The sequence below is a fragment of the Numenius arquata genome, chromosome 19 (genome assembly GCF_964106895.1).
Source record: "Numenius arquata chromosome 19, bNumArq3.hap1.1, whole genome shotgun sequence".
Classification (NCBI taxonomy): Eukaryota; Metazoa; Chordata; class Aves; order Charadriiformes; family Scolopacidae; genus Numenius; species Numenius arquata.
The window spans coordinates 2,828,219-2,881,577 of NC_133594.1; the positions used below are offsets into that span (position 1 = coordinate 2,828,219).

The following is a 53,359-nucleotide window of genomic DNA, read 5'->3' on the forward strand; positions in this document are numbered from 1 at the left end:
ACAGAGGTGCCATAGATTTGGCATGTAGCACTGGCAAAACCTTAAGTCATGGGTTTAAGGGTAATCACCTCTCTGGTTTTTGTTGTAGCATCATCTCCCTTATGAAGAAAGGCTGAGAGAGCTGGGACTCTTTAGCCTGGAGAAGAGAAGGCTGAGGGGAGACCTTATCAATGCTTATAAGTATCTGAAGGGTGGGTTGAAGGAGGAGGGAGCCAGACTCTTTTCAGTGGTTGCCAGTGAGAGGAGGATGGAGCAACGGGCACAAGCTGGAACATAAGAGGTTCCACTCAAATATGAGAAGAAACTTCTTTCCGATGAGGGTGACAGAGCCCTGGAACAGGCTGCCCAGGGAGGGTGTGGAGTCCCCGTCTCTGGAGATTTTCAAGACCCACCTGGATGCAGTCCTGAGTAACATGCTCTGACATGCTCTGGGCAATCCTGCTTCGGCAGGGGAGTTGAACTAGATGATCTTTATGGTCCCTTCCAACTCTAAAAATTCAGTGAAATTCAGTGAAATTTAACTCAATGGAAACCTGCAAGAACTGCTGTAAATAATAATAAAAAACAATAAAAGCAGTTCTCTGTTGCTGAATGCAGTGAAAGTGTGTGCTCACTATCCAGTGACTCACCCCAAGCGAGAGCAAGGCAGGTCTGCTTTCAGTCCTCTTTAGGGCTCTATGGGGCAGAGGACAGGTCTGTATTTCTCTGGCCGTGTCTCCTGAGAAACACACTGCCTGGGCAAACATCCCCATCAGCTTTCCTCTGCCTGTCCTGGTTTGTGCAACACAGGACTAATTTCTCTTCTAGTGCTTGGGAAAACGCCACTTTTAGAAGACTCTAGTGTTCGAATTTGGGAAAATATTTACTTAATAGCCAGCTCTGGGGTGTGGGTTTCAAGGTCTCGGTGTTTTCAAGTTCTCCAGGTGCAGGGATGAGGAGGAGCAAGACCTGGGCACTTGACCCAAGCTGCTAACAGGATTATTTCATACATGAATGTCACATTCAATATAAATTAGAAAGTTTGCTGAGGACTTCTCTCTCTTCATTGATGGTGGTGATCCACAGAACTTCCTGCCCCAGTGCCGGAGCCCTGAGCCCTTCCCTTCCTCCTGAAGCTGCAGCGCTCACAGTGTCCCACGTTGGCTGTCCCTGCTGGGAGAGCACAGCTTCCTGGGATAGAATGGGCTGAGTATGATCCTTGTGTATTTTATATTGGCGTTGGGATCAATATTGGTTCTTTAGCTTTATTAATGTTAATTATTTAGTCTTATTCTGTTAAATCTGTTTATATTTCAGCCCTTGGGTTTCCTTGTTTATTTCCAATTTTGCTTCCTGGCTTGGGAGGGGTCATTGGGCGATAGAATAATTGTCTAAATGACAGTAAATTGTTGTGGGTTCCTCCAACCATAAGGCTGTCCTTGAGGAGCTTGCTGGGGCTGCTCAGTGGCTGAGGACTTGTCTGGTGCCAAGTCTCACTTCTTGGGCTGAAGCTGCAGGAGTAAACCCAAGCTGATCATGTGTCTGGGGCTACTCACAGCCCAGTGCCTCCAGTCCCAGTGCTGGAGCTACATCCTGCCTGGCGAGGGGGCAGGTGGGGGGATATGCACCATCTGCAGGCAGACAGGGCTCAGACCATGTCCTGGGTGCCTTAGACTTTGCTTTCACTGAAAGAAGAAGGGAAAAAAAAAAAAAAGGAAAAAAAAATAAAACCGCTTCATGTCTTATCTCTGGTTAACGTTATGAGCCAAATTTGTAATCTTATGAAATTTTTTTCTAATGAAACTCCTCTTTTTAAAGAAGTAGTCTGCGGTGACACTGTTCTCTCTCTACTGACCGTGAGGTTTCAGCTCTTCTTCCACTGCTCTGCGTTGGGCTCACGTCCTGCCCATTGCTGGCTGGGACATCCCACTTCTCCATTCCTGCCTGTGGCTCCCACTGGAGCTCCCACTGATGCAGGACTTCCCTGGTGTGTTCTGACTTCATGTCACACCCGTCCGTGGCTGGAGGAGTCTGCCAGACTCCTGTGTGTCCACTAGGCAAACCCACTGCTGAAAACCATCCGAGAGATGTTTTCTTATCTTCATGCACTATAAATATACCACCCTGCTCCATTTCGTTGATGAGATAAGATGAGGATAAGAGTAAATAGCAAAAAAACCCCAGACTTCCCAGGTTTTCCTTAAGGTGCCTTTTCTTACAGCAGCGTTTCCACAGAAACATCTCACAGCAGCACACACGAAGCAAAGAAACTCAGCCAGGAATAATGAAATGAGAGATGTGTCCTTTGCAAGCCGAAGGCAATTAGGTTTGGTAAATGCAACATGAGACAAGGGAATTATTTATGGCTGTATAGAGGCTTCAGCCCAGAGAGTAGCTCTATCTCGCAGGCTTCAAATGAACACAGTAAAAGAAATAAGATAAGTTTGGTTGTGACACTTGGTGGTCCCTGCAGGTTAGCAGGCTGCTGGAGATGTTATTTGTTAAAGGTCAAAGCAGACATTAATATTGTTATTCAAAAAGTGGGAGAAAACGCTCCCAACTTTACAGTCAATGTCAATAATTTGCTGAGGTTAGAATCGAGCCAGTTGTTGGTTTTTGCATATTTTGGAGATGTTTGCTTCATTGTTTTAACCAAAATTTTAACCTGTGGTATATTTATAAACATGAGTTGATGTGTTGCTTAGTGCAAAACAAACAGAAAGAGAAAACAAATAATTTTGTGGATGGCTTTCCCCTCTGACTATTCACCAGAACATTTTTCTTCTGCCTCTCCAAAATTTTCTCTACTTTTTTTTTTCCTTTTGATGATCTAAAAGATATTCTGGGGGAAACTACCTCATAAAATTCAAAAGGGTTTTGGGGTTTTTTTCTTTGTTTGCCAATATATTTCCCAATTCTTTCTAATTTTCTGATTAATTTTTTAAATTCTCAAGGCTCTCAGTTGTAAGCTACTTCCCCTGACAAATAATGTGAGTAATTTTCTGGTGGCTTGTCAGTGGTAAAAGTCTGTGTAAAGCTAACAATTACCTCCTCCACCATGTAATACCTTTTCCTTCAAGGTTTGCAACGTTTGTTTGTTGTCATTCAGTATGAACTGGGTGGTGTGGTACCAAAATACAGACACATTTTGAGGGTATTAAATCCATTATAATTATAAATTTCTTTTTCTCTGTGGAATGTTATGTGCTTACATGCAGTGGTTTGAAAGTGTTTATTAAAAGAAAGCCATTAACTAGGCTTCGGGATCTAATGTTGAACTCTAGGTTGAATAAAAACCTTTTCACCTAGAGCTCCTAACGAGATATTGTGATACATTGAACTGGGTATTTTTCATGGGAGCATCATGTTTTAGATTAAAAATTCTGGTTTAAAGATAAGGAAATACTTGTGGGAGAGGCATTTTGAAACATCAACATTGGAAAGGAAATATATTTCTATAGAAATTACAGAAGTTTTTATTTCACCTTTTTCAAAGAAAAATTCTTGGGTGTCTTTATTCGGTGAACTTCTATATTTTTAGTTTTCATCCCACTTTAAGGTAGAAAACCCAAATGTCAGAAATTGCCCTGGGGTGGAAGTTCTGTTTTTGAGTGTGGTAGACCAGGACTTTAAAGCCTCAAGTCTCTCAGTGTTCCCATCATTAAACTTACTTAGAAAAAAACCCTTACTTTGTAAGAATTCAACCTGCCATTCCCTCCTTGCTTAAATAGTTTTGTGTGTTTGAAGGTTAAACATTTCAAAGCTGTGAGGGCTTTTACCTGAGGAGTAAATACAAAATGAAGTTTATATTTTATATTTTTTTTCACCTGTATTTTTCAAAGCTGGGTGTGAGGGAGGACAAGGAAACTTTGTAAGATGTACTGGATGGAGATTGCACAGTACTTTTAGAGATGGGGAAAGGACATGGGATCCCTGAAGGCCAGCGCAGTGAGGTTTTCAGGACCTATGGGTGAATATCACATTTTTCCCAAGCCTCAACTTCTGAAATGTCAGGTTTGAACTAAACCAACACAGAGCCAGCCCTGAGAGTGACAGGGAGATTCAGAGGTAACTTCCCGGGAGAAAAAAGCTGTTTTGTGACTGCGGCTGCAGAATTCACCAGGATCCACCTGTTTCTGCTACCAGGGACGGGGAAACCAGCACTGGGACTGGGCAGTCCCAGTCTCTCCTCTCTCTGCTTCCCAGTGCTCTGCTCAAGTGAGCAAGTGATCCCCACATCCATGACACCACTCAGGTTTCCAGAGCCTTTTTGGTTGATGAGAAATCATAGGATTTGGGTTTTCCACCCATCCTGCAATTCAGTTCCATGAGGAGAGGTGCCACCGGTGTCAGGCTGTGGTTGGAAAGCCTGGTGCAATTGCTGAACGCTTGTTTGTAGCTGAATGAAGTTGCCCATCTCAAGGAATCGAAAGAAAAAACCCCAAGAAACCCCAAGCCAAACATACCAAAATGAAAATCCCAGTTTGCTCAGGGACAGTGATCTGGAAGGAGAAGTGTGAACTCAGATTCAGCTCCTGGCTTTGCTGTCTGTTTATTTGTAGAGCAGAAGCAGCTTCCCAGTGCTTCAGCTCCCAGCTGCTGCCCACCTGGTACCCCATTTCTTTTCCCCCACCCATTCCCATCCATTTCTGTGCTGTGCTTATCTTCACCTCCCCTCCTCCTTCTCCATGGTCATCCCTTTGCAGAGTTATCTTGGCTCCAATGCTAACAAACAAGTCCTTAATTTTGCTTAAGAGAGTTTGGGGAAAGGGGAACATTTGAAAGGACAGTCTGTGTTACCAGATGAGAGGTCCTGGCCATGTCCCTGGGGTACCTCAGTCCCTGGGGTAACTGCAGGGATTCTTTCTGTCTGGACATAGGAGATGGACAGACAAGGCCCCAAAGTTTTCATGTCTTTGTTTTTGTGAGTTTACTCAGCATGCTGTGTTTATTTAGTGACTCTGAGTCAAAACCCAAACATCCTAGGCATGCATGCCTAGGAATATTTTGTCCTTTAAAGAAAACATTTGAAGACAAAATTGATAGCAAGGAGCTGCTCAGGGAGACATCTTGCATAAGAACCTTTGTGCGTGAACACTTGGTCAGTTTAGGCTAAAACCAGACAGAAAATGGGAGTCTTTCCCACATCCTCATGTCTCTGACAGCACGGTCAGTGCTCTGCTGAGCCTGTCAGTCACCAGCCACCCTTGTGCATGTCATTTTTACTGTTGAGGCTCAGCAATGTGCTCCTCAGAGCAGCCGTCAGATCTTTGCCTTTGGCCCAATTTCCATCTCCCCCAGCTGCCATGGGGCAGAAGCTGAAGCTCAGGTGGCTTTTTGTGTGGTCCAGAGCCACCAGTTGTGCCCCCAGCAGTCATTCCGGCTTTAATCCCTGCATTAGATGGTCTGCTCTGCTGCAAACCTTCCCAAAAATAGACCTTCACATCCAAAGCTCCCAAAAGAATAACAACCTTAATATCACACTGAATGCGTGCAGGATTTATGGCTCTGTCAGACATTGTTCAGGTAGTTTCTATTTTAAGAGATATTGGGCAAATGAAAGAAGACCACCAAGGAAAAATATACTTCAGGCACTTAATCCTGAAAGTTCCTATACAAAACCCAAACACATTACTTGGAAAATTCAGAGCACAGTCTGCATAAAAATCCTAGGACAGGAGGTGAGTCTGTCCTGCCACAAGCTCCAGCCTTGCAGTCAGGCTCCTCTGTAAAGATTTTCCCTCTTCTCTCTCTGATGGTGCTCAGAGAAGGCAAATGCTTTCTCTGCCCATGACATACCAGGAGCAGAGATGCTGCAGGGGCTCCCATTGCAGGGGCTGCTCTCCTGGGCGTAAGCATGTGATTTTTATGAGCAAGCCCAGTTAAATGCAGAGTTTTCTGTTTGTTTTGGCAAACCACAAGAGCTGGGGTGCTAATTCTGCTCTTTTCCCAGATCTCTTGAGTGCAGAAGTTGCCAAGTCTTCACTTGGCTCAAAATCCTAGAATCACAGAATTTACAGGAGGTGATTTTTTTTGCCACATGACTACATTTCATCTTCCATAAGCAGTGTTTAATTAATGAGTCCTAGGGTGTAACCCAGGCATGCCTTGAGATCATACCCAGATGAAGTCCAACTAGGAATAAATACTGTCTGAAAACCACCATGGTTTCCTCGGATGGGGTATCTGGATGCTCAGGGCAGAGAAGCAACCGCTGGAGTTTGCATTTCCCCCTGAGACAGGTGAAGGAAGCTACGGGCTGACATGAAGTCATCTGCATCAGTGTGAAAACATCCTCTGACAGCAGTGGGATTGCATGAGGTCCAGGGGAGGACTGGGGCTTCTCTCTGCATGATTTCCATGCATGCGTGTGGGCTCCAGCAACCTGTCCCATCTGGGTAAGGTTGGATGACATGCAGGCACTCATAATACTCATAGGAATGTTATTTAGGGGACTTCACACAGCTTTCTTGAACAGCCCCTGGTAATTATTCACTGGCACACATCTCTCCTACTTGTTACAACAGTTGTTGAAGGTGGTTCCTGCCAGTAGTTTTCTCCTTGGAGGCTCTGCCATGGCACAGCAACGTGGTCTGATGTCTCCTCATCTCTGCACGACTTCCAGCTCAGCCCCAGGGACCGGTGATGGATAACCAGGAAGAAATGTGGCTTGCTCAAAGTAAATAAAACCACTTTGCCGGATAATAAATGCTTCTTCAAAGTTCACTTGCGTCACAACATACCTTGAAGCTGGGACAGATGTTTTTTACTCTAAGAAACAGCAAGTGGGATCTATTGCTGTGTTGGTGACTCCAGTGGTTTCATGGGAGCCCACGGGAAATGTTGGGGAAGCCCTGACCTCTGAAAGGCTCGCCCTCCTTGCAAGCTTTGGGAGGCTGCCTGGCTCCACATGTCCCCCACCTGAAGGCTTTGGAGAGGGACTGGTCCCCTGAACTCGAGCTGGCCAGCAGACAACGCAGCCAGTTGGCATGCAGGTGGCTTCCTTGCTGTTGACTCTCTGGAGTAACACTGTAAATTGCTGTCCCTAATTAGAGGCTTTCACCCTGCATGGTTGATAATAAGTCCAAAGATGGATGACAGTAATCAAGGACTGGGTCAATAACTTTAATCCTAGAGCAAAGACAACCCATATTAATTCAAAGTAAAACCCTCTAGACTGAGAATTTAGTGGCTAGAAAAAACTGCTTTTGAAAATTCATTTGTTTTATTCTTTTTTTTTTCTTTTCTACCCCTCTCTAATGCACTGTTTCCAGCAGCGGATGGATTCCCTCCTCCAGAAAGGAACATTGCCAACATTGTCCACAGTTTACCTGTGGAGACAGCCAAACACTGGGCAGGAGCACTGGAAGATGCACGACAGCTTTCCCAAGTGCAGTGCACTGCCCTCAGCAGGGAGCATTTTCCGGTGACAACAGGCAGTCCCAAGGGTATTTGGTATCTAAGGATCATGCATGCTTGCCAGGATCATGGATGCACCGGAGCCAGCTGGTCCCAGCCCCATCCTGGTGCCTGGGAGCTGGGATGGAGGTTTCCCACTCCGTATCTCCAAATGCGTTTCCACTGCTGATGACTGACTATGAGGTGACAAGGGAGGGTCCAGGCTCTGTGTTGGCTCCAGAGGAGGCTGGGCTTGGTTTTCCTGGGCTCCTTCACCCTCCTGCTCCTGTTCCTCACTCAAGCGATGTTTTTTTTGGTGCGTGGATGCTCAGCCCGTGCTGCAGAGCAGGGTGACAGCAGTGTCCACCACTGACTCAGCCTGTGTGGGAGGGGAAACTCCGCACAGTGTCTGCAAGACCAGCTCCACGGGCGGGGGCTCTCACCAACCCCTGACCAACACCCCCACACTGGGTGCCAGGGAACAGGGAAGAGGTTAGGGGACAAGTAGGGGACCTTGGAAGACTTATCCGATTCCTTTTCTTTCTCCACCACAAATTTCCTGTGCGACTCCAGACGAGTCATTTAATGTCTCCATAGTTCCCCATTTGCAAAAACGGACTTTCCCTATCTCATAGGAATGATAGAAGGATAAATACATTAATGAGCCTCAGATATTCTCCTGATATAGACCGACTCAATCCAGTTAAAGCAGTACCTCCTCTGAGTAAACAGCCAGGAAAGGTCCTGATTTTCTGGGAATACATCAGTTATTCCTAAGAAAATAAATAATATTTTGGGCGACTGCATCAGAGCACACAGTGGTGTTTGGACGTTTTTCTTGATAACTAGTTCCATTTGTCCTGTAGTTTGGCTGTTTCACAGGGTGCTGCTTCAGGTCCTTGAATACATAAAGGGAAGGATGTAAAGACAGAGAAAACAAACAATAAGTTACAAGTAATATGTTCTCCTGGATTTGCAGTAAATATTCTTGTTGAGAGCACGGAGCTCCCTTGTGAAGGGAGAGACTTTTGGCATCTGTGGATGGGGATCAGGGTACCATTTGCAAGGAGGGTGCAGAAGCCTAATGGCAGGTTCTTCTCCACCGCATCCGAATCAGAGCAAACGTGCACGCAGAAAAGCAATGACAGGAATGGGAATCTGCCCGTGGGGTGGAGGCTGAGCTCATGCAGTGGGTAAGAGGGTTCTAGGCATCTCAGAAAACTGTGGAAAGCACCAAGGTTAAGAGTTTTGGTGTGGTTTTGTCAACAGTTGTATTTTCCTGAAGAGGAGGGTGCAGTGCAGAGAGACCAGAGCCTGTGTTGGGTTGGGGAAGTCCTGCCAGGGCGGTGACATACGAAGGTGGGCTGAGAGGGTGGCTAACACTTGCTTTGGTCAAGAAGGTGTTAATGAGAGCTAATTGACTCTCTAATTAGCCCTACGTTGCTCTGCTCCTGCAGGTGTGTGCATTGCAGAGGAAGATGAAAGGAAGGTGGTTGTGTTGGGGGTGGGTAGCTGCAGGCTGGGAGAAGGGGGTGCAGCAGGTGCTTTGGTGTGTGCTCAGGTGCTGGGATATGCTGATCCCTGAAGGTATGGAGGGAAACTGAGGCTTAATGAATTATTTGGGGTGGTTGTAAGGGGAGCTGAGGGAGTCTGACTGCTTATGGTCATATTTGTTTATTATTACTTTTAGCTGCTGAGTCAGCTCTGACTCCTTTAAATACCCAAGTGAAAAATGTTCAAGTAATGCAATCGTTCAGGCTCATTCTTATCTGATCTTTCCTCTTCCACGGGGCCCTGAGTTGAGTTAGTGCTTTACTTCAGCCAAAGACTTTATCTGATCCCTGTCCACACAAGTAATCAATAGCGATGATGACAGGGTGAGCGAGGAGATGTTGTTCTACTGCCTGAGCCTCTTGGTGTTATTTCTGAAATTCCGTGTAAATCCCAGCCGTGCAGGCAGACCGTGCCGTGGCAGATAGCAGCCTTCTGCCGTGCTCCTCTCTGATCCCCAGAGCACGGCTCCCAAAGCACCCCAGGGTGGGTTCTCAGCTCTCCCTGGCTCTGTGACTGCCTGAACCAAAGTGAACAGGGAAAAAAAATAAGAAATATTGGGTTTTGCTGAAGAGCCAGATGGGAAAACTCATAGAAGGGAAAATAACAACAAGCCAGCAATGTCCTGGCTGATCTCTATTTTCCCTCTGTCTCAGATCGGGGACTAATGACATAAGAATGGGGGGATGGTAGGGTAAAAAGAAATAACTCTTGCTCAGTGGTATTTCTTCTTGGAGTCTGGAAGCTAGCTGATGCTATCGCTTACTCGTGAAAGATGTCCTCGTAGCCCCTTTGGTACAGGCCCCTGATAAGGAACTCTCTGCTCGCTGGAGAATGGCCTTGTATGGTGCAATAAGCCAACCAGTCTGTGGGTTATTAGCATCCATGCTAATTGCTGTGGCTCCAGGAGCGGTCTGGCAGCCAAGAAGACACGGTTGGCCACTGTATCCGTATGGGAGGGAAATAGGGTGTGATTGTGGCTTCTGATGAGGTTTCTCTCATGTGGTACAGGTTGCTGAATGATAAACAACTGGAAACATGAATGCTGACACACAACTGCCATGTTCCAAAGCTTCGGCCAAAAAGGAGAACCTGCCCCAGACTAGACAGATCTCATGTCTCCTCTGCTCCAGGTGAGTGCCACAGCCCCACGCCTGAGGGCTGTTCTTGTCCTCAGGTTGAAGTAGGTAAAAGTGCTCTTATGCAGTGAGCGATGAATTTGAGGAATCTGCCACAGGAAACTGAAGGAACAAATAATGCCAAATAGTTTAGAAAGTGATTAGTCTGTTCACAGACCTGTTACTCATGAGTTTAATATTAAAGGGAACAGGTATGGATGTATCCTCTGAAACCATTGCTATGGTGGGTGTGAGTGTGATCTGACATTAGACAGACCTTAACGTACAATGAAGGTGAAACAGTCTAATTTGTATACTCTACTGCAAAGGCCAAGGTGTCCTGTGCGGGAGCAGAGGGACATTGGGAACCTTTGGAATTGGGGGTTGCAGCTCCTTCTAAAGGGATAGTAGAGGGGGTAGAGAGCAGGGACTGTCTGGAGGGGCCACAGTCCTGACATAGGAAGCTATCAGTTAGTTTCTTAGCCTACCACAAAATGGGTATAAACCCATTAATTATGAAATCAAGACAGTTGGCTTCAGCTTTTGAAGCTTTTCATCCTGGCAATGTACGTGTTGAAAGGGAGGGTGGAGAAATGACAGAGCTTAGAGCTGCTGAGCTTGGGGTGGCCCAGGAACCTGCCTGGTGTCCCCTTTCCCTTGCTCTGCGTGCATGGTGATCTGACTTGGGTTACAGAAATACAGGAAAATAGAGTACGGGTGGAAACAGTCCTTGCTGCCTGCCTGCAGGGTATTGGTGGCACTGCTGTCACAGCCGCCCCACTGCAGCCATGCACCTAGCATGGATGCCTTCCTCTGGGATTTTCCAGAAAGTATAGAGCAGGTGCTGGTGTAGCATGATAGTTTGTCTTATCACTTAAGAGATCCACTCTGTGGTTCAGTAAGACTTTCCTGGGGAGAAATGACGTGAAAATTCCTTGTGGCAACCATGGCAGGACTCTTCTTTACCCAACATAGTTGCCCTAAAAATAGTGGGGATTTGCTCAGCTGCATCTTGAGAACTTTCCACAAGAATAAATAAAATAGAACCTCTTTAAAGAACTGTGTTGTCATTGCTACAATTACAGCCTGAAAGCATGACCCCGTGGTGCCCCGCTGAGGCAAGAAAATACTCCCATAGTAAGCTACACTTGCAAAAAAAAATGGTTTGTGGTTGCGCACTTGGCTTTGAATGGGTGCATAAATGCCTTCTTGAAATTCCAGTTGCAATTTAGAACCTGGGGTAAGAAATGGCAGATTTGGTCAATGGAACATGCCTAATGAATAAGCATCAAAATCTAGTTTCTGACTGTAGAGGGTCAGTAATATTGTGATATGCAGGAGACTGGTTCTATGCTTTTAGCTTACATGAGAATTAGCTGCAGCTGGGTAATGAAAAGGTCCTTTTCAATCCTTCTCACCTCCTCTATTGAAGAGGTATAAAGGGATGACATCTGAAGGTAAATTATTGAGATGCCACCATGCATGAGGTAGTGGTAGCAGAGCCCTAGGGACTGTCTAGTTTCAGTGGGCCTAGAGATTCGTATACAGATATTGGAGTTTTCCACATGCTGTAATATCTTTCCCACCTTCTCATCAGATAATTCAGTAGCAAAGAGGAACAGTCTCACTGCTATAGCTAAAAGTTGTTTCATATCTCCTTGTTTTTTTTAATAGAGATTCCCCTGATTTACATACAGATGTCCCACTTCCTTTTCTTCAAAAAGTGAAGTCATCTTGCTAAAGGGCTAGGGCATGGGCAGCGGTTGCTGCTAACCATCTCTTTGGAAGGATGTCATTTTTCATCCCTGGCTTTCAGGCACTGACGAGAGAAGGGAAGTGTAGTGAGCAAACGTCTATTTTGTGTGATTTCACAGATAACCATGCCCTGGCAGCTGTTTGCTTGATTATGTCTTGATAGATCTCTTCCACTTTGGTCTCTGCATGCAGAAATGTGCCTCTATATCCTGTCTGCAGAGATTGACTCAAAACTTGGGAAGATATTGGTATGCCTTTACAGTAATCAACGGGCTGGACTGTCAGCAGGGAATGATGAACCTCTTCCCCTCCTGGCATATAGCACAGCACTCTCATATTTAATTAATGAGTTTATTCTCACCAAATAAGGCAGGGAGACAAGGGGAAAAGCCAGATGTGTTGCTGTCATGTGGACTGCTGGAGCAGTAGCCAACTTCAGGCTCTGATTCGGGGAAATATTGAGCTGTCTTTCCTGGGGGCCACAACCAGAGCTGCCGACCCAAAGAGGCACTTGTTCAGCTCGGGAACAAAGTTCAGGATGTGATTCCTGCTGTTTCATCTCACATGCTCTGGAAAGTTTCTAAGGTCTCCGGAATTAACAGAGAAAGGGAGACGGCCCCTGGGAGAGAGCTGACCCATCTCTGTTAGACTTCAGAAGAAGCCAGACTAACACCTGACTTGCAGACTGCAGGTCAGAAGCACCCCTGTGATTTTAGCTGACCCCAATGAAAAAAATTGACTACTGTAGAAAACAGAAATATATACAGAAAAAGCAATTTATGGGCTTGGTAAAATGGATCCTACTGGCAGAATTAGGAATTTAGTTAATCCACATAAAGTCCTAATTTCTGAATCATACATGCTGTTCTGCTCCAATGTTCTGAAATTCTAAAGAAATCTCAAAACACATTGAGGTTTTACTAAATAACTGCTTTCTGCTCAACAATAAGATTAAATAGGAGCTTGTCATTCTAAAGCATGGTACATCATCTTTGGGATGCACTGATTTGTTTTTTTGTTCGTTTTTTTGGGGGTGATGCTGTCAGTGGGAGTTAAGTACCCTTAAAAATGAAGGTGAGATTCAGCTACGTCTAGAGAAAAAGAACTATATCTGTGTAGAATTGAAAATTATGGCCCCAGTACTCAATTATATGCCACTGGAGAGAAAAATCTCTAATTAAAGACTGTAAAATAAAGGCTTATGATAATGTCTGAAACTTGTCATCAGATGAGAAGTGCTTAATTTCACTGTTCTTGAAACGTTTGGATTAATAATTTTCTGCGTGTGTATTCTGTATCTGATTAGTAGCTTGTACAAAAAACCAAAAAGAACATACACATCTGAGAAAACCTACATAAGATGCAATATATGGCACACTTACTGATTTGGCTTTCGGCTAAATGTCTGTCCTTCCCAACTGAAAATATGAGCACTTGGTGGGTGCTTATTAGAATAAAGAAAGACTCGGGAATACTTATGAATCAAATGAATTGCTTTTATTTTGCTTTAAGACACAAAGCATGTTTTAAAGACCTATTTATAAACTTCCTTGTCAGAAGGCATCAAAGCTATTTTCTCAAAGAAATAGCTGTTAAGTATAATAGATCTAAACTTTATACTGTGATTTTTACAATTTCTCATACATAAAATTAAGACATCTATATATACAGTACCAATAAATATGCAGCAAACATTTTCAGTGCCTTTTTGACGTTTTAATATAAAACTCTACAATCAATGAAAGAACATATCTTGATTTGTGCAAGAATGAGGGCATCTGGAAAGCTAGTTTAGTTCATAATTCAGCAAAAAACCCAAACACTCCTGACTTATGGTGCTTAATAAAACAGGTTATGACTTTTCAGGCAATGTCTTTCATGCTGTTCCAAAGGATTTAGTAATAATACTTATAAGGCAAAATGAGTTTGGAACTGTCACTGTTGACAAACTTGGCTCCTGTTTTTATACTTTTGAAGAGAATCATACCTAGATTTGGCACCAGGTCTCAAAACCAAAGTGAGCAGTGGAGTTGTCCTCATTTCCTTTGAGGACCTGTCTGACAGATGCTGAGTGTGTTAGAAAACACGGCCCTTATTCAGCTGCCTGTCCGTGAGCTGAAATATTTATAGCACAGGACCTTCCTGTGAGCACAGACCACTTCCACTTCATCTCAGCCCATGCTCCATCCTGCAAGATGCTTAGGAGACAAAGTCCCCATGCCCTGCCAGAGTGAACTCAAAGCTCTTCCCAAAAGCTGGACATATTAACCGTGACACTGAACTTGTCCCCAAGTCAAGAGGGACAAGGGGAAAAAAATGTCTTCATTTAAGATCAAAGCTGGCAAGTAGCAGATCCAGCTGTGGTTGGGGAGCTTGGCCAACAGATGAGAGTTGTGGAGGTTAAACTCTCGTGGGCAGTGTCCTACTCTGCAGGATGAATTTAATGGAGTAACAACTCCATTGAATGAAAGTGGAGTTCTCCCTTCTCTCAAGATTCATGTCCGTGTGATGGTTTTTGTCAGTGTTAGGCTGATGGTTGGACTAGGTCATCTGAAAGGTCCCTTCCAACCTCGGCAATTCTCTGATTCTATGTATATATTTGTTAACACTAAACAAATATGGGGATTTTGCTCAGTCAGTAGTTGGGCAGCTTTATCCAGCCGTCTGAGAAAGTGAGTGCAGCGCAGCTATCACTTTCACTGAGTGCTGCTATTATCTTACTTGCATTTAGCTAGAAAAGTACTATATACAGCCCTCTGCAGCCCTGGGAGAGAAGCACCTCTGTTATCCCCACCTTCCCTCACACGTGCAGCCTTCCAGAAACATGCATCTCTTCCCCCTACCTCACTAGAGAGGGAACCTAGAGTTTTATTGAGAATAGACACCTTCTGTATGATTAAAGGTAGGCAAAATGAAGCACAATGCTTGAGTGGAGGGACTCTAGATGCCAGTGTATTTAGACCACAAAGAAGATGTTAACTCAAGGTATTATCCTATATGTGCAAAGCACAGAGTAAAATGGCAATAAAACAAGTGAATTCTGCTTAGCTCAAGTTAAAATAGAAAATAATAATAAAAAAATTATAATTTGTTTTTGCTATTCTTTTAAACATGAGGTAGCTGTTGGATTTTAAAAAAACTAAAGAACCCAAAAAACACACAAGAACAAACCAGCGTTTTTTTTGTGTTTTAAGAGAAAGCAGTCTGATTCCTACTGACTAATTAACTCTTGGCTAATCTACAGAGGCTGCTGAGAAAACATCTCAGGTATTTGTAAGTGGATGGAAGCCAGAGTAAACATATGTCCCCCATCAGAGGTTTCTAGTGAAAACCTTCTTTGAGGCAGAGCATAGAGCCCTTAACCAGAAAACTCTTCTCAAGCAATTTAAATATGATACTTTGAGTTCAATCGAGGAAAACAAAAGCAATTTCAGAAATGCAAAATAGCATACTCAATGGGAGAATGCTTCTCAGTTCTGCTAGTGGAAAGAAAGCTTCTGCATTCTTGGCAGCAGAGGAATTGAAGGTAGCACCCCCCTAGGATAAGAAAGACGTATCCAGAGGATGCTGCTATTATGCTGAAAGTGTAAGGCCAGCAAAGCTCCATCTAGAACAGGGCTAGGGGTGCCCAGGGCTCCACTGCCTTCAAACAAGGCTCTGACCCTCATTTGGCCAAAATTTCCTTGTTGGCTTGTGCCTAGAACCCCGGAGCTGAGCAATTGGAAGCATTCAATTCCCAAGCTGCCAAGGTGCTCTGATGTACCGGTGTAGATAGGGCAAACCTGGCTTGGGGCGGGTGGTGATTTTCAAATAATGAATAATATGTGGTAACGTGGCTCCTGTCTCCCTTGGGTGCTCAGCGGGGAGTCCCGCTCCCCGACTCAGCAATCTGAAAGTACAGTTACGATGCAGTTTCTGATGAGCACTGCTTTTCCATAGGACTTTCTTTTTCAAAATAGACTAGGACAAAACAAAAAGAGGGAACCAGATGTTCCCCACGCTGCAAACACGAAAAGGGACTGAAAAAGTAAAACTGCTCACCCTTTACATTTTGCTTTTTGAAATTCAAGTCTCTATAAGACCCTGGGGGAAAGTCTGAATCCGAGTTCACTCTGGTGAGGGACCTCTAACCGTGCATAAAATAAGGGTCATTCACACATTACACACAACAAAATAGGTTTGTTACACATCAGCATTATCTGGCTGTATTATCTGATCGCTCCTAAGTGTGTTCTTTGGTTAGTGTTTTTGGAAGGCGACCAGGATCAGAAGTTGTCACATTAGTTAACTCGCATTTTTATTATCATAAATAAACATTGGAAACAAGAAGCTAGGTCAGTTCTACCAGCAAAGACACACATCAGCACTGAAGCACAAGACAATATACAATCATTTATATAAAATTCCTTAGAATAGCAAAATGCTATACTGGTGTCTGATACCCAGATCTGGGCAAAAACTTTTGACATTTTCTGATTCTTCTAAAGAATGAATTTTCTCCTCATTTCTCATCTGAAATGATGGGGACTCAGGAGATTAATGAAACAACGCTGTGTGGTCAGTTGTATCCTACAGAGGTGTAAAAGGAGGTGCCTTCACAATTCTGAAATATCTGTGTTGAAAATGGCCTTGATCTGTTCCACTCGGTCTGTGTTGCAGCTCAGCATATCCTGACAGAGTCCCTGCGTATCGGGAGTCCCATCCCAATATACACTGAGCTGTTATGGCCAAAATCACCTCAGCACCACCCTTTTCATCCTTCAGGTTATGTTTTGCTAAGGAGCATGACCTTCAACTTCACACCTCTAGACTCTGCTCCTGCCAACATACACATGCTGGAGATGGTCCCTGTGAGCGCTCCTCAATTTGGAGGGTTTGCTCTTATAATGATGTAGTTGAGTGTAAATGCAGGTAAAATGTTTTATCCGCTTTTAATTTGAGCAATGGAGATTTTACCCCTCCCATACACTGAATAGGAAAACGGAGATCGCTTTTACAATGATAACCCTTTAGCCACGCGCTCAGGACTAAGTCCATCACAAGTGTATGTTGGTAAGATTGGAGCTGTGATCCTTCTAGCTTGATTTACATTTACTTCTGTATGTATACGGAGAGAAAGTTAATGCTTATTTACCAATACTTAGTTTCAAAGGGGAAAGGAAGCGGTAGGTAAGTGAACCTTTCTATGAATTTAGGTTATATTTAGTGTTAGTTTTTTGGGGGATCAAAGAGATTAGGGAAGAAGAGAATTTCTAAGAACTAAGATATTTTGATCAGTTTGTATTAAAAAAATAAATAATCTGTTACTTTTTCTTTTAATGGTTTTGTTCTGAAAAGTACTTAATTTTTTTCTTTTTCTCTTTTTTTTTTTTCTTTAAGAAATCAAAGGATCGAAACCTGAAATCATATACTTTTGAGCTCATTTAACATAAGCTGCCTATTTCACCCTTTTCTCCAGCCTGGATTTTTTTTTCTTATAACTGTTTTAGTTTCACATCCACCCAAAACAAAACATATTTTCAGTTTGACCACACACTGAAAGGTCACTAGTTCACATGACCAGATTTCATCATCTTCCTATTCAACTGAAAATGCTGATGTCTACTCATTTTCACATGTCCAGAAATTCTTTACGTTAAAGAAAATTTTCTAATTCAATAAACACAAATTTCTGAGAACACTTCTGTCCTTGTTTAGCTTTGGAAAAATCTGAGAATCCACAGCTTGGGGTCAGTCTGTTTGAGATATTTCTCTTTAAGCTTAACCTCTGTCTCACTTAAATGGCTTTACTCTGACTTCATGCCATTGACCTCTGTGGAGGAATATCTGATAAACAACAGGGGCAGAATGAGCCCCTGAATACTTATTATATTTGCTGGTTACTGTTACAGAAACATTACTAGCACTGAGAGGGTGAAAAAAGGGAGAAAGAGAGAATTTCCACTAGGGTAGATGTGTGGATTAATATGCCTGCACCACTTTAAAACAAGTAATGCCAGATATATTACTGTATGTCATATAAACTGTGCTAAATGTGCTAAACATTCTAAAAGCTGGTGTGTGTAACAGGATGCAAAAGCTTGCCCTAAGTAGACTAAAATAAATATTTTTGTGCTATGGATAATGGATCGAGAGAGTCAGACCTGCGATGGAGCTGCAGCAGGCAATTTTTTGCTTGTGACATTTATTGTTAGTGTACAGTGGATACAAATTATGTGCCTTGTGGTAGATAAGGCTCATCATTGCCAGTGGGCTTCCCAGAATTTCTATGGAATATACACAAAAATACATGTATGTCTATGTATATATGTGTATATATCCCATAGAAGGATCTTTTGTTGTATGCCAAATGCTGCATTCACCACTCCTCTACCCTAGACTTCATATTTACTATCATTCAGCGCACCAGGGATTAAGTGATGATGACTTGAGATAGAGTTTTTATGGGAATCTGCTGCACAAGGCTATCAGGATCGAGTTAATGGCCTCAGAAGAAAGCTACATCATCTCATTTGTAGAAATAAAGAGCTTTCTGAATTTCTGTAACTGTCTCAGAACAGCCAGAATTTGCGCTCCAATTATTTTATCAAAGGATAAACCAAATTCATCCTATGTAACACTTCACAGAAGCTTTCCTATCTAGTTGCTGAGAACCACCTGTCCTGGACAGGTCACTTTTAAGTCTTCCCTTTATGAAATTTGCCATGTTGTGTTGTGGGCTAGCCACCTAAAGTGCTCTGTGTGGTGGTCTGCAAGAGCTGCTAGCTTCATGTTTTCATGAGTTCAGATCCTATTTTGAGCACACAACTAAGGGATCAGAAGTTCAGGACTGAAAGTGTTGAGAGAACACTTTAGAAAAGCTGAGATATGGAAAGTCTTAGGGTTTCCCAGAGAATAACCTTGTCTTGAACTGCCAAGAGAGCAAGATTTCACCAGATTTCACCATGGTGTGGGGGGTTTCTCAGCAGTAAGAACAGCTCTTCCAAGGACCTGAATGACCAGATGCCCTTCCGGAGAAGCAGTGAGGCCAGGTCACGCGTGCTAGGTACTGAGACATGGGGATTAACTGCTCCCGTCTCAGCTTGAAAGAAAAGGCTGAACAGGTAGAGGAAACATAGGAGTAAGGACTTAAGGATGGAAGTCAATCTAGCTAATAAAGACACAAGAGGATGTTTTGGCCAAGAGCTTTTGCACCTGCTAACAGGATCATTACCTTTGCTTTCTGCCATCCTAACCTATTTTCTGATGTCAGTTTTCTTTGTGCACTGAGGTTACTGAAAGAGAGAAGTTGCATGTAGAAAATTAGGTTTGGACAAAGAGGTGTCCTTATACCTAATGGACAGGGCCAAGAAGGCAGGAAGGTGCCCATGGGAGAAAAGGACCAAGAGAACAGCTAAGATGCGGATGTGAGGAAAATGAAGGACAAGTCAAAGACAGGATGGGAAGCCAAAGTGTAATGAGGTTTTGGTGCAGGGACATTGTCAAAGTCTCCTAGATGGGCGGTGTTGTATAGTGGACCAGCACCCAATGACTAGACTCAAGGAGAATCTGGAAGCAAGAAAGACACCTGCTGAGGAAAGAAGAGGAGGGAAAGAGGGCAATCTCCTAGCTTTTGGGATGTGTTTAATGCTGTCTCAGAGTAGATAAAACAGTGAGGGACTGAGACCTACTGTGGGACCCAGGCACTGCAGAATGGGGAAGGATGGCCAAAAATCCTTCTTTTCTGAGATGATTTACTACATAAAAGACCTGCTAGGTTTAAGAAGTATAATGCTGTCAGCATGAAAGCCATGAAGAGGCAGAGAACCTGGTGTTGCCTGTATCTCCCACCTCCTACTCTGCTCCTCTCCTCCCTTCACACCCAATCTGCCTCGGTCTTTCTCTATGCTCTACTCTTCAGCTGTGCTACTAACTTTTCCTTGTCAGCTCAAACAGATCTTTATATAGCAATAAATTGTCTCCCACTTGGTAGAGGCTCACTGTGGACAAAGCAGCCTGGTCTCACTGCTGGTTGGGCTGCAATGGTCTTTTGTAGCTGGGCTGTCTCCACCAAAGAACTTCTTTGCCCATTTGAGCTCTTCAGCTACAACCCCTCATTCCCAGTGCTATGTATTCCCCAACCTCAGTGCCTCCCTGACACTAACAGTGTGCTTTTGTGCCCCGCGGTGGCTTTGAGTGGAAACGTTAACTCATTAATGAGACAATCGAGCTTTGGGGTCACTTGTGGCCAAGAAACAGAAACTAGAAGAAGTCCGATGAGTTGAGGTAGAAAGAGAAAGAGTTGCAGAGGGTGAAGCCTGGTCATTGCAGAAGGGCTGGGTGGTAGGTGTGAGACTTGGCAGTGAAGACTGTAAAGTTCGAATTTATGAGAATGTGACTTGAGCCTTTGTCAGTGAAGTATTTATTGCAGGAGAAGAAGGAAAGGAAAGCTGGGGAATTTCCCTGAGAGGCAACAAGGTCTATGAAAATAAGTAAGTGCAAGGTGAGAAGCTAAACATTCCTGAGCTCTGCACCTGGCCATGGCATGCCACGATCGTGGCTTTGTGTCTTTTGATCTTGTGTAGTGACTACTGGTTGTGAGCCTTCACCCAGGGAAAGGCTGGGGAGTCCCTTGTGGTTAGGGGACCACTGCAGCATTGGCAATGGTTGCAAGGGGGAGCACCAAGACAGTGGTTTCTTTAGCTGCACTTGCTTTGCATTAAACACAATGGAAAGCAAAATATTGCAGAGGTTTTCTCTCAAAATTTCAGTGGTTGATTTAAAAAGTATGGAAAATTTTGTTGTGTGTCTGTCTCTGTCTTTTCTGTTTTCCTAATGTTAGGACCTGGTGGGGAGATTCCACTTTCATGCTGAAACAGAAAGTGTTTGTGCGTGTTCCCTAGAAATTCTGCATAAAGTTTTGAGGTTGTATATTGACTTAAAGACCTGTAAAAAATTTCTTAGGGAAAAAAAACTTTCAAGTAGATTCTGCAGAAAAAAAAGATATAATTTTAATCTACTTTACAGGGAAGTTGGTAGGGATTAATTAAGCAGTTAATGATTAATCTGAGCTTTGTATTAGTGCCAAATACTGAGCAGATCTATTTGTAAGGAAATGATGAAAAGTAATTACCTTTTAGAACTGAGAATCGGAAGAAGAATCATGAAAAACTATACCGGAAGTGCTGGAGAAAGTTCAAAACACTTTTTTGCATTGAGGAAATTGTACATTCAAGGTCGAATTAGCAATGTAACCTAGCTGCAATATTCAACATCAATATTCCTACCCACAAGTATAAACTGTTCCTCCTTAGCTTACTGAGTTTTGAAGAGTGCTCAGTTTTTACTTTCAAAAATATATTTTTTCCTCCAATTTGACTTTCATTTTTCTGTTTTTTTGGGTTTGGTTTTGTTGGATTTTTTTAGTTTGTTTGGCTTCAGCTTTTCCTACCCCTTAATTTAAGGTTGAAGGGAGCTGCAGAGGAGTGACAGTACAGAAGAAGGATGACAGCACAGAGATTGCACCCCGATGCGTGCCCACAAAGCCAAGGTCCAGCAAGGTCCCACCAGGGCCCTGAAGGGAAGCTCTCACCAGCTGCTGCCAGGGACCTACAGTAAAAAGGCACCAAAGAAAGTTTTGTGCTCCTTGGTGTAATCCACCAGCTTGATGTCGCTAACGTTCACCATTAGCTTGTCTCCTGCTTCTAAGGAGACCACGGCGCCCAGATAAATGGGCTGGAACCAGCTGTTTCCCTTTTCACTGAGGGTCTTGGTGCCGGTCAGCAGCTGGGTGGGCTCGGGGTAACTCTCAGTGACTTTGGTGATGATCTCAGTGACAGAATTTGTTTTACTGGACCCTTCAATGGGCCCTCGGAAAGTGACCTGAGCATAGACATAGTAGTCCCCAGACACAGGTATCACCAGTGCGTTGCTGGAATAACTCAGGTTGTTCTTGGTAAAGGCCAAGCCTCGCTTGTCTTCCCACTGCAGGATGGGCAGATGGTTTCCCACGGTGTTGGCGATGTCTTGTTTCTTCACTGCAGAAGGAAGAGAGAGGGAGAAGAGGTGGGTTAGTTCCCTACAGCCAGGGATACCCTGCTGAATGCAATCTGAGATCCTCCGAAGGGCAAGCAAATTAAATAGGGTAGGCAAAATGCTAGGACAGAAATGTTCTTATTTTATAGCTTGAAAACTGAGGTGAATTGGCTACAGGCCAACTGTCCAGTGATATTTTTGGACGGTGTCCATAGGGTGTCCATATCTGAGCAACCGGCAGTGAAAGCCAAGGATGCTTTTGGAAGACCTTGGCCAGCCCGGGTGGCCTGAAGGGGTATGCTGCAACTGGATGTCCTGGTTGTGGGCCAGATCCTGAGTGATGAGACTGTCCTTCCCAAAGGTTGAGTCTCACGGCACTGTGGAGCTTTACCCTGCAGGTCTGGGGTGCTATCTTACCTATTTACAGAGTAAAAACCTTGTTCTTAAGTGAAACCAGTGCTGGGGCAGTTGCACACATGGGTACCATGCCTGTACCTAATGGTTCGGGACAGTGATAAGAAATACTAAAGCATTGTTTTCTTCAGTAGCGATGGACTGCAATTATGTTTCTTAGACAGACACTACTGTCCTTGCAAAAGTTTCACAATGATCAGAATGATCTATCACCAGGCACTGAGACGCTTGAACTTCTCTTCCTGCCAAGTTGCTTCTGAAGGACGTTAGGGTTTACTAGCCCCTGTGTAAAGCTTTTCTCCCTCGGTGTTCGCAATTAAATCTTTTTGCTGTAGAATTACCTTTGGTTTACAGGTGTTATTTGAATTTACCAAAAACTCAGAAGACCCCACTGTGCTTCCAGAGGCCTGGTTCCAAAGCAACACATTATATTCAAAACCATTTTTATCTCTTTTTTTTTTTTTTTCGAAATGCTTTGCTGGAACAAAACACTAAGCTTGGTGTTAGGCTCAGCTTTCCTCCAGACTTTTTTTTCCCACACTTGCAGCTGCCTGTTTACAAGCAGAGCTCTAATCCAGACCCCAGCGTTAGTCTGAGCCAAGCAGAGGATGCTCCCCAGGCTGCGTGGGTCTCAGGGGAAAAATTAGGGAATGCTGCCCTATTCCCTTCATCTCTCTTCCACTATTGTAATTTGTCTCACAGGACAGCCAGGAGAACAAGCCCTAGTACTTAGACATTTTTCTACAGGGAAGCAAAAGGGTTTTCTCTGCTCTTTCCTGACTGCCACGTAAAATCATTGTGGTAAAACAGAGCTGAGGCAGTGGAACGGAAGAGGATAAAAACCATTAAGGTTCTGCCAGGTATTAAAATGCACCTGGAATGTTAATGTTAAATTCTGAGAGAGACTGAGGCAACTGATTTCCAGGATCTAAGACCATTTTCATGAGCTTGAGTTAATGTTTCAGGCTGATTTTGATTCAGTATTTGGGGAAGGGGTGTGTGTGCACAGGCAGGAAGGCAAACTGAATGAAGGTAAGGGAAACCTTTGAAATTGTCTTGGCAATAACCATTAGGTTTATCCTGGGTGAAATGAGGTTCAGAAAAAACTAATGTGCTCAGCTCCCAGTGGAAGCCATTTCCCTCTCTTTTCTAGCAATAAATAATTCTTAAGGAGACAAGAAGGTGTTAGGAGTGCGATTTCTTGCATATTCGCCAAGTAGCACAACAAAATAATGGCTTTTTTTCAGCCTGCCTGTCAGTGCTGCTGAAGTATCAAACCTTTCTGATCTTTCCCCAGGAGACAAAGTGCATGAGGAGGGTATTTCTGTGTGAGAGAATGATAGACAGGAATTGTGATAGCAAGCCAAGCTGAATTATAGAAGTATTATAAGGATGATGAGGCTCAGAGCCAATGGAACTTTGTCTGATACAGAGAGAGGGTGATAAAAGAAAGTGAAAGTACTCATGGTCTGCCTTCACCCTCACCTATTTCTTGGGCATCTAGGCACTGATCTGAGTCCTGGCATTTGGGTCACACTGAGGTTACAAGAGCTTGGATTAATACCTCCTGGAAATCAGCTGGTAGCAGACAAAATCTTGTTTGAGATGGAAAGCATCAGAAAAGATCGGAATATTTCCAGAACATGTTCTGGGCTCTTTTCCGTCTTGGGAATTTTGGGGGAAAATTGGAGAGAAGCTGCATGTGAAATATTCTTTTCCGTATACAATGACGCACTTAAAATGTCAACGACACTCAATTTTTCAACGTTTTTTTATAACTAACAGGCATCTCAAATGAAGTACATGATTTCATAACTCCTAGAATTAGGCAACTCCAAGTTTTACAGCTATAACCTCCCTTTTAGGATGAAGCTCGATCTAATGATGCTCTCTATTTTCAAGTTAATTAATTTTCCCCATGCTTTCAATACCAGTCAAGAGTAAAAATTCATGTTCAAGCACCTTTGAATACAATACGGCTCCTTTTCTAGCAGTAGTTGTAGTTTGTAAGTATCATTTATTTATTTTGTAAATATATGGAGCTATACTTCCTGAAAATGTACCCATTACACCAACTCTTTAAGTAAATAAAATCTGCTTTTAATAAGGGATCATTGCAACAGATCCTTCAACTTTCCAGTCCACTGTAAATTTTTGGCATCCCTTACACATGAAATCACTTCTCCTTTCCCAAAATTCCTTTTGCTTTAGTCCCTTGCTGTAGAATCCCTGTTGCTTGGCAGCTTTTGGGTACATTTTGTGGCATATTGCTGAACTTGTGGGGTTTCTACAACTCTTAGCCCTCACTGGTGTGGGAGCCTGATACTGAACACTGCGCTCTGAGGCCACACTCCTGGTCTCAGCCAGAGATTAGAGTCCGAGTCTCCTGTTGTAGGAAAAGCTCTTGTACTACTACAAAGTAGTAGTATATACTCTGTACTACAAAGTCCCGTGGCTGCAGTGTAGCTCAAGATTGTGGCCTGGAAGTTTAATGACTGCCCTTAAAAGCTCATTATTTCTGACAATCAAGTGGAACCAGAAAGGGATGTTCTACCCAGGTTTAGCAGAGTGCTCAGATACCATTGCAGCATGGTAAGTGCTAGCCGGGTCCTTGATGGGGTTTCTGCTACATCGTCCATCCATCAATGCCACAGGAGTAGGCATTTGTTTGCATCTTGACCCAAAGTGCAACCAAATAAGTCAGAGAGGAGGGGATGATGGCATGGCCCCGTCCCTGAAGGTGTTCAAGGCCAGGCTGGATGGGGCTTTGAGCAACCTGGTCTGGTAGGAGGTGTCCCTGCCCATGGCAGGGGGCTGGAACTAGATGATCTCTAATGTCCCTTCAAACCCAAACCATTCTATGATTCTATGGCACAGTCAGCACCAAATATAAATTAATGCACAAGAGAGAATAGGGATGGAGAATAGTCCTAGGTAAGTATTCCTCACTGGCTATAACCACCCTGGGACAGGGGATCTTGATGCCAGTTTGGATAACTTCAAAATGCTCCGTATGTGTTAAAAAGGCCAAGAGCAGGTGGAAAATTCATAATAAAGGAACAGGGGCCAAAACATTGAGTCATTCTGATACTGCTAATTCATTGGTGCGTTCCCGTGAAATGCTGTGGCTAGTTCTCATCCCTCTCACTCCTTTGCTTTCACCTTCAGAATATATGTTCCTAAAACTAGAAAAAGAGAGAGAATAGAGATCAGGAAGAGATTTCCTACAAGTAAGAGTTTGTAGTCTACCACCTTCATTTAGGAAAAGGTACCTGAGGTGGGGGAATGTAACAAAGATATGAAGAATAATTATTCCTTTTTCACTTTCTTTGCAGAAGTCATGGTTTCTGAGAAGACCAGGGTGGCACCCAAGAAATTATTATGCAGCAAGTTTAAAATAACAGGATATATTTTCTGACTGCGATGCACCATTGAGCTTGGGAACTCATTGCCAGAAGGTGCAGCACCAAAAGTATGCTTGGGCTAAAAAAAGGTCAAAGATAAGTTCATGGAAATTAGGTTCCCTGATGGCTACATAGTGCAGCAGCCCGGGTGTAGCCTTTTTACACAGAAAAGGAGGGATAAAAGCCCCATAGATTTTTCCTTTCCTTGCTACAGCCAGCAAAGACTGGCCCAAAACAGCAGGTTGAAGAGGGTGGGCACCGTCCTGGGGAGACTGTTCAGGAATGATGGTGAAGGAATTTTTGCAAATAGGGGGCCTAAGGAAATATGAAGAAAACTGTTGGGTGCTTCCCTGTGGCAAATGGACTTTTGTGCAACCCAGGGAAGTTCCCATCAGCTGAGCTCTGCTTTGACTGCTCTTCTGAGTCAGGCACTGGGAGCCTCCAGGTCCCTCTGCCATGGAGGGACTCAGGGGAATCAGAGAGACTGACACTAGCAGACACTGTCCTGTTGCTCTTGCAAACTTGCGCTTAAGCAAAGATAAGATTTTGAACAAGGACAAGTCAGTTTTGGAGCTCTAGCAACCTGTGTGCACAAGGGGATAGGACCAAGGAAGTGCATTAGGAAGGAGCTTGTGGATTAGGGAAAGCAAATTATGCTGGGAAAGAAATGAGCCCTGACACACTGATTGGTTTAACGCTGTATGTGAACTTGTGTGAAGCATCACACTGCCTCTTGCTCCCCTGGGACAACACACAGGGTGTTGGGAAGCCTCTACAGTGAGCTGTATTTTTAAGAGGTTTAAATTGCCTTAGGCCAGAGCATCTGGAGAGCCTTTCAGCACTCAGCCCCATCCACACAGGAACCAGCCATGAACCTTTTCCTCTTTCCTGGTAATACTTAAATTTTCCAGGTGGGTGGAGTTGTTCCCAGTTTGCTGCTCTGTGAGGGCTCACTTGGGCTCTGACTCAGCAGATCACTCAGATACCAGGAACCTATTTAAGTTCAGTTACAAGAGGTGCTCATTCCATGAAATAAACGGCTTGGAAAAAATTGGCAAGAAGAAACGTTTCTGTCAACTACCTCCTTCATGGCCCCTTTTCTACAAACAGAGGTTGCAGTAAATCTGTTGTGGTCAACAAGGCAAAGCTGATGATTATTTTCCCCATATTTCCTCCAACACCTGATCCTATGAGACCCATATAAACCAAGATTATTGCACTGCTCCATCTGTAATACCCGCGGCAAAAGCTTCATTTGTGAACAAGCATTACCTGTCAGGTGCGCTCTTGGCTTTTCTGCACTGGAAAATGTATCTGTAACTGCGGGGAAAAAAGGAAAAAAAAAAAAGTATGTAAGGACCTTTGATGCTCTTCAAGTCAATGAGATGTGAGCACTGATTCATTGTTCAAACCACAACATTGATGCCGCCAAGGAAGTGTGTGCAGCCCCTTCCCATCTCTGCATGTGATTGGGTCAGGAGTTATTTGCTGTGATTGCTTAGGGACACTGTTGAGGTAACAAAAATCCCTTTGCAAATAGCTTCAGGCCTGCTGCAGTGTCAACAGTGCACGTTGTGGCAATGTCTTAAATTGCTGGAGGGTGAAGGGAGGGGAGGTGTGGTGAGCACGGTCTCCCGAATCCGTACTTTTGCATATTTGGAGAGTTATCCCGGTCTCGGAGAGCTGCTGGGGAGGTCTGTGCCAGCACTAGAAGGAGAGAGTTTGCGCAGCCCTGGGGTTAGAAATGCTCATACTTTCGCTCTGGGCCCGGTTATCTCCCTGCATCTTATTGCCCAGGTTTTCCTCCCTCTGCCCCGGCTGGTTTGGCTGGGGAAGGGTTTGGGCAGTGAGGGCAGGCGGGTCAGAGGCTGCCAGCAGGATGCTGCGGCAGCGATTGCAAAACCTCGGGAAACAAAGGTATCGGGGATGGTGAGGAAAGGACTGGCAAACTTACCGGTGTGTACTGCCCGCTGCTTCAGAAAGCGAGAGCCCCTCTCTTCCGTGACCTGCGGGAGAGATTTGCGAGCGGTTAACTCCGGGCTCCAGGGGGGACCGAACCTCCACAGAGGGTGTGGTTTGCGTTACCCCAGAAAATGGAATATGCTACAGTAATATTATCGAGTTCAGCGAGAGATTTATGTGAAAGGACAAGCCCTGACAGGGCTTTGCTTCCTTGCAAGAGTTTTCTGCTGTTTGTTTGAAACCGCCCTCATCTCTGAAAGGGTGCCAGGGACAGGACCTGGGCTCTTGCAGTGGTGGTTGTGGTAAACTCCAGTCTTGGTCAGAGGCTGGACAAGCCCTTGGCATAACTGGGAGAGGACTGGCAGAGTGGCCGGTGTGAATTAGCCTTCACTAACCCTCCTTTGGGATGGTGCCTCCCTCCAGCACTGCTGGAGAACCGCTGCTGCTTGGAGGTTCTCCTGTCCCACAGTCTGTGAGGAACAAACAGAGCAATGCAGGTGATTCTTCCCCGTCTCAAGACTCAGCAGGTCTGAGCCTTTGCAGGAGCAAAGGTTCATCCATAAAACCAGTGAAGACACCAACCGAGGTGTATCAGCTACACCTGCTTGTCTTTCTATGTCTGTGTTATTTCAGACTGTGAGTCTGTTGCTTAGGTCTGTCCTGAGTGTTGGGTGAACTCCTTGGAAGACGGGAAGGAGCTGAGAGGGTCTGAGAGCTGGCAGAGGGTGAGCTCTGTGGCTGGCTGACACTCCACCGAGGGAAGGCAGGGCCATTCACCTCTCCTTGCCTCTTACGCTTTGTTGTAGAGCCAAATACCAGCACACTCATTACACACACCCGTGCCAACGTGCATTTGTGTGGCAGCAGGGCATGGCCCCTGGACTGTGCCAAGTGGTTCTGACGTTTAGGTCAAGCAGTTCAAAGGGAAGCTGCTGCCTGATTGCCACTCACCCACCAGGGCTGGTCCTTCTGAATCATCCCTGGGCATGGCCGGTGGCTTCTCGCCAAGAGCCAGCCCTCTTACGGCAGCCCGCAGAGCAACAGGGCTACTGACTGGAGGGGGCTGGCTCCAGATCTGGCCTCCCTGGGGCATGGGAAACATCCCTTACATGTTCCCCAGGGCACAGCTCGCTGCGGGTCGATGCCAACAGCGCGGTTGCACAAAGCAGACGGTCTGGGTTACGCAGCAGGCTCAGGGTTGGCTGTCGGGAACCCCGATCCCGCCACGTTTGTCAGGAGCTGGTGTGGTACGGTGTGTTTTATGGACAGCTACGATAAATACAGTGAATAGAGTCAACTGCCACCGAGCAGCTTGCAGCTAAGGATTTGGTGCACATTGCTTAATAAACAGGCTGAAATAGTATTAGCACACAGATTCTGAAGCTATCATCTCCTGGTGGCTGTCTCTCACACAACTTCAAATACTACAGGAGAAGTAGAAAATAGATAATTTATATTGTCCAACGGAAGAAGAGTATTTGTGGGAGAAAAGTCAGGGTTTGGGGACTTCTAGCTAGTAAGCCCAAAGGTATTTTAATGTTTTACTAGCAGTAAATATCCATGTGCTCCTGCAGAAAACCATAACTTCTAAAATAGTTGTTCCAGTGTGTTGGGAAAAAAATGGAGAAGGGAAACTCCAGGGAAACCACTCACTTTTTTCCTCCTTTCCTCACCTGCACACACATACAGAGCCCAGCCACAGGAGTCTGCTGCTCTGCAGGAAATGTCATCTAAAAGAGATGGTGGCATGAAAGCTCAGAGTGTGGCTGACAGAGAAATGGTGTTGCACTGTCAGTGAGGTCTCTGGGCCTTTCATTATGACTAATGACTTTCTCCAAGATCCCGTCTGCTCACTGTGGTGTCTAAACATGACTGTACTTTTGATGTGACACAGAGTCATAGCCAGGTGACTTTGTCCTTCCCCTCGTGGGAAGCACAAGATGGGTGTGGAGGATTTCTCTCCAACACTCCCCCTTGCTTTTGGCCAGATGTATATGCCTATATTTTACACCACTATTTATATGACAATTCCTACATGTTTATCAAGTGGCATATTTTCTAACAATGCTAAATACTGCAATCAGTCACAACCTACGTTTTATCATGTAACTTGAGTGGGACTGTTTACATATTTAAAGCCTAACTTCTGCTGAAGTGCTTCATATAAACGCGGATGTTGCAATACAAACAGAGGTGATGGAAAAGTGGGAAGGATATAAAGAAGAATTCTGCTTCTTTATAAAAAAAAATAACAAAATGGTTTTGACTAAAAACTGGGAAGAAGCTTTGCTTTTTATGCAACCTCAATTCACTTGTTTCTAAATAAGGCCAGATGGAAACTCCAGGTGCACGAGCTGCGTTCATAGATGCTCAAGGACAGTGTGGTGCAGTAGATAAAACAGGGTTCTGAAAGGTGTGAAATTATTCTGTTGCTTGGCAAAAGTAGATATATTTTTTCCGTAATTGTGCTGTTTGATAAGGATACAAATCTAAACTCCCTATAGAAAATATTTTAGCACTATTCAGTGCTACATAATGGCCAGGTATTAGTAATATTTGTCCTAAGTAGGCACAGATGTTGCACATGGAAGGTGTAGACGGGGTGGTTGAGGGAGAGCTAAGCAGCATGAGACAATAGAGAGATCATTTACACAATTAGTGTTTTTCTCTCTTTTCCTTTCTTGCTTAGCTGTGATTCTGAAAAGTTCACATGATGCCTTCAATTTTCCCTTTGGTTACTGTGGAGAGATTGTAAGCATCACTGAGTGGTATTGAAAATCCCACCCTAGAGCTGACTTGCAGACAAATGATGTCTTGGACAACCACCTTTAATTACCCTGAAAACTGCGGTATGAAAAACACTTCTATATTGTTTTGATACCAAGAATGTCCAAAAGCCCCGCTGCATTTATATCCATATATTGCTAAAGCCAACGGGAAGGGCTGAACATCCCCTCTTCACACACTTTGCCTCTCGCACCTCCAGGAAGGGCCGGGGGTATCCAATAGGAAAAGCAGCTTGGTATGGCAAGCAGAGAAATTAATAAGCAAAATATCCCCAGCACCTCCATCCACTCCATTTTTAGCACAAGATGCTATTTTACAGGCAGGGTCTCTGCAGGTCATACACGGTTCATACACCCACAATTTCACTCACTCCAGATGTGCTGCATGGCCTGGGCTGGGCACTTTTGGCAGAAGCCTGTCCCGTGGCAGTAAAAATTGGCCTCAATGGGAGTATTTTGGCTGGACTCCAGTCACCAGTGTAAGCATGTACCCAGGGCATGTGCTCACTGGCTTCTCTGCCCATGAGGACCATGTGCATCAAGAAGCAATGGCCAGTCAGGGGTCTTACTGCTGCCGGCTTTTGGAAGGGGAACCCCCCACACCTGGGCCGAGGTGCCATGCTGATGGCTCCTCCCCAGGTGCTTCTCCATCCCTATGGGTCAGCAAGCCATTTCAGCTTCTCTTTCCCATTTGGGCAGGCCGTCAGGGCTTCTGGCTCTGCATGTTCTGGCAGCCCTTATCTGAGCTTTGTTGCTAGCTTTCTGGCTTCATCCCTTTGGATGGGATCCAGGTGGAGCTGCTAGAACTTTAAAGTCCTTCCCGTAGTGCAGCAGCTCCCTTCTCCATTGCAAGGCTGACACACAGGTCCACGTGCAATCCTTTGGACAGGTTTTGGAATTCCCCTTTATGCTGCTTGTGGTCCTGCCACACCAAGGATGCCACGAAAATAAGCCTCAGTACCAACATCTCCAGGCCATGGGGCTTGATGCTCTGCTGTATTGGGCTAGCTGAGCGGGTGGCTAAGGTAGCCAGAGATGCTCTCCTGGCTGATGTGCCATTCCCTTGGTAGATTTGCACACTCAGACTGAAACTTGGCTTCCTTCTGGGGAAGGATGCACAGCAGTCCTGGCCCCTCCTCTGGCAGGGCACCACTAGAGCCTTTTATAGATTTCCACCTAATAACACAAGCCATGTGTTTTGCTAAAAGAACCCTATTTCCTCACCTTACTCTGTCTCAAAGCACAGAAGAAAGTGATTTCTATTTCCAAAAGGGAAGCAGTGTAGTGAGCCTGGGAAGTGTCAAGGGAAATCATTGGATTTGAATTATTCATGCAAGACACATTATATCATGCAAGAGAGAGAGACAACTGGTGGCTCACACATGTTGCTGCAATGACATAACACCCTGCTTTTTCCTGAAAGGGACATTTCCAGAGGAAAAGGTGAGTTTGTATCCCTCCAGAGGCAAAATGTGACACCATGAGCACCCACAGAGAACCAGAGATGAATAAACTGCCTCACGCCGCAGGCAAATCAAAGAGTCACACCCCTGTTGCACAAACCTTCCCCAGCTTCCCTTCTCCTCCTCCTTGCTCCAGGAAGGATGGGCTCAGGAATTTACTCCATCTGCTCCTCACCTGCTCAGCTGCCAGGTCCCTCCCTCCTCCCGGTGCTCGAGACGTTGGAAATCTGGCGTGTGGGGGCTGAGCCCTGGTCCTGTGGCAACAAGAGGACTCAGGATTCCTCCCGTGGACTCGCTGCCGCAAGGGTCAGCAAGCCAATACACATCTGGTGCGAACTTGGGTCTACCCACTTTCTCCCAGTACACCCAGGGCATCTGCATCCCAAAACCAGTGCCACAGAGAGCTCTGGCACACACTCTGGTCCCAACCTAGTCCTCCTAATTCAGGCTACCAATGGGGAACATGAGGAAGGCATCCTTCAGCAATCCAGTTCTAACACTTCAAACACGGGAGGAAATGCAAAAAGACATTTTCTCAAGAGTCTTTATGCCCAGAAATGTTCCCAAGGACTGAAAGAGCCTACAGCTGTGCTGAGCCCCAGGACGGAGCGCCCAGGCTCAGCCCGTGACCCGGCTCTTTGGGGAATCGGCAGAAAGAAACACAGGCAGAGAAATCCACCCGTCTGCACTCTCTTGCTGGACAACGCTGGCGACGCAGTCAGTCCGCAGCAGAGCAAATGAAAAAATTCAGAAAATGCAGAATGCAGCTGAGCTGTAGCCGGGCGCTCCACCCACGGGGCTTGGCACCAAGGCAGCGGGCGGCCGGCCAGCCCCGATGATTTTTCTCTTCCTCACTGGGACTCACAGAGGCCGTAACTCATCTGATCACCCCGTTACATCACTGTGGGAATACTACGTGCTCATAATTCACTGCATATGCGTGGAAGTACACACTAGCGTAGCCCAGGCTGGAGCAAACCTAATGGCTTACGTTGTGCTTTTCTTCTTAAGAAGCCAAACCCAGTCATGCAAATACTTTTCTCTGCTAACTCTGCCAGAGTCAAGAGCCAGGAACACATTACTCCGATCAAACAGGCTAATATTTTATTATTATTATTATTTCACTCATTTCAAGAACTGAGCTACTCTGCTCTGTACAGCCTTACGGGATGCAAACAAAGGGCAATGCAGCTGAGACTGTCCAAGGAACCTCTTCACTCCCTGTGCAGTCCCTAAATAGCAGTAACAGGGTCAGCACAGAAACATGCACTTTCACATGAGCAAGAAAAGGGTAGATTTAGCAGCCTGAGATATTGCATTGGGCGGTATAAGCATATATATTTATATAAGCATATATATATGAAGGTATAAGCGGGGAGCACAGAAGATGCTGCACTCAGGAGCTGGATTGCTTGGGTGCCAGATGCCGGCTGTCCAGACCTGAGGTCAAATGAGGGCTGGCAGGTCTCTGTGCCACCGAGAGCGCATGTGCACATGTGTACGGTTCTCACCGTCCCTAAACATCCCTAGGCTAAATCTGTGCAAGGTTAGAAAACTGCCTTCCAGGCCACTTACTAACACGGATTTCCTTTGCTGTTCCTAAGTGAGCATATAACACACATGTTAATTAGTTGAGGAATTTCAAACCTGGAGCTAAAATTCAAACCTTAATTCTTCAGACCTATACGCAGACATGTACCCCTCTCGCATGGGGCAGTCCTGCTGAATTCATAGTCTGCCATAGAAACAGGCACTTGTTTGCAGTCTGGCACAAGAAGGAGAAGGGTGACATAGAAGAGCATTAGAAGCAGCCACACCATCCAGCTTGTATTGCAAAGTGATTTTAGCCATCTGTCAAAGGAGAAGAGCTGAGCAGAACCCTGGATCCAGAGAAAGTTTTGATGAGTAAAAAACAGGATGCGAAATTTAGGGTCTGACCCTTTAATTGTCCCAAATCATATCTCTACAGGAGTTTACATTAATAATATAGAAGAGCTGTGTCTGCCTGCCCTGTGGTGGATGACGGGCACTGACCCACTGACATCAGCAGATGTTTGCTGAAATAGGACGCTGGGAGGGGAAGTTGCAGAGTTAATCCGAAAGAAGGGAGGAAAATGAGCCACAGTGTCAAAATCTGTTTGAAATCAGTGGAGAGACACTGATTTCCATCAGCTAGCAATTTTTCTTAAGCATTTCCTGCAGCATGTGAATAAAAGTTTTAAATTTGTACATTGTACTGTGACCTTAGTGAAATTAAGACAAGAGGAACAGAAACCGTTAGTTAAAAGGACCAAACAATAATAAGATTTATCCCAGGCAGATTTGCTTTGCGTAAGGAAGAAGGAATGTAGCAGCAAGTTTCTCGTGTTCCTTTAAACGTGAGAAAGTCATAAAGAGAATAGAAGAACCAAACAAACCCAACCCTGGAGACACGGGACGGGGCGCTCGCCTCCTCGCAGGGTGGCGGGACAGAAGCCATAGTCAGTCTCTTACCTGGCCGGCGCAGGAGCTGGGGGCTCTGAAGTTTCCAACCAGCAGGTAGGCAGTGGGCAGCGCCAGGACCAGGACGGAGAGCAGGCACAGCAGCACCGCGCACCGTATCCTCCGCAAATCCTCCCTGAGGTGCATCCTGGAGGCTTGGTTGGTCCCAGGAGTTCCCTCCTCCAGGGTTATCTCCACCACGCGGTCCATGCCGGCGCCTGGCATGCCAGCTGCTGCTGTTCCTGGATGGGAACCGGGAACGGCAAAACCTCTTCTGGCGTCTGCCCTGCATGGAGACCCCCATTAAATAAGAGCTGCCCCGAGTGTGGGAAGGCACCGACACACACACACCCTCCCTCCCAAGGAATGCACCGCCTACAATAGAAACCTAGCTCAGGGAAAGAGAGCACCGCAGCTCCCCGGGCTCCCCGAGGTGCCTACTGCCTGCCTCCGTCTGGCTTTTTTTCCCCTCCTCGCCGTGCAGAAGGAAGCTAGGAAAGTCCCAGTGGGTGGAACCAGGATAAACCCTGCTGCTGGGCTGGATAAGCATGAGAGCTTTTCCGCAAGGCAAAGGGAACATGAAACCAATGGGAGTGAAAGTGAGAAGGAGGGGGAGAGCGAGCAGCAGAGGCCAGCGTGCGGCGTCCCCGAGCCCGGCAGTTTCAGCACAGCCCCAGGAGAAAAGGGAAGAGTCTTTTAGGGAAGGCCAGGGTATCACAAGTGAACCCAAGAAGGGGGGGTCTGATTCTCTGAAACGTTGCTTCATACCTACCTTTTAGCAGGATTTGCGGTGGGCTGCAGATTGCTCAACGTCCCTTAGGTACCAAAGAGTCCAGGGACAGGCCTAAAATAGGGTGTTCTGCTGCTGCAGGGTTCATCTTCTCCGCTCTCCTTTTAATTTAACAGGAGCCTGTTATCACTACTTGGAAAAGCTGTGACTTTATGGCACTCGGGAAAGATTTACGTTGTCTTACTTTCTTGATAGTTGCTATGCGTCATTAAAAGGCCCTGCTGCCTATTGGCAACCTCAGGAGTTGCTTGGCAACTGATGGAGGTGAAACAAGCTCAGGTGGTAGCCTATGGCCAGAGGGAAGGGGCTCCCTTCTCCCTTCACCTGCCTGATCCCAGCCCACCTTCCGGCCTCAGAAAGGTTTAGACAGGGCTTGGCAGGAGCTGTCAGTGGAGATGTTGCCATGTAGACTTACCCAGATTGTTGAAATTGGAATTTTTTTTTTTCCCTGGGAAAACATGGTTCTCATCAAAACTGAAACTTTCTTTGACTTATCCACGCACCCAGACCAATGTGTAGAAACTTCTCCTTTTTCCCCTGGGTAGAGAAACAGGGTGGAAACTTACTTATTTTTTAACGAAAGAGCAGCAAGGTTTGGTTTCCCCCACCTCCCCGAGAAAAACGTTTCAGATTATTACAAAATAATACCAAAGAAAGAAAAATATTTTTTCACGTCCCAGTCTGTCTGCTGCCCCTACACACACACTCAGGGAGGGGGAATAATCAATAAAAATTCAGCCAGCTCTTATCACTTGCTCTTCAGGAACACTATTAGAAATCTTCTTATGGCAATAGTCCAGGGTAGCTCTCAGTACACTAGAAATCTAAAAGTCACACTCTGAGCAGAAGGTGTAATTTAGGTAGTGTGGATGACTGAGTCTGTCAGGGAATCCCTGCCAGGGAAAGAGAACATGGGGAAAGCAAGAAATAGTGAAACCCAGTATGGTTTAGGGAGATGGGACAAGAGAGCTGGTAAAGCACCAAAGGTTGTGTGCTCTTCTTCCAGCCAAGCCACACAAGCCCTTTGTGACCTTAGGCTAGTAACTGGCTTTGTTTACTTCTCTTACAGTTTGTTTGTTTTCATTCAGACTGTAAAACCTTTATGACATGGACTACTCTCTTTTTGCAGTACCCAGAACTGATATCACCGCAGGCACGGCTCTATTTATCATAAACATAAAAAATCAATGGGTGGGAAGGTGTTGCTAAGATCAGTAGAAAGAAAACTCATATTTCTGTGGAAGTGCTGCATAGACCCGTGATTCTATTTTATTTATTTTATTTTTTTCCTGGGGTTCAGTTGCTTATTCTAGGGCAGAGGGCTAAAAAACTAATACTAATATTTTGGCCATGAGTGTCAAAGTTAATTTTCTCTTCATTGTTAGTGCCAGAAAATGCTTAATATGTATTCAAGGCATGTACCTTACAAGCAGATAGTTAGATATCCCCAATTAGTTTCCAGTAAACCCCCCAGAGTTCTTTTTTTTTATTTTCCAAGTAATTCCAGGGAATCCAGTTGTGAGTTAAAACAGCTCATGAGAGCTTTTATTGGTGTGAGACTTTCTGCAGTGGTGTGTGACCTTTGACTGGAAGAGGATGAATAGCTGGAGCCTCGGAAAGTGAGCGCTGGGCCCTTGACATTAGACGGGAACAGGTTCATGCTCTACAGCTGCCTTATGAAGCCAAGCTGAGAATTTGCTCTTAAAATCCTGAGAAAAGAAGGAAAAATTCTTTTCCTCTCCAGAGCACAAATCCATCTGGCACATGTTGTTCCTTTTACTTGCCAGGAGGTGACTCTCCCAGGACAGCGCAGCAAGGAGGCTTTAGAGCAGCCAGAATAACCCCCAGGTCTGCAGACCTACGGTGTCACATGGGGCTCCTGCCACCCTATGCAGGGTGGTCCTGCCTGGAGCCTTTCCTGGCCAACCCCTGGAATCCCACCAGGGAATGGTGATGGTCGGTGACCACCACACAGGCAGGGTGTGGGCAGGGGCAGTCCTCCTGCTCAGCTCTCTGTGTTGTCACTCTTGTCACTCCTCCTGCTGCTCCCTGCCTGTCCCCAGCTGAGCTCTCAGCCCTGGCTGCTGGGTAAATTCTCCTGCTCATGTCAGACGTGTCCCAGTCTGTGATCCTTTACTAGTTCCTACCGATGAGAGAAATCTGCAGGGGTTACCAACCCGGCTCACCTCTGCAGTTCTAGAAGCTTTAAAGAGGGGAGATGTTTCACTCTGGAGTCAAATATGTGGGACTTAGAGATGTTTTTAAAGAGAGGAAAAAGCATGAAATGAACTAGGCATCTAAATAAAGAGCTTGTCACTGGGGTATGCCACCTCTGTGCTGCTGAATTTTCTATTCTTTCTGTAGTGCTTTATACTCTTTCTGCGTGCTTGTGAGTGATATGCATGAGGGCATTTTGTCTGAGGACGAGTGAGCTGAATTGTATATATAGTAAGGACAAAGTAGTACACCCAAGGATGGTATTACAAGTATTTCTGTCTTTGTCATGGAACTCACTTAGCATATCGCATCTTTATTCATTCCTTGTCTACATCGGGTAATGGCTGTGGTTTTTGTTTTTAAGCTTGCAGTATGGATAAAAAGTAATTGAGCATTCAAAGACACATTTTCTGAGAGTTTTCAAAGTGCTTTTTGTTCACTGTGTTCAGAATGGTTAATGCTTTATCTGCACCATTTCCAGCTGAATCCTGTGAGAGTCCCCTTAGAAAGACAAAGCACAGAGCATCCTTCAGAGGGGAGGAGAGGGGGAATCAGCACGTGGTGTTTGCTCCTCCTGATCTTGTCATATCCTTCCTGCTCGCTGTTTTACTGGGTCATCTGGAGTCTCCCACCCCAGACATCACATGTACAGGGCTGGAGGGAAGGCAGAGGGATGAGGGGCTCATCTTAACATGACCGGTACCACCTCGGAAGAGGAACGGTGTCCTCCCTTGTGCATGAGGACTGTGGGAGGGTTTTGCCATAGGCATGGTCAGGTATGGATATGTGTCAGGAGGGGCTTTTCAGGTCAGTCATTACTCTTACACAACTCCTGACCACCAATAAAGAGAAGTGGGATGTAGCTGGTTGCTATGTGGAAATGTTACCCAGTTAGACTGAGTTTGTCACCAGACAGGAGATGGGGACCATCATCCTCAAGCTGCCCCTTGCCAGGGGGTGACGTGTGACGGGAAGGAGTGGGAGAGTCCAGGATGGATCCCCACCTCCAGCCGCTATGTCTCTGTCGTGACCTCCCACCTCTCTGCTACTGAAATCCTCCTTCCTTATGGCGCATGTCCTGTAAGCACGTTTCCTTCCCACACACACGAAGTGAGATGAGCTGCCGGGCGGTACTCCCATGGAAGTTGTGGGAATGTCATGGCCCAAGGAGATGCTGCTCCTGTGTCCTTGGCTCCAGCCCACGACTGCGGAGGAGGCAGGGGCTGTGGGATGGGAGCTGCGCCATGCCAAGGACTCCAGGACAGACTTTCAGGGCAAATCCTGGTCTATACCCTTGCATATGCTGTCGGAAACTGTGGTGCTTGCCAGCATGATGTAGAAAACCTGGAATTTCTTGAATTCAAAGTGGCTGCACTGGGCACCCTGCTTTTTGCTGTGCTGAATTGCTTCACCTTCTACTGCTGCTGCCAGGAGATTTTTCCCAGATGCAAGACCCCAGGTGGGACACAGACAGACCAGAGCTTTGGTGTCTTCTGGTGCCCCTCTACCTTTACTTCAAGGAGAGAAAGGCAAATAACACACAGGATGCTTTCCGCCGTACCAGACTTCTTATATTGAGTGCACTGGGGCAAAGTGGGGCGGCATAAGGAGAGTGTGAGGTTACAAGGTCTCCTAGAATAACTTTGATGCAAAGTATTGAGCAAAGAGACCGAAACCCAGCATGGTCCCGGTGGCATGTAGACCCTGGAAGAAGTCATCCTCTGTTCTGTGGATAGATTTCTCACCAGGGAGACCACTTGGTTTGCCCAAAATTGGACCCAGGAGAGAGTAACAAGCACAGCTTTTAGATGACTGAGGGATCAGATTGCAGCACGGCATGGGGAAGAACCAACTTGACAAGGCAAGAGCACCTCAGTCTCCACCTTAGTCTTCAAAAGACTAAGAGCATTTTAGTCTCTCCAAATCTCTCTTGAAGCCAGAAGAGGTCAGGTGCAGGGCTTCCTAGTCCTCATCCAGGAGAACTCTCCACATTTCACCAAAGGTGTTTTGCTTCCAGCACTAAGGAGTTGCTGCAGCTTAGTGGCACAAGGTGGTTTATCCTCTTGGAAATTAATTTCTGATGATCTAAGACCCTTTTACTGTCTTTACTCCCTCCTAGGCGTAACACCCTCTGCTTTTCCTTATACTTTTTCTCCCAATGAATTTCCCAGGATCAGAAAATAGCGATACAGAGGAAAATTCATGATAAAAAACAGTGGAAAAGATCAGTCTGTCAACCAAAAAGATCATTTGCCATTTACTTCTGCAATGGCCCAGGCTCAACTGATTACAGAGCTGAGAAAAGTACTCTTAGCCAAACTCCAGGCAAGGTTTTCAGAAAGGTTCTGTGGGGCAGATGCTCTACTTCTGCCCGCACTGGTAGAGATAAGTTGAAATCAGTGAGTGAAACCAGTGAGCATCAGTTGAGGATGGATTTCCCCCATTTCCCCACTGGTGTCCAGGTGAGATTCACACAATGTACCTGTTCGCAAGTGCGAAGTCTGAACTCTGCTCCTCGCTCATGAGATGTTTGGGGAACAGACAGTATCAGCAGGAAATAATATAATCAGTGCAGATGTGTAAGTTTTTTCTCCTGGACTGAGTGAAAAATGTATTTACAGAGTAAATATTTACAGAGTAAATACAGAGCAGTATTTACTGCTCATTCCCCTCTGTTGCTGGAGTGGCGTCTTGCTGAAGTTTTGCAAGAATGTATTTGTATTGTCACGGACAGGTCAGCTGGACATTTTCCCAACTGTTTCATGGCATACAAGGAAGCTGGCTCTGTAAAGTATTCCCTTCACTATCCAGGGCTTTGTTTTCCACCTTTCTGTTGAGAGTGCCTGGAAAATGACCCAAGGACCAGAGCTTTGACTCTGCTCTGCATCAGCCTCCATGCTCTACTTGCCTTTTAGTCTATCAGGAGCAAACCACAGCTAGCTATTGTTGTCTGAACACCGAGAGCTTGCTGAAGATACAGGAAACAGCATCGGTGATGCGTGTTTCTATGTGTCAAATGCAAACAAATGAAGAAAATCTGATTATGCAGTGCAGTTCCTGCTTATTTTGTAGAAAGGATTATATGGCGTGGATTGGGGGAAGAACAACTTTGTCACTACCTTCTTTTCATACATCACAGCTGGGCACAGCTGGCATTTCCCTTTCCTATTGCCTTCCCTGGGAACAACGCAGCCCAGAAACTGTCAAGTGTGAGCAATGGGATCTGGGAATCTTGCAGTTCACTTGCCCCAGACTCCAGATTTCCCCCAGCACATAGTCTCAGCTCAAGCTCTTGGCCTGAATTGCCCTAATATGCCCCCAAACCCTTGAGGCTTGGCCTGCCAATGCGTGCTTTTGAGTGATGCCTGTTTCACTTCTGAGACAGGGCTTCAAGTTTTAGCCTGCCACCAACACGTGAAGTACATGCCGTAAGAACCCAGGAGGTAGGATTTGTCTTCTTTCCCTCTAGGGATGCCCCATGTTTCCTCGGACAAGGCCTGCTGCTTCCATAGACAGTGAGTCTGCCAAAATCACCCCAGGCATGGCTGAAATGCTGGGGCAGGATGCTGCCGGTGTGCTAAGGGGCATGGCTGTGCAACAGCCAGGCAAATGGAGCCAGAGCTGAGCAAATCCAGGGTGCCATTTCCACCACCGCCATTGCTCCTGCTCCCCCATGCCATGGGTGCATCACCAAAGTGTGCAGGAACAGATTCACAGGAGAATAGGAGAAAAAAATTAGAAAGCAAAACGCAGATGCTTTCAGACAACACTCAATGAGAAAGAGTTGTTTGCATCATGAAGCGGGAATTTAGGAAGGGCTCCTCTAGATGTACTGTAAGGAAATTTATGATGGAAGGTTTGTGTCAGATCCAAAGCCTTTCCACTGTATTTCTGATTCAGCTGCAGCCTTTCTCCAGTTCTGAAAAGCCTATGTAAAAAGGAAAAGGTTCTGACGTCAGACTTGGCTCAGTTTTACAGCAAACAGAGAGATGGTGGTAGTGCCACTGAGGGAATAGCTCTGCAGAAGATAGAGCCCTCTGGCTGAGTAAGTACAGAGGAAATTAAATTCAGGCTCTAAATCCTTATGCTCTGGGGAACAGATCATTACTGGGATGAAAAGGAAGGATCACCCTACGTGGGATGTTGTATCACTTTGCGTACAACAGTATGGTCACTCAGCGTCACCTCAGGCACTAGCCAAGGGCAGGGACAGGAAAGAGAAGTCAGCACAAATTTGACCTCAGGATCTCTATGTCCTTCTGTGCCTATGGTAGAATAGTGAACTTTGGCTTTTGTGTCTGAGCGTAATTAATGTCTCTCCATGTGCTGACAATTTCCTGGTGCTGATTTGACCCCATTTTTCTCTTGAAATGAGCAGTGGGATACATTTATTTCTCATTTATGAACCTTTCCAATGGTTCTTTTATCAAATATTTTGCCTTTCGTGCCATCCTCTAATGGATTTGTGCCTTGCTTTGACAGAGTCTTTATGGACCATTTCCCATCAGGAAAATGAACAAACACAGGGCCAGTACCCTTCACTCATGCTTATTTCAGAGCTCTCTTTCCTCAGCCAATGGGCCAGATCTCATTGTCCTAGGATATGTGTGAGAGTAAAAGAGAAGTAGTTGGAGCCTTACATTAGACATGCAAAGGGACCATGACTCCTAAGCACAGACCTTGGAAGCAGGACTTGCTTTCAGCACAGCTCAGCCACCTCAGAGCCCCACTGGAGAGGTGCTGGGAGATGGCATGGGCTCACCAAGGCTCAGGGTCTGCAGCACTTCTTTGTATGGCTGGTGGAGAGGAGGCGAGGGGAAAGCCACCTGTGCCCTTGTCACCAAGTGGGCCAATGGAATCCTGGGCTGCGTAGGGAAGAGTGTGGCCAGTAGGTGGAGGGAGGTCATTCTCCCTCTCTACTCTGCACTGGTGAGGCCACAACTGGAATACTGTGTCCAGTTCTGGGCTCCCCAGTTCCAGAGAGACAGGGAACTACTGGAGAGAGTCCAACGTAGGGCAACTAAGATGATTAAGGGATTGGAACATCTCCCTTACGAGGAAAGGCTGAGAGAGCTGGGGTTCTTTAGCCCGGAGAAGAGAAGGCTGAGGGGAGACCTTATCTATGTTTACAAGTACCTAAAGGGTGGGTTGAAGGATGATGGAGCCAGACTCTTTTCAGTGGTTCCCAGTGATAGGATGAGGGGCAATGGGCACAAGTGGGAACATAGGAAGTTCCATTCAAATATGAGGAAGAACTTCTTTACATTGAGGGTAACAGAGCAGTGGAACAGGCTGCCCAGGGAGGTCATGGAGTCCCCTTCTCTGGAGATTTTCAAGCCCCACCTTGATGCAGTCCTGAGTGATGTGCTCTAGGCAATCCTGCTTTAGCAGGGGAGTTGGACTAGATGATCTCTAGAGGTCCCTTCGAACTCTGACAATTCTGTGATTCCGTGTATGTCTCATTGCTGGGAGGTTGGAAGGACTCTGCCAAAACCAACAGCTTGCAGAGGACAAGCAGTTGACCTCCTGTGGGTTTTGACATGTGTTGACCTGGGGCCTGCCACCATATAAAAGTTGTTAGCGAGCACCACGATACTGAGAAAGCTCTCATTTGGATGGAGAGAATGCAATTAATAACTCTACAAGAAGAAACCACCTTTGAGGTCCTTCTTTCTCTGGTTTTGGGCAGGATGCCCAGTCTTCAGCAGACCAGAGTTTTACAAGTGATATTACTGGTGTGAATGTCTACAGCTTGGTTCATACTGGGTTCCGTGAACATCACAGGAACTTGCACATAAATTTTATGACCAGCCTTTATTGCCAGGTCTTCATGGCACCATCACCTGAACTGATTAAATTAATGCCAGGATGGGTTCTAGCCCTTACTGAAAATCTAAACCAGCAAGAGAGAGGTCCAAAGAAAACCAACATCCTCCCCCCTCATTTAAGCTGTGGAATCACTTTCTGTGAGATATTTTGGATACTGAAAATTTACATGGGTTCAAGCACATACTAGATGTGTTTATAGAAGAGGAGTTCTCTGTGGATACTAAATACTCAAAATTTGTGTCTCTCAGGAAGTCCTTGGGCCTCTGATTGCTGGAAGCTGAGGGAATGTTTTGGTGAACCATTGTATACGTTTGCCCTGTACATCTACATCTGCACCAAGTTTTGGGAGATTTGGGATGTGCCTGCGGAAATGCCCTCATGGTAGATCTCCAACTGCAGACAGAAGACAGCAGGTAGCGCTGGGACTCATCTGGAAATGGCTCCACAGTGGCTTCCTGATACTGGTGTCTTATCACTGCTCCAGCAGGAGGAAATAGGTAGAGTTACTGTGCCAGGTCTCAAGGTTATAGCTGCAGAGTGGTGTGGATACGTCTTTTTGACCAGCGGAGGATGGGTGCCCACACTCAGTCTGCTTCCTCCTTTTGATCAGTATTAATTACACATTTCCTGTTCTGAGCCTTTCAGCCCACTTATTTGTCCTTTCCAGAAACCTGGTCATTTGAGTAATACCTCTATGGTTTCCCCAGGTGGGTTGTGGAAGAGTATCCCCAAGTGGGTTGCTGGCAGCTGCCTCGTGCACTTGGCGTGGGATACTGCTCACTTGTATTGCTCTTCCCCTCCCGCCAACACACCCTTTCTGTTGGACGCAATTCTGAAGAACCTGCTTGCCCACACAAAACTCTTACCCTGCCTCAAATGAAATTAGGGATTAAGAAACAAATGCACTTCAACAGAGGCCGGAGAGTCAGTTTGCTAAAGGTTCTGCATGTCTGCTCTTCAGGAGTTGATCTTCAGACCAATGTTCTCAGAAACATGATATGTCATGAGAAATTTCAGGGTTCCAGATGGAAATAGCATGGGAAAGCTCTACCAAGACCAGTTTTACATTTCAAAATCTGTGAAGCAAATACATGTTTCTGAAACGAAGCAGGTTGAAAAAGGCATGAAGAATGTACATGATATTTTTTTAGGCTGATCTTAATTCTACACACGCCTCCTCTTTTAGAGGCCCTGTGTGAGACTGCACAGTCATATGATCTTTCATTAATACAAAGGGATTTTACTTCTATTGACACAGAGATTACCAACCCATGACAGGTACTTTTTCGTTGAATGTGAAGTAAAGACAAGCAATTGTAGTTTATTATTCTGACACTAAAAAAAGATGTGGGCACTAATATCAGCCAGGGTTGAGTTCATATAGTTTACCTTGCAGTAGGATAATTGCTTATTGTGTATTGATTCTCCTCCTGTTAAAAAAAAAAAAAAAAACAAAAAAAAAACAAACAAACTTATTGGTTAATGAAAGCAAAACTTCCTTGGTGGTGTAGCCCAGATATTGTTTTGTAAAGATGAGAAACACCAGATTGTTAAGTATACAGCAAAGAGCAGTAAATGTCTTTGTGCTTCAAAACTTCCTGTCTCTCTCCCTCTTTTTGCTGAAGAGGGATTAATAAACGCTGGGGGTGTTGCTTGGGCATAGAGGGGATGTTCAACTCTTGCTCGGGAACAGTGAGCTCTCTCTTTTGATATGTATGTAGATATATCTTTTGATGCACAGAGGATGATGTTTCTCTTTTGCAAAACTATCCTTAAATTTAGCCTATATGACACGGTGTATGAGTTGAGACTAGTTGTCAGCCAGCATTAAGGTTGTTTTTCATCAATCTATAAAGGGCTGACCTTGATTTTTGTCCCTGAAAACTGCAACGTATAAGCTGCTCTGTTGAATTAATATATGATAAAGTTCATTGTGATTCATAAGGGTGGTTCAGCCCAGAACACAAGATGTGCAAATCAAAGCAAGAGACATGGTGTAAGGTCTGTCAGGTCCCATGAGCCTCTGCTGTCAGTGGATAAATACTACTTGTGGTGAACGAAGAAAACCACAACCTCATACTAGGATGAGAGGTGAGGTGGGACTAGGGAAAGGAAATTACAAAGGGGGAGAGGGCGTTATTTACATGTTGCACAAAATTTGTTGTCATGGCTTCAAATGCAGAAGTGACATAAATGTGAACAAGGAGGGACTGACTCAAACCTTCACTCACTTCGGCTTTGCTATATTTAATGCTGAACAGACTCATGTTTCAGGGATGATGTAAAAATCTGTGAAAATCTGAATAGAACAGTAAAATCATCTGAGTTGTATAGAATTACCAGAAGAATCAGGTTAGCTCTGTGCAGCATTTACCTCGAATGTGTATGTGGCTTTCTCACTGTGAAAGACTCTCAACGTTAACTCACTTGGCCTCTCAACACCTGTGAAATGCATTTATCACATGAAAAATTCCTGAGATCTGCTTTTCTTGGACAGACTAGGCCTATTTTTCTTGGACTGATGTTTTGTTGAACAAAACTGTAACTTCTCCGACTGCAAAAGTGGTGCATTCCTGAGATGTCCCATTTGGACTGGACTGAAGCCAGGAAATTCCTCCTGCTTTTTTGAGGTGACATTTGTGTGGAGGGAAGTCTCCTGTCAGGACAGTTACATGTTTGCATGTGTGTTTTCCCGTGCAATTGCTTTGAGTTTTTTTGCTTTGAGATGCATAATTTGATTTAAGATTTTGATTTGAGACTCATAATTGGAATCATTTGGGGAACTGGGTATTAGTTCTCTCCATGATAGATTGGAAGAGTATATCAAGTATATCAAGAGCAGGACAGGAGCTGACACCTGTTAGCTATTAACCTGGGACAACACACTGCCACCACCTCATGGCATGTGCACAGGGATGGCTGCCCAAGCAATGATCAGGGAGAAAAAAATTGTCTGCACCAAACCTAACTGCAGACTACCAAAGTGAGTAATAATATGATGGGACCCCTCAAGAGACCAGCCTGACCTCCAGGTGACTATGTAGAGGGGCTATACGAGCTTGGTGCTGCTATTAACTGATCAGTGAGGTTCCCGTCACAAGAAGAGGGTGCTTAAGGTGGACAGGAGACAGGCTCAAACTATGGGCACATCTGGCTTTGTGGGTAGATGTGGCAGAAGGTTGAGAGAGCAATCTGGGAAGACTAGATTGGTGGAAGACATGATGGCCAATTTTCATGGTGAATCTGTGCAGAAGGACCTGGTGGAGGTCAGTAATTGGTTAGTCACTAGGATCTAAGTTTAGGGAGCCTGAGGTGGCAAAGTGGATCTGTCACATCCAAGAAACTGGCTTACAGCAGGCTTGAACGTACCCGGATAAAACTTGCTCTGATACTGAGCAGGTTTTGGTAAAAGTAATGGTGTAATTAGGATGAAGTTGCACCTCTGAGGCCTACCTGTTTGGGATGGTGGAATAGTGTGAGAGGAGTCGTCTCAGCATAAGCAAAGGCTGCGGGGGTGTGGTTAATGAGGCAATTCTCTGAAAGGCATTATTGCTCTGTCAGCTTCATAGGTTGAATTACATCTTGAGTGGGTGAGGAAGGAGACTTGTTGGAACAGCCCAGCCTCAGATGCAGGCTCCAGGTAGGAGTCTCTGAAAGGCTAATGCTTCTGGCTGCTTTCTGAGGTCAGAAGTTTGCTGCTTCTTAATTGGACCTTTCTCAAGTGCCAAGGGAGATAATGAGTCAATTCCTGAAACTTGTCAACAGATCTGCATCCCTCATCTCTTCCCCTGGCGCCTCTTGGCGGAATCTCACCTGCGGGATGAGGAGCCCTCTGCTATACGCACCGTTCCTGGTTTGTGGGTGTGCTCTCGGTCCATGACCACACTGCATGCCAGTGCAAGAGCTGGGACCACACCATCTTCTGCATGCTCAGGGATGTGCAGGTGTGGGCATGCAAATGGGGAGACAGAGCCATCACGTGCTCCAGTATGTCCATCAGACTGGAAAGGTGATGCAACAGCTCTCATCTCCCAGTCCTGTTGTGTAAGCAAAGCCAGTGAGTCAACGACCTCTGGGGAAGAGTAGAAATGATTTGTGCTGAGCACCGAGATTTCCGGTGGATGAAATAATAGGGTTACTGGCGAACAGCCACGGCTCTTAGAAGGATCACTATCTCTTGACAGAGGATGTGACTATGCCATGATCAAAACTCTGACTTCTTGACTACCTGGTAAGACTGATTGGGTCTAATTAAAGCTCACTACTTTTACAGAGCTGAACTCTGAGCTATCGTTGCTAGAAGAAAGTATAGGTTAACCTATACAGAAATCAAGCAGTAAAACTTAGATTTTTAAAAAGTCAAAGAATCAAAGAATTATTTGAAAAAGAAAAATTCAATAACAGCTTGTTATTTTTTCCCCATTTTCAGCCTCTCTGGTATGGCAAAACAAAAGGACAGTAGTTGATGTTAAAGGTATTACATGTGGAAAATGCTGAGAAACAACTGCTGAGTTAAATGACACAGTCTGTGTCTTATCACAAAATTAGACCCAGCTCCTATCTGTAAGGGCACCTCATTTCCCAGGTTAAATACCAGCTTGTTTTTATACTTCGAGCTAAAGTCATTGTTACTTACATATAGATGTCATGCCATAGTGCTTGCCAAAATGTTCAGCCTCTGGAATGTGTTATTATGTAATCTAGTAATTAAAATAACACACTGTAAATTAACACACTACCGTTGACAATACGAAGAAGTTTTCGTTTTGGTTCTTATAAGCGTAGAGAAAGTAGGCTTGCAGGAGGCGTGCCAGAGGGGAGGTGGGTATGACATGGGTAGCATGCAAATCTCTCATAAAGAAAGGCCGTTCCCTGATACTCTCCCGCATTCAACTGTTAAAGGCAAATCACTTCTGTTTTTGCTTTGATCAATAAAGTTCTGGCCTTGGTAATCTAAAAATTAAAGGAAGGTGAGACCATGGGCAGGGTGAGACTGCTGAGGTAAGTAATAATTGTTAGACAAAATATCGTAGGGTGTGAGGGAAGAAACACAGTAGAAATATTTTATGTTCATCATCTAATTCCACCTTGCTACATGCAACTATCACGTAACTTACGCCTCAATATTTAAAGTGTTCTGGTCATATTATAAGACAGAGTGATGGGGCTTTCTAGAAGACACTCAAGACCCAAGGATGTCCTGCTCCACCAGACGGAAATGACTTTCCAAGGACACATTCCCTTTCAGCTGCGTGGTGGGTCCTGTTACACCCATCTCAGGTGGGAGTCTCAGGGTGGGAATCGGGGAGGCACAGGGAAGGCTGGGGGGAAGTGCAAATGGACTGCGGGTGGGCTGTAGAGCTGCCATCATAAACTAAACAAGATGCAGGCAGGAGGATTTTAGCCTCTTTTCCTTAGCCTTTTCTGTCCCTAAGTCTCACTACCCCAACTTGAAGAATGTGGACCAAGAGTTTCAGAAATACCTGGAGAACCTGAGAAACTCAGGTTTACGGGGTCAATCTGAACTACTTGGAAATTATTTGTTGCGCAAGACTTACTAAACAACTTTGAACGAGAAAACTGGTGCAAAACACACCCTCTGTCCCTTCTTTACACTATTGTAGGTGGATCAAGCAAGAATAACATTGCTTCTCACAAATTTGCAAAATAATCTTGCCCTGTGTTCTAGTCTCTTCGTATGTGGAAGTTGCATGTATTAGCTGTAGCTGAAGAACTAATGCCCATTTATTTGTAGTTATTGATTAAACTCTCCTCTTTAGTGGCCAGAAGGTGCATTATTAGAGAAAACTTTAACATCTGTCTGTAATGTGTTATAAAACTCTTCCATTTGCAGAAATACTATGCAAACTGTCACGTCATTCCCAGAAACTTTACCTGTAGTCTAAAATTGTGAAATATAGCCAGTGGGGGAAAACATCCTAAATCACCTTGTGTGTTGAGAAAAGGCAATGATCTTAAGGTAATGAAGCTGTAGAAAACCACAGGAGGGACATGGTAGTGACTTCTACAGCTTTCAGCAGAACAACCTTGATAGAAATAAATTTTCTGTGTGCGTTCATTTTCACAGAATCACAGAATCACAGAATCTTCTTGGTTGGATGGGACCTTTGAGATCATCGAGTCCAACCAACAAAAAACCAAAAAAAAACCCCAAAACAACAACAAAAAAAAACCAAACCAAAAAAAACCACAACACCAAAACCAAGCCAAACCAAACACCCATAACCCGACACCGCACCCACCCACAAACAGACACAACCCAACAGTCTCGGGCACTAGAGCATGCCCTGAAGTGCCATGTCTACACGTTCCTTAAATACCTCCAGGGATGGCGACTCCACCACCTCCCTGGGCAGGCTGTTCCAGTGCCTGACCACTCTCTCAGTAAAGTCATTCTTCCTAATATCTAATCTAAACCTCCCCTGCCACAACTTTAGACCATTTCCTCTGCTGCTGTCATTATTCCCTTGGGAGAAGAGTCCAACACCCACCTCTCTACACCCTCCTTTCAGGTAGTTGTAGAGGGCAATGAGGTCCCCCCTCAGCCTCCTCTTCTCCAAACTAAACATGCCCAGTTCCCTCAGCTTCTCCTCATATGACTTGTTCTCTAGACCCCTCACCAGCTTGGTGGCTCTCCTCCGGACACGCTCCAGCAACTCAATGTCCTCTAATTTTGAGCAGGTGCTGGATGAAAGATGCCCTTGAGCTTCCTTTATCCAGTTCCACTGAGCCTTCAGCAGAGCTGTGTACCCCACCTCATGGGAGGAAAGGAATGACTGTGAATCATGATGCTATTCCTGCCTAGGCTAGCAGACTCCTCTATTTCATTTTTCCATTGAACCATTTTCCATTTGCCATTTCCAGTTTTTTGAGTCACACCATTACCCTTGTCTTCCCAAATTCCTCCCTTCCCTGTTCCTTCCTCCTCCCTTGTCCTCTGGGTCATTCCAGTAACCTTTTTTTTACACCACTGAATGTTATTCCTCTGTTCTTCAGCCCTCAACCCCAAACTCCCAGAGTAATGTCTCACCACTGAGACCACTGGATTTTGCAGGAGCTACCTAAAGTTTTGAGCATTCAATGGAAATATCTCCCTTGATGAATCATCTAGGACTGTTTTTTTAGAATGTGTAATAACAGGACATCTGGTGTCAAATGGTATCAGTACAAGGAATGACTAACTACTGTCTTTAATGGAAATCACAGACCATTGTTAGACAAAAAAAATAGTAAGTCAAGGTGGAAAGGCATCTCTCATATCTAGGTCTGGCTTGTTCTTTCATTTTCCTCCATGCCTTTCTCAAATTGTGCTGCCACAGGCACGATCCAGGAGGCTACAGCACCTCTGCTCTGCCTCTGCTCGGCTGCATGCCTCAACACTATGGTTCAAAGAAGTACCAAGCAATCCAGCCCTTTCCTCAGTCATGGGTTTGAGCTGTGCTGGACTGCTTGGAGCAGCCAGCTAATATAAACAAGGTGAATAGTTCTTATTACAGTGTCTGTTCTCATGGCAGGGAAGTCATCTTGCTCCTGGAAATCACCACTGCCTCTTTCACAATCCCTGGCACCCACAGTGCGTGATGACGTGCCATGAGCCACCCTCTTGCTGAAGTGCCAGGGGACATCTACACAGTGAGTCTGGAAGCTGAGGGCAGTCCTCCTTCACAGGATCAAGTGGGGTCCCCCAGCCAGTCCAACACTGGCTTGTGTGCTTGGGCTGCCCAGTTTACCTCTGTGATGGGGCATGGTCATTTGGGTGACCATCACCTTTGGAAAAGACTTTCAGAAATAGCCAGACAGCTGTTTGTGGTTCAAGGTTGCTGAGCACTTGGTCTCAAAGTATTTTTATTGAGCTCCTGTGGAAAAGACTGTCTGACATAACAGTATGAAGTGCTGTCACATATGTATGTCTCTAGCATCTCTGTAGCAGCAAGTCCAATTGAAGGTGTTCCCAGAAAACTCAGTGGGGATTACTAGAGGTGTGGAGAATGCAAACAGCATAAGGCATAAACACAGATGAAATGTGTGGCTAAAAGGTGACTACAGGCTTCTTTGAGAGCTGGCAACAGTTACTACATAAAATGCCCTTGTGAGGAGGTCACCCAAGCCAAAAACATGAAATGGCAGAGAAAACGAGCACCATAGAGGAGGCACAGCACAGCCTGCTGTTAGATGGTTCAGAGAGCCAGGCTGGGTAAACGCAAAGAGGGTGAGATGCAAAGCCTCAACCCCAGCGTGCATCCATCCCTTGATGCTTCGCTTTGGGCCATGTCAGATCTGACCAGAATATTTCTGATAAAAATATCTTCCTCTGGAAGATAATTTTGCTTGAATGGACAGAAAACTCTTGGAGGAGTGGCACTGTCATTGTCAAGAATAATCATCCATAGGTTTCATTTCAATTATGTTTGATTGTCTTGTTTCAACCAAATTTGACTTAATTTTGAACTAATTAAGTTTTTTTCTTTGTCTTGGTGAAAATTATAAAGAAGCACCTTGACTCTTCTCAAATCTTAGACAAATTAAGGAATTCTATTCAGAAAAAAGTTTTCAGCTTTTCATTCTGTACTGGAAGAACACAAATGAAACATCCGAGCACTGCCCACAGAAAGGATATTCCAAGTATCATCTCAGGTTAGTAGTGACAAAGTAAAACCTATGGCTGTCATGTCATGAGACAGTTCCCATGAGGAAAAGAGTGTTTTTTTGTAATGCAAACAGCATTTTGTGCACAATAGGCACAAGCACATTTCCAGAGTTGTCTACTATGTCTTGATTTCACTGGTGAGAAACCGCTGTTGCATTATTTTCCCGTGCAATATCTTTATCTTCTATATTTAGGAAAGGGATGTGCTAAAAATAGAAGCAGAATTTTAAGCTGTTCCATGATAAATTTGGTCTGAATATGGTGCAATCAATAGAATGTTTGTGAGAGTAACCCAAAGGTACAGTCATGTCTGTGTTGCTGTGATGATCTTTTCTATGGATATTAGTTCATATTTGTCATTTTTAGCTATTACAAATGTCCTTTGAGGTTACCAGAGAGAGCCAGACTGAACTCCAGTGAATGCCTTAACTTTTAATCATTAAACACTTCTCATCTGGCCATTGATCAGTTCTTCCACAGAAGCCTAGATTAGAAATGACTACATGAGGAAATGTGAAAGTTCGGGACTGAGATCAGGCTTCGGCACTCTCCACACATGGCAGATTTTGCAGAGGTGGATTGCTTTACCTTTTGATACTTACCTCAATACGATTTCAAGCAGATCTGCTCTCCTTGGCAAGCTACAAAGGCTCTTCCTAGGTGTGCTCGTGGCAAGCAAAGCTGGGGAGAACCTCCTGACCCGAGATCTGGACTGAGAGCTACACAACTTGCTGCCTCAGCGCATCTGCTGATACCAATAGATGTTGGTCTATGTGTAGTGGTCCTCAACAGGGCTTTTGCTGAGAAATTCAAGAGAATAAAATTGTCCTTTTCTGCTCATGCATGGTGGTGGTCCTCTTTCACAGCTGGCAGCCTGGCAGCTCCAAAAGGAGCCCAGGAGTGCCCAGACCTCTGGGTTGCAGTCTTGCATTGAAGCAAGTCACATGTGGTACCTCCAGCTTTGAGACCACTTGAGACTTTGGTGTGGTGTTTCAGGTCAGCATCACAGCACCCTTCAACTGCCTTCATGCAGATGCTACAAGTTCATGGCAACACTCCTCCCCCACCATTCAGCACCATCTGAGGAATGGGTTACGTCTGAGCTGAATCAGGAACGTTAGTGCCTCGGAAATGTCCCTCTGGTCACTTTGAGCAACCTGAACTTTACAGAGAGAACACTTCATGACCACCACCCATTGCACATTTCCTGAGGGAAATGCTCTGGGGACAAAACTGATGAGCACAGCGTGCTAGGACTCCTTCTGGCCCCTAGTGAGGCCATGGTCCCTGATTAACAGGTATGAGAGAATCGATTCAGTCAGAAAATGTTTCAGAGAAATTGCAATTTTATTTTTTTCTTTTGATTGAAAGACTGCATTCAGTTTTCTTTCTTTGTTGATGGAGTAGAGTATAGGAAGGAGGGGCAACCCTGTTTAGTTCATAAAGGTCTTCAGCCATGGTGGAAAAACTCCCCAAAAGGAGAGGAAAGTTCCAGAAATATGGCACTTTTGTTTATGTTCTTGCACTATT

General features: G+C 45.1%; 1 protein-coding gene across 1 annotated transcript; it reads right to left on the minus strand.

Moving 5' to 3' along the window:
* Positions 1-21,389: 21,389 nt before the first annotated feature.
* Positions 21,390-34,535, minus strand: TNFSF15 (TNF superfamily member 15). Its single transcript, XM_074161265.1, has 4 exons — positions 34,338-34,535; positions 27,588-27,639; positions 26,906-26,953; positions 21,390-21,817 (listed from the first exon to the last, which is right to left on the minus strand). The coding sequence occupies exons 1-4, from the start codon at positions 34,533-34,535 to the stop codon at positions 21,390-21,392; spliced, it is 726 nt and encodes a 241-aa protein (XP_074017366.1).
* Positions 34,536-53,359: the final 18,824 nt, after the last annotated feature.

Excerpts from the sequence above, each read along its gene's own strand:
- TNFSF15 (XM_074161265.1), bottom strand. The coding sequence starts at position 34,535 with ATGGACCGCGTGGTGGAGATAACCCTGGAGGAGGGAACTCCTGGGACC. Across the intron at positions 27,640-34,337 it reads CCAGCTCCTGCGCCGGCCAG|GTCACGGAAGAGAGGGGCTC; the intron begins GTAAGAGACTGA and ends TCTCTCCCGCAG. Across the intron at positions 21,818-26,905 it reads GCCAAGAGCGCACCTGACAG|TGAAGAAACAAGACATCGCC; the intron begins GTAATGCTTGTT and ends TTCCTTCTGCAG.